At 42.5% G+C, this 53,733-nt stretch overlaps 1 protein-coding gene across 1 annotated transcript; it reads right to left on the bottom strand.

Annotated features, from left to right (window-relative positions):
• Nucleotides 1-14,964: 14,964 nt before the first annotated feature.
• On the bottom strand, nucleotides 14,965-36,871 carry KCNB2 (potassium channel, voltage gated Shab related subfamily B, member 2). The gene is made up of 3 exons (XM_015416187.1): nucleotides 36,753-36,871; nucleotides 36,046-36,250; nucleotides 14,965-17,305 (listed from the first exon to the last, which is right to left on the bottom strand). The coding sequence occupies exons 1-3, from the start codon at nucleotides 36,869-36,871 to the stop codon at nucleotides 15,146-15,148; spliced, it is 2,484 nt and encodes an 827-aa protein (XP_015271673.1). The 3' UTR covers nucleotides 14,965-15,145.
• Nucleotides 36,872-53,733: the final 16,862 nt, after the last annotated feature.

Here is a 53,733-nt window from a genome sequence, read left to right as displayed (position 1 = left end):
CATCTAGCCGCTATCTTTAATTCATTCATCATTTTCTAATCCTCCTCTATCTTTTGATCTGGTGGCCAATAACAAACTCCCAGTGTTAAGCTTCCTTTCGGGCCCACTATTTCAACCCATAGCATTTCCAGAAGCGAATCCAATTCTCTTACCCTCTCAGTCTTACTGGACTGTATACCCTCTCTGACATACAGAGCCACCCCACCTCCAACCCTTCCCCCCCTCCTTCTGATATAATTTATAACCAGGAATTATAACCAGTAGGAATATAACCCACTGATTTTCCTCATCCCACTAAGTTTCTAAAATACCCACAATGTCTATTCCCCCCCCCAACACCAAGCATTCCAACTCCCCCATTTTACCTCAGAGACTTCTAGCATTTGTATATAAACACCTATAACTTCCCATGTATGTTAAGCCTGCAACCTTCCTCCTGCTTCCTCGAGACCGTGTCAGGCAGTCCATATTTTTTGCCACAGTCTCAGTGGGCAATTCTAATCCCTTTCCTTGTAGAAAAGTAACAGCCTCCCCTTCATCTCTTTGAGATGATCCATCCCGAACCAGAGACTTTTCATCTCCTGTCGGCTTTCTCCCAGTATTCAGTTTAAAAACTGCTCTGCCACCTTTCTGATTTTAAGCGCCAGCAGCTTGGTTCCTTCTTAGGACAAGTGGAGACTGTCTCTTTTATATAGCTCCCTCTTGTTCCAAAAAGCATCCCAGTGCCTAACAAACTCGAACCCTTCCCCCCTACACCATCGTCTCATCCATGCACTGAGACTCCTGATATGTGCCTGTCTCTTCGGCCCTGCACGTGGAACAGGTAGCACTTCTGAGAAGGCTACCTTGGAGGTTCTGGCCTTGAGTTTCCTGCCTAGCAGCCTACATTTTTCCTCTAGGACCTCACGACTGCATTTCCCCACATCATTGTGGCCAACATGTACCATGACCACTGGCTCCTCCCCAGCACTATCTACCAGCCTATCTAGAACATGCGTAATGTCCGCTACCTTCGAACCAGGCAGGCAAGTCACTATACGGTCAGTACGCGGGTTCGCCACCCAACTGTCTACGTGCCTAAGGATCAAATCACCAACTACCAAGAGCTCCCCTCCCTCCCTCCCTGCCAAGGAATGGTTCCTTGGTGTGAAAGGATACCCATTCACCAGCTGAAGAAGAGGTCCCTTCTGAGGGCACATTCCCCTTATCCTCAGCACGGTGCACTGTTTCCTCTTGACCTTCATGCTCCCTGACAGTGGTGGGGTTGCCACATCCAGAGTGGGACGTATCTAACAAGTCCCTAAGAGTCTTCTACATACCCCTGACTGTCTCTGCTTCTCCAGGTCAGCCCCCTTGACCTCAAGGGAGCAAACTCGTTCCCTGAGAACCAGGAGCTCCTTACACCGGGCACACACCCAAGACTTCTATCCAGTGGGCAGATAGTCATACATTTGACACTCCGTGCAAAACACTGGATAGCACCCAACCCCCTGCTGGCATTCTGGCTTCATAATTGCTTTAAAAATTATAATTATATGTAATCCCCCTTTTAAAACCCTTTGTATTTATGTGGTTCTCCTTGTAGAAGTCTACTTACCTTACTGGTAACACGAGACTAGGGCCCTGGCTTTCTGGCTCTTCCTGGGCTTCTTACAGAGCCTCTAGTCTAAGAGTCCCTCAGCTAAGAACCACATGCCAAGAACCCTTTGGATTTTACCTTTCAGCTTGTGCCTCTGGCAAGGTGCTGCCTTAAACAGAAGCCTCACCCAGCAGAGGGCGGGGACAGCAGTTATTCAAATTCACCCAGGCAATCCAATTACAGTCGAATAATGACCCTTTCTCACCTTATCTCAAGCAGCCAGGATTCTGCAACAACTCAAAACTCACACACTCCCAAACACAGTCCCCCCACACAGTACCCTCAGCTAAATCACCTCAGCTGAAAGCAAATAAAAAAACACTGACCCCTCTAGCAGCTCTGTCTCCTGCTCATTCTCAGAGCTCAGCTGGGTCAGTTCACTGAATTACTCATCACTATTTTTAAAAAACCTACATTTGTATGCCATGAAACCAGTGTGTTTGAAACCTGTTTGATTTTTTTGGTTTCTTTCCCATCCCATTGATTTCCATTTAAATTCATGTATTATCTGCCAATTGTTTGTATTCTTAAACCCGTAACATTTACAGAAATCACATTCTTTTCTCATCATATTCTTAGGATAAAGTACAATAAATATCAGTTAACAGAAGGCTAATTATAAGGTTGCATCCCTCACTGAAGACATTTAAAATCCCCAGAGATAGGAATACACAGAGATAGGAAAGGGCATAAAGGAGGCCAAGAGAGCCAAAGAGTGGATATGATAGTTCTTCTCACCTAGAAAGCATTGCATATTCTGGAGGATGCCTTTGGATATAATGTAATAACCAGGGGTCATTTGTGGCTGGAGCAGGTGGAGCGCTGCTCTGGCAGCAAAGGAGCAGACACAAATGGTGGTGGCAGCAAGCCCCGCCCCCAGCTCCCTGCCCCCAAGCCCCTTCTCGCTAAAGTTGCACCGCAGCAGTGGTGCAACTCCAGAGTAGGGGTGTGCAAAAAAAATCGTCCTGATGCGGCTGTGGGGAATGCAAGCAAGCCAATGGAAGGGAAGGCAGTTTAAACTGCCTCCCCTCCCCTCCAGCAGCCGGCTTGCTCGGGCTCTCCACAGCCGCGGGGAACCTGAGCAAGCCAAGGGTAGGGAAGGCGGTTTAAACCGCCTCCCCTCGGGTAGCTGAGCCAAATATCACATTGTAGACTCTGTCACATGAGAGCATGATAGGAGCTCCCTATCACCAGATTAAGCGTGAAAACGTACAAAAAACTGTATATGAAATTTACATTGTGAAATAATGCTTGCAGCACTTTATTTGTTTGAAGATAAGAAAACAGACGACAAACCTGAAGAAGGATTCGTAAACGGACTTATACTAGATATCCGTTGTTTGTCTAAAATTATACTGTAGTGTCTCATATGTACTGTCAAGCCTAAGATTGCATTTAATTTGTTATAGTTGTAATTTTGCTGACAATTTAATTTCAAAAAGCATTATATATAAATATTTGCTTATATTGTATACTCATACACGGTGATTTATTGTTTTGCTGGTTACATTACACCGTGGTCTTGTTTGTTATAATATACCCAGCAGCCCTCAGGCTGGAGCACCTGGAGCAGTCTTGGGAGGCAGATTGGCAAAAAGCAAAACCAAAAGCACGGGAACTCGGGAGAACTCCAGAAATGGAGCCGGCTCTTCCACAGCCCAAAACGTGACCCACGAACCCTGAGCTTGCCTTTACTCATTGCCAAGGCTGGTCTCTGCGCTCCTTTAACGAGGCAGCCCTGAAGCATGTGGCCGTGGGAGTTTATTTGCACGCAGCTTGTGCGGCTAGCCAAGTGCCTCTTCTACTTGCCCACCTCACGCCTCTGCAACTCATCTTCTGCCAGGCAAGGAGGAACCCAGCTCGCCCATGCTTTCTGCCTCCTGCGGCCTTGGCCCTCTGGTGTATGGGTGAGTCCCCAAAGTTTGACTCTTCCTCTACAAGTCTCTGGTGCTGGAGGTATTCGCCTCTTTCCCCTCCTGCCTGCTATGGCTGCATAATTGTGAGAGATTTCTTAACATTGTGTTCCTCTCAGGGAAGCTGGGGACCTGCCCATGAGTCTCCATTTCATCCTCACAAAAACCCTGATGGTAGGTTAGGTAGAGAAGGGGAGACTTTGCCCGGGGTCACTAAGCCAGCAGAGTGGGAATACAAACCTGGGTCTCCCCATGTCAATCTGCAGCTCTGACCACTGCCTCTACTGATCTGTAATGTTCCAGAGGTGTTGTAATGTAATACTCAGTTTCTCAAACAAGTGTATGCCTGTCTGTTGGTCCGCTTAGGAGTCTTGATCCTGGTTGTGTGGTGGGCTAGTTGTGGCAAATGGTAGGAAAGCTCAGTATTTCTGTATACAGTTGTAGGGGCTTTATTTATTGCAATGTGGTACAGCCTGATATTATGTTCTTATTCCAGTGGTGTGTGTGTGGGGCAATGGAAGCTGAGTGATAGGGTCTCTCCAAGTGATTGCCAGAAGTGTGATGCATCGTCGTCTTGTGTCTTACAAATAGTCTTACAAATAGTCCTTTGCATTTATATCATGCTTTCAACTTTAAAAGGATCATAATGTTGATTGCGTGAACTTAGGCAAATCACACGAGGTAGAGCAGGAAGGGTTGCACCAGTGCTTAGTTCTTGTGGCCCTTTCTTACACGCCCAGGGAAATGCTGATTGCCACTTTGGGGCCAGGAAGCAATTTTTCTCCAGGCCAGCTTGGCCCCCAGTGATCCTGGAGGTTTTTTGTCATCTTCTGGGCATGGAACAGGGGTCACTGGGGTGTGTGTGTGTGGGGGGGGGTTGGGGAATTTCCTGCATTGTGCAGGGGGTTGGACTAGATGACCCTGGAGGTCCCTTCCCACTCTATGGGTGCAGTCAGACTGCATGCTGGGAGCAGTTTAAATTGCTCCGGTCCCGATGTGTTTTTTTTTAACCTGGAGAATTGCAACCACACTCACCTCCTTGTTCCGGATTGCTGCGCAGCCACATTGCTACCCGCCATCCACACGCGGGAGCGTGCATCAGTGTCCCCCCCCCTTCTCAATTTGGGCATGCGCACAGGTGGCCATCTGTAGAATTAAAATATTTTCGCGTGTGCAGAACAGTGATTTCCACTTCAACCCAACTGCTGTAACACTTCTCTTTAAACTTTAAAGGAACACTTCCCTTTAAACTTTTACCCTGAAACTGGCCTCCGTGAGATCCCGAACTCGTCTAACCAACAAAACTAGGCACTGTTTAAACATTGTTTTTAATTATGTGGGAGCGGAGCACCGCCTGTGCGCATACCGCCGTTGCTAAAATAAAATGGCGGGCGAAGAGCGGAAGCCTCGGACTTCCAAGCGGAAGTGGCTCGACACCGCAGGAGCATCAGAAAAGTGTGGCTAGAACCAGAGAATCAGGAAAACACCACTTGGGGACCTGGTAACAAAATACTCAATTTTAAAGGGAGTTTGAGCCAGAAAGCAACGGCTGGGGATGGTGTGCAGATGTTGGGTGTGTGAACGTGGATATAAAATCCATTACTGAAGTGTGCTGAAAGTGGACTAAACGACCCGTCTGAACGCACCCTACGAGTCTATGATTCTATAATTCACCCAGGCAGCCCCCCTGTCAGGCAGAAGCGCCTGAGATCCTCCCCCCCTTCCTTCGCCCCACTTGTAGGCGAAGAGACGGGAGAGGGGGGAAAGAATGGATCTCAGGTGCTTCTGCCTGTCAGAGGGGCTGGTGCACACTTCCGGTGATGTCAGGGGGTGTGGCATATGCTAATGAGTTATGCTAATGAGTTACGCTAATGAGCTCCTGCACCTCTTTTTCTACAAAATGACCCCTGGTAAAGAAAACTACAGCTCATAATTCAGAGAATGCCATTGCACCAGTGATAAAAAGGCACAATATAGCCCAATCTAAGCACTTTTATGCCTACTTGATTATGCTGCGACATTTTGTTTTAAATCCGTCAATTTTATTTGTAAGCAATTTCTGACTTCTTTATATAGTTCTGTCATTAGGATGTAATTAAGGGGATTTCTTTACTAGTTGCTTATGGATAACTTGGATACTTGAATAGAATGTGATTAGACTTGCATAGTTTGCACCTTGGTCTGCATTTTAATTTATGCAGTACCTACTTTGAGATTTCACAGTGAGAAGGCTAATAATTCATTAAACAGTTACTAGCCTCCATATGAAAATGCCTTATACCAAATTAGATCATTGGCCCACTTAACGCAACATTGTCTACTCTGACCAGCGGTAGCTCTCCAGGCTCTTAGGCAATGAAAGGTCTTCCCAAGCATCTGCTTCCTTAGATAACTTAGGTGTCAGGCTGCACTGAACTTGCTTACTCCATAGGAGATTTGATCGCCAGTTTCCCACTTTATGTCTAGTTGGTCCTTACATGTAGTAAAGTATTCCCGTGGAAATGGCCAGTAATTGCTTCTTACAAACAGAAAGACATGTCAGTTACATGGAATTTAACTGAGTAAATTTAATCTCAAGTACAAGCAGACTAACATTCCCCTTTAAGACATATATGATTTTCATGTTGAAAATATATTGCATGTCAATCTTTTTGCAGTGGAATATGGCACCACCTGCATGAAATCCTGATATTTTTTTTACCCTTGTGCAGGCCCCGTAGCCAGAAAAAAAATGGGGGGGGGGCCCTGGAGGGGCATGTGCCTACGACACTTCTGACATCATGTGCTTACGTCACTTCTTCTGATGTCATAAAAATAAAATGAAATGGCGATGAGAAGAGCTGCCCCCCTCCCCAGTCTTGACCCCCTCCCCTCACCAGAAAATTCTGGTCTCCTCTGCGTGGGCCAGGCACACAAGCAGGACACTGAGAATGTGAGTGCCAGGATGAGTTTCCTTAAAATCAGGGATGCCCTCGCCCCCTCGCCCCCTCGCCTGCCCCATCTGCCTGCCTCTGCCTTTCACTGCCACAGCTGCTTGAGGAGAGATGGAGCTCCAGCTCCTTATCGGATCCTGCGCCCAACCAAAGTGGGCATCCCACTGGAGCTCAGCCACCCGGCCAGGCTGTTTCTGTCTCTTGCTCTCTCTTGCCTTGGCCTGAAAGCTGAAAGCAGGCTGGTTAGGATGCTGCTGCTGCTGCAGAAAGGGGCACCGAGGGGCCCACGATGCCCAGGAGGAAAGGGCAGCCTGCCTTGGCCACGGGGAGGCAAACAGAGCCTGTCCATCTGCCTGCTAGCCTTTTTGGCATTCCTCCCCCCACAGAGACACCTTCCTTGATGCCACTGAGCTGAGCAGGGAAAAGGAAGACAATGGCTTGCCCTGGTACTTCACTATGCAGCCAGCCTCCTGCCCCCTCCCTGCTTTGCTTTGGAGAGCCAGACACTGGCAAAGCCCAGCTGGGCTGCAAACAGAGAGGTGGCAGCTATGTGGGCTCAGGAGGGATGGGATAGGGGGGACCAGGAGAGATGGGCGGTGAGGAGTCAGGGCACATTTGTGAGGAAGCATGGCCGCAAATGCCCTCTGTGGCTACAGACCTGCCCTTGTGCTTGGAAAATTATTTTTTATCTCTTCCTACAGGAACTGAGACTCTCATTCTGAGAGTACTGTTGGTAATCTGGAACCTCCTAGAATCCATATCCATAAACTCTGAGATCTTAGAATGAGCCAGATAAACCTTGCACATAGTTTCAAGAGGAGGAAGTACATATCTTGTCTTGGTGGCAAGCACGTATCTATGGTGGGGCATTTTGGGGCCATGCCCCCTCGCTTGTGCTGTCAGCATCTAGGTCCCTCTCATATGAGGAAAGGCTGTCAGTGCTCTAGCAAACAAGGAATCTACCTAGAAGGAAGCGAGGACAGCAGACAAGCCAAAATGAAAGGAATGTGGGCTATCAAATAGAATTGCCTAAAACATTTTGCTTCCCTGTTTTCCATTCCTGTTGCCTGAAAAGACTTATACGAAAATAACGCACAATAAATAGAACTTTATAAAAATGTTGCCTGGCTGTACCTATGATGCGTTGCCAGACAGTAACTTTGCAACTGTTAATTTTAACTTAAACATATCACCTTGCTCATCTGTTCAAGGCACTGACCTTTCTCATCATCCATTATTTGTAACTGCTGATTCTGTTGCAGACATGCAGAGAGTTCACGCTTCGAAGTTTTATGATGAGATTCATACCTAATTTTTCTATCACACAAAATCTATACTTGAAAGATTCACAGCGTAATACACTCTCTGTCTTAAGTCTTCCTTCCCCCTTCTTGCAGTCTTCCCCTTAAGTTGGATTTCCAGTATAATTTCCCTCCACATACCTGAGGAATGGAGCTGTGACTTATGAAACGTCATCTTGAAATAAATGTTGTTAGTCTTCAAGGTGCCACTGGACTTTGTTTTATTTTGCTACAGTAAACTAACGTGGCTACCCCTTTGAACACAATAAATACAAAACATGCACTCTTATTCCAATTATTCCTTCTAGAAAAGTATTTTTAAAAAATGATGCTTAAAGTAACTATGGATTGACATTTTGGTATGTATGTAATGTTTAATGCAGAGTGGTTTCATGCAGAGAACTGAAATGAGACACTGATGATTCATTTACACATTTATTGACTACCCTGCTTGTTCTAGCAGACTGAAATGGAGAACAATGTCATTCCTTTTACAGACATTTGACAGAAAGTAAACAAAATATTTTGATGTTGAACAACTGTACAATACAGACTATCACATGCATATTTATATGCTGATTGGTGCAGAAATATTTAGTTGATCAGCCAAATCTAGTAACAAAAATTTTCCTTTTCATGACATTAAAATGCAGCTGATATGGAAATGTTGATACAAATATCATTTATATGTGAAATTCTAGTAATGGTGTAAGATGGACAGTGGAGGGGGGAAAAGTTAAAGTGGTATACTATACATAAAAGAAGTGAAACCAAAATATTTCTAGTAAATACAGTAATGCAACGAAGCACATCTGATGCTGTTACCATTGCAAAATGCCCTATAAGAACACTGTATTTTCCAGCCCTGCCCCCACCCCAGACAAACAATATATATATGTATATATATACACAACAAAAGCAGCATACTTTCCCATATTAGATGGGGCATTTTGTAAAGGCAGGTGTTTGAGGTTAGACAAGACTTATCATCTATGCATTGATCTCCTATTGAAAGTATGTATTTGTTTTTTTAAAATGAGGATATGCTGTTAGTATAACAGTTTACAATGAAATGCTATCATTCCTTGAAAACTGAGTAAAAGTGAACACAATGCTATCCCGCTAAGATAAATTAAAAAAAAAAATACTGTTGTGCTTTTCCGTCCTGCAGCACTCATAGAAGAAAACAAAGTTACTTAATGAAACTGAGTTCATGCTACTGTATTTAAGAAACAAATACAGGAGGTAACATAACTTATAAACAGGAAATGGTACATATTTAGTGGTTATTTACAATGATCTCAATGCAACAGGATAAGTGCTGAACTCTCTTTACTGAATTCTGATCCCTAAATGTTTCATTTTATCTGTATGACTGTCATTGACTGTCACTGACTTGCATATAATGGGATGGCTAAAGCTCTGTATAATTTTGCTGAGAATCTCGAGCTATAAATCTTTGTACAATGCCTGAGGATCTGGGATTCCAACCCCCCATTGTCTGAGCTGAGAAAGACAGACAGAAAACCCACATTTTGCCTGAAACCATAATAAATGGATTCTTTATTAGGATCATAATATTATAAATGTTCCCTGGCTTTTTCTTAAGGGATTTTGACTGTTTAAGAATTGCAGGTATAGGCAAAAATGTTCATTTTCAGATGCTTGAACCCAAATATCTTTGTGCATGCTCCAGCCAGATGCTCCAGCTTATTCAACACATAGGTTAAAAGATGAGAGAGAGGAATTGTGGGGGAGAGAAAGGAGTTGCTATTCAAAAGAGCCAGTGTTCAGATCAAACATATTAAAGGAGTTATTTTACTGTTCCTATGAATTGTTACTTTTCTTATTTAAGAAGTATCTTAATTTTCCTCTGCTGTCACTTGATTGAAAGCTCTTGAAAAGTGACTGAATTTTAAAATGTCAGTGCCTGAGTGGCATTTAGAATGCCACAAAATTTTATGGGATAATAAAGCCTCCTTGATTTGGTGTAGTGGTTAAGTGCGCGGACTCTAATCTGGGAGAACCGGGTTTGATTCCCCGCTCCTCCACTTGCACCTGCTGATATGACCTTGGGTCAGTCACAAGCTCTGGCAAAGCTGTCCTTGAAAAAGGGCAGTTTGTGTCAGAATTCTCTCAGCCCCACCCACCTCACAGGGTGTCTGTTGTGGGGAGGGGAAGGGAAAGGAGTTTGTAAGCTGCTCTGAGACTCCAAGTGAAGGGCGGGGTATAAATCCAATCTCTTCTTCTCTTCTCTTTTTGATTCTACATGATTTGTGACTTCAGGGTAAGCTGGAACAATGTATGTATAAAAAGCCTCGAAACAGACCATCCAGTGTTTTGACTCACTGTTCTGTCCACACCACTGATTTGATTTGATTTATTAAATTTATATCCAGCCCTCCCTTTCTGGTCTATATTTCCTTTCATATCAAATTTATGTTCACGACTTCACAATTCTAATCATAACTTATCCTTCTGGTACAGTTGTGTCTCATCTAAAAAAAACTGAGAAAAAAGCCCTAGACTAGAACTGCTGAGGAAAAACATTGGCATCTTAACATTTCATATAGCTAGAAAACAACCTTGCCCAGTTTTTTTTTTTTTAAACTTACAGGTGTATTCAAAGTACTGCAAGGGGAGTTCAGGGAAGAAAACTTTCCTGTCTCCCCCTCCCACTGGAAGCTACCATACCTCCTAACATGTTGGCGCCTGGGCTCAGGGAAGTCCAGTGCTCTGTGTGATGTGTGGCTCTGCAGTGGAAGAGGAGAACTCAGCAAAAAATGGCTGTGGTGGGGAAAGGAACATTGATGCAAGCCTTTGGCTGCCATTCTCAGCCATCTGTGCTTGATTATGCCCCTTCAGTGTATGAACCTGGCTGGAGGGTTGTAGATTCAAGGGGCACTCCACAATCACTCAAATGAAAGTGGGTTTTGAGAGAGAACCACACAGAGAACAACATAGAAGGATTGAAACAAAAGCCTTGGGGCTGGCCTTTGTAGCAATAATAAATTTGCTGTACGAGCACCACAGAATACATACAGGTATACTTTGTCTTTAAGCATACCTTGTTACCTTACAGGTACTCTGCCTTTCTTTGTCAGCAGCTGCATTTGTTGCTGGACTGTCAGACTGGTTCTGCTCCATTCTCTTTCTTTAAAATAGGGTTAAATGTTTTCCAAATTATGCCTTAATGAGGAAAAAAATCCAGTAGGGTCAATTATATTGTAAGCACTACCTGTAAGAAGACTCTTGATTAGTTTTTTTGTTTTTTTTTTTAGAAAAAAGAAATATGTCAGGCTAATCCTAATTTTAATTTACTTTTGGAGTAAAAAAAGCAAAAACAAGATGTAGCTGTGATCAGCAGAAGCATCTGTTTTACATATCAAAAGCCTGCTTAAAGACACAATGCTGACTGTTTTCCATTTTGAAGAATAGGGAGAGGTAATATATAGTTAGATGTTATTGTTCCCTAAGAAGCCAGTGATTACATTGATAGAATGAAGTAAGCTATATGTACAGCATACTGTTGCTTGCATACCATACTGTGCTATCAGTTCTGACGACATATTTGAAGGTGGCATGCCTCTTTAATAAGGCTTTCGTTCTAACTGTAGGTACAGTGAAAAGTGCATTATGTAATATCTTAATACATATCCATGTTAATACAGCATGAAGGGAGGCTCATGGCTTGGGCTGGGCTTGGTGAGGCAGCCAGTGAGGGACCCCTAAGTCGTCACAGCCCTGTGCTGAGTGCTTGGACTCTTAAAGAAAGTTCTCCTCAGGAGAGGCTGGCATGGCTGAAGCCCTCCAAATGTTGGAAACCCCCTGAGAAAAGTAGGTGGAGCCCTAAGAATGTGGGAGAATCCAGGAGAAGCTGGCTTAAGGTGGACAAATCTGGCTCCGTTAGGGCAAGGTAGTGGGTTGATTTGGATGGATTTACCCTCCCCTCCGGGTCCGCTCCCTCCCCTTTCCTGGTACTTATTCCTTCTTGCAGTGTGCACAGCTGCCCCTTGTGTCTCCCTTGGCAATAGTCAGGGGGGCAGGTGAGCCCAGCCCTCATATGGACTTTCTCCACTCTCCCAACTCTGCACACACAGGAAGGCAGCACAAAGGTGGTCTGCTCTCCCTCCTCACCAGCTGTGGCAAACCATGCCTCTCCCCCTCACCTCTGCAAGAGAGGGGTGCTGGAATCGCCTTCTCACCTGTCAGAAAATGTGACACCAACATATTTAATCCTAGCGACATATGTGAGGACTATGACCTGGATGGGCCCGGCTAGCCCAATCTTGTCAGCTCTCAGTAGCTCAGCAGGGTCAGCTTCTGGTTTGTACTTGGATGGGAGACCACCAAAGAAGTCCAGGGTTGCTATGCAGAGGAACCACCTCAGAACATCTCTTGCCTTGAGAACCCTACAGGGGTTCTGTGACTTGGCAGCACTTTCAACCACCACATATGTGAGGACAGGTTCACTTTATTGAGGATTACAATTTGCTTTTTCTGTATTCAATAGCTAAGGGCACCTAGAATATAGCATGATGAACCTACAATTTTGGAGGTGGGAAATGGAAGTTTTAGCACCATTATGAACTGAAGAAAGTAATCATGTCACATCTTTAGTTTTTCATATGTAAAATGGGGACATGAACATTCTGCTTGATATAATACACCAGCAGGGCTCTGAACACATGAAGGATTCCATGATTCCTTATGAGAAGAACATAATAAGCAACAGAGATTTATATCTGTAGCCCAAGAACAGTCATGCCAGTCAGTTAGAGATTTCCCTGGGTAAAGATTGTGAGTGAATTCATGACTTCACTGAAATCAATGACCAAGCTACCAATGGCTTGAATATGAATTTTCAACCTAAGGCCAAGGTCTGATTTAGCTTTTTTTTTTTTTTTGTCTTCCTATGGTTATTGTATTAAAGGCAAAGCAAATAGGAGCATATAATGTCAAAAAACTGTACAGAAAATGTTGAGCAAAGTCTCATAAAAGCTGGCTAGCATTTAGTCAACAAGAATAGCTATCACGTCTAAACAATAAATACAGAAGGTTCATGAAATGGAACACAAGTCATTCTAAAGTGTTAAGCAGAGTGCCACATAATTAAATTAAATCACATGCAGAATTCCCTGGACAGCCAAAAACAAACTTGTACTTTGAGACTTAATGACCAGATATTGTATTTTAAAAGTTACATTTTACTCAATGGTTCAGTTAATAGTATCGAAAAACAAAGCCAAATATTAAAAGGGAATTTAACAACAAAAATAAAACACTAGGTTGTATTCAGCAAAAGGAGCTTACAAGGGTATTTGTGGGTGTGGATTGTTCCTGCTTCTCCCTTACCCTAGCAATGTACTGAGCCCTCTGAAACCTTGGAGCTGGAGATTGTGGGACTCGAATAGAAAAAAGCCGCATAGCCCAGTGGGGTACAGTGAGAAGGGGGAACAGGGTGAAATAGCTCCAGTGGTGCTTCCATCGCTGCAAATGCAGTTTTTCACCATTAACACCTCCTCATTGCAGACAGGTGGCTTTTTGTTCATCCATGTCCCATGACTTCCAACATCAACTTTTTGGAAATCTTAGGGCTTCCAATTATTTTTGTCTATGCTTGTTATTTGGTCCAAAATGTTTTTTTCCACATTCTGATTGTGCTCCTTCCAGAATGAAAATGTAAGGGCTACAGAATCAGGACCCCAGTTTCTTGCAGAAAGCTGTTCTTTAACAGAAACTGTCCTTGGAAGAAAAACAACTTTATGAGAATCTTTGAATTGCACTTAGCCACACTAGAAATCATTTTGTTGAAGTAAATTGAATCATAGAGGGATTGCTTTCTGCACTGTGCAAAATCACAATAATTGGAATAGATTTTTGGGTTGATGAATAAAGAACACAAACATTAGCACATTTCTTTTTACAGGAAAATGGAATAATAATGGAGATCTGGCAAAAATACGTGTTTCAGTTGTTCAGTTCTCATGCTAGTTAATCTCATTGCAGGTGAGGTTTCCATCTGTTAATGAGAACTGCATGTACATGAAGTAAGAGGTCTCATGAAGGGTGAAGCCATAATGGAAGTTCCAAATAGTCTGATTTGCTATATGTTAATTACAAAATTATATGAACAATGGGATAGATGGAATCGATCCAAAGTGGATGCTGAATTCAGCGTGTCTCTTTTGAAGATGTGGGAGAGCTTGGGTACATGGAAAAGATCAGCCACATTGGGCTAAGTATTTTTCTGGCTTCATTATTAGTAGTTATGCTTGTCTGTTAATTCATGGGGAAGTGTTCATGTTGATGTTCTGAATTAAGCAACATCTACAACTGGGATGCCTATTGTTGGAAAAGCGGGGGGCAAGTGGCAGCATTTGTAAAGTGATATCAGAAGCAAGTATACAATAACCAGATCTTCTAAATAGAATGATATTTTAACAATAATTAATAGAATGATCATGACTGTAATAAACAGGTTGAGCTTTTACTATAAAACTTTCCATGACCATTTGGCACATTTTATTGCCATCAAAATAATTATGTTGTATAACATATGATGCCTTATTTTTGTTTTGACTTTGGCAAACTTTCAATTTCTGGTCATTAAATCCTGCACAGTCATAATAGGGATTTATCTAGACCAACATCAATGAAGACTATGTAAATAAAAATAACTGAAGCGATGATTTAGTTCACAATAAGGTGTAAAACTCTGTAGCTTATACTTTGAGCTTTTAAACAGAAAGCAAGAAAGGTTGAGATGCTTTAAGAAGTTGCAAGTTTGCAACACAAGTCTGTACAAATCCTCCAGGCAGTGGGCTGTGAAGGAAGTGCCTGTGTTCCAAGAAACATGTTGCCCACAGACCCTTGATAACTGAAGTTCTCCCCCTGAAACCCAAATTATTTACAAATATATGCATTTTGGAGGTTCAAAGCACCTTATTTCACACCCTTATAAATACATGCATCGACATTTCTTCCTTTTGTGTGCAAATTCCAAAGTTCATTATAACTAGGAGGAAAAAAAGTTAAGAGGTTTAAAAAAAAACACAACCATTCTACAGTCTTAAGTGAAAGGATCAAAAATGTCAGACATTGCAGAAGAGAGGCTCCTAACAGAGCTCTTTATTTTACTCGAAGTTCTTTTGTTATACTTTTCCTGATCCCCCCCCTTGTTTGTTACAAAAAGTAGATTCCCACTTTTAAATGAAACAGTACTTAAACTAAACAACTTCATGCCATGCAAAAATAAAATTTTATGTCCTTTTGAGACTCTGCCATGTTTTAGTTCATAGGCATTACTAATTGCGATGATAAGAAATGAGTTTTTGTGATTATTGCTCTTGTACCTAGTCACATGCTGGTTTCCCGTGTGGGACAGTAACCAGTTTCTCCAGGATTTGTATGGATTTCTGGGGAAAACAAATGGTTTTCCATTTTATGTCCTTCTTGGCTATTGTCTGCTTTTACTTCCCCCCCACCACGGTAAATGTCTTGAGTACAGTTGTGAGCCAAGATTTTGGGAGATGAAGAGCTGACCAGAGGCTCTTCTGTTAAATGATTGTCATCTTTGTGTTTATCTCCAAAGCAGTTTGTCTTGCTGTCCTCCTGCTTTTCATGTCTTATGCTAGGAATCTCCATGAAGTCATTGTCTTCTCCAGTGTCTATTTCAGTGAAACTTCTCCTCTCCTTGGAAGGGAAAGTAAAACGCTTTTGTTTGGGAAACAGAGGAGATGATGTCTTGGAAGCTCCCTGGCAAAGAACTGGCACATCAGCAGCACCAAGCAAGGGTCTCTCTCCTTGAGGTGAATTTTCTTCTAGAAGAATGGTGCTGATATGTTGAGGAGTAGATTGTGCAAGGCTTGCTGCTGCTGCCACTGGCAATGGTCTTGCAGTGCTGGGTGGTGTTTGTGGTGCACTGCCTCTGTTTTCTTTAAAATTAACCTTAAGGGACCTTGATTTTAATGGGTTACTTCCTTTTAAAGAACTTTTTGGACTGTCCATAGCACTGTCAAAGTGAAAATTACCTTGAAGCAGAGGTTGGGAACCAGTGTTCATACCAGTATCAGTGGGGTATTCAAAAGTCATGTCTCCGGGGGAAAGTATTTTGTCTCTGGAGAGTAATAAAAGCTGAGAACTCTTTGCTCTTTGGTCTTCTAAATGGATAGACTCACTTGGGAGTGAGAACCGGAGCTGTAGATTAGAACCAGAGTGAGGAGGGAATGGAGACCGGTCTGTCTCAGTGAAATCAGTGGCACAGCTGGCAAAGCTGTCAATGCTAGAGATGCTTCTCATGTCAGTTATTACATGTCTGGGTCCTGATGCCAGTGGTTCTTCTGGTCCAGTAACCTCTTCCATTTCTATTTCTTCCTGACAGAGTGAAGGTTTTGCTGCTGGATTTTGGTAACTGGCATTAAGATTAGGTTGAGATTGAGTTTTAGTAATTTCATTGTATAACATTTCAAGTTTTTGAGCACTCAAGTGTTGGGGACTGGAGGATACTGCAGTGTTGTTTAGCTTTTCATGGGAATCTTTCTGGCTCACTTCTTGGTATTTGTTCTCCAGGGACCTATTAGAGCTTGTTTCAGATATTGTCTTCCTGGCCCATTTCCACCGGCTGGGAGACAGGTGATTATCATCAGGGGTTTGCTTTGGGTTGGCTGCTTCCTCAGTCTTGCTGGAATCTACAGCTACATCTATCAGCTCCATGCTGCGAGCAAAGGCATCTTTTAGATTCATTGAGATAATGCTTCCATTTCTTTTTGCCCGTTCAAGTGCCTCTCTTCTTTTAATGGCTTTCTCCTGCCGTTTTTGTTCTTTGTAGAACTCTGAGAAATTATTTACTATGATAGGAATGGGCAGGGCTATTACTAGCACTCCTGCAATACAGCATAACCCTCCAACTATTTTACCAAGTAAAGTCTTAGGATAAATGTCACCATAACCTACTGTTGTCATAGTGATGGTGGCCCACCAAAATGATGCTGGAATACTTGTAAACTTTGTAGCATCTTCATCCTTCTCAGCAAAAAATACAAGACTGGAAAATATCATAATTCCCATTGCTAAAAATAATATCAACAAACCCAATTCATTGTAACTCCTCCTGAGAGTAAATCCTAAAGATTGAAGGCCTGTAGAATGTCTGGCAAGTTTAAGGATCCTTAGTATTCTCATAATGCGGAATATCTGAACCACACGGCGAACATTTTGGAACTGCAGCACACTTTTGTTGGATTCGGTGAGGAAAATAGTAACGTAATATGGCAAAATGGCCAGCAAATCAATTACATTTAGTGGACCTTTGAAGAACTTCCACTTGTTTGGAGATGATAGGAAACGCAAAAGGTACTCCATGGTAAACCAAGCTATACACACGGCTTCTACATGTGCTAGCTGGGGATTGTCATTTGGCTGTCCAAATTCATCAGTTACTTGAAGGTCAGGTAGAGTGTTGAGTGATAATGCAATTGTAGACAGTACAATGAACAAAATGGACACAATGGCCAAAATCTGTAAAACAAAAACAAGCAAAACTGTGGTTAGCGATTTGTAATGGATGCTTGAGATTCAACCACAGAAACAGCACACTAATAGAGTTTCATACTATTACATTCAGTCTCATTACATTAAGGCTGTATAGCCAGCACCACAACTAGTTCATACCAGACCTTTTGAAGTGCTGGTGCATGACCATTTACATGGGTGCTGTAAATGATCATGCCCTTCCCACTGTCATTCCTGAGTTTACTATGATTGATGAAAACACCTTCTATATACCAGTTTTGAACATCAAGGACAGATATTTAGCATATTTAGGTGCTATTCTACTTTCATAAAAACTCATACTGGAATAAATGTTAGTCTTTAAGGTGCCATTGGTCTCCTGTTTAATTATCCTGTGTTTAACAACTATCTGTCTTTGGAGATCCACTAAGAACTCTAGCTTGCACACCTTACTATTAGTGTATAACCATCCCATTTTGAGAGCAGTTGATGGCCATGGCATGAGTGTGTGTGCTACCTCTTGAATGATTTGTCACCCGAAATAACTGAAAATGTAGCCTCTTTTTTAAGTTTGGTAATCAAGGACCATCTGCACAATGTATAGATGCATATGATTGATTCATTTCTCCTTCTTACCTATTTATCCACTTTTGTTTCTTCCTGTAACCTAACATATGCCAATAAAGGTCTGTGTATATGTATATGGGAGTGTGTGTGCATGTGCATGCATGCATGTGTACAGTAAGGTACTTTCTCCTAGTGTTCCAGCAATAGTGTTAGCTGGAATAGTTCTCTGGAACCTTCCATGTGCCCAGAAAATCTTTTACTGAGGGTTAAGGGGCCCCTGTGAGCAAAGCGCCACATAGAATTCATCTGCTGAGCTTTCTGAAATGGCTATTGGTTTGGCTCATAAGCAGAATTCAGGGCCGAGACTAGCTTTTTTGCTGGCTTAAACTAGCAATGTTGCAGGGATTTTCCTTGAACCTGACTAGCAGCAGCACCTATCTAGGAGGCAGCTACAGGCCCAAGCCATGCCTGTTACCCCCTCCTGTGCTACTGGTGTTTGGGAGAAAACTGATCCTGAGCGGTGAATCAGTACTTTTTCCTCATTATGGCACCCTAAGCACTTAGTATTATGACACAGCCTTTGTAGATATGTAAATGGTACGTGATGCAATAACTTGTGGTATATTACCCATTGAATGAGGGAGAGACAGCTCATTAATGGGTGCTACTATAGCCATAATGTTCTGTTCCATAAAGTTTCAGTATCTAACCACTATGAACTATGACCACTGAGAGAGTTCTTCTGAGTTATCTGTCATATGACATTTTAATAGTGTTGGACCTAAAGGTGCCCGTCCTCCTAAGGGAGAATTCTTCCATGGGTGGGAGATACCTTCCATGAGGGCAAAATGATTTCTTCTTATGGAAGAGCGCAGTTGGACCCAAACCATCGTTTTAAAGTAATCTCTAGAAGAAGCCTAGGAATAAAAATTCAACATATTGTAGCACTTTATGGTTTAGCACTTAGTTAATTTGTGTTAAAAGAAAATGGACAGCCTTAAGATAATTTGAGAAAACGCTACAGCTATGCTAAACAAATTTGCCTAAGTACAGCATTTGGAAATGCATTTTTTTCATAAAAAGGATTTCATAATTTCTGTATTCCATTAAAAGGAATTGTTTTCTGCTTTGAAGTTCAATTTAGGCTCAGTGAAGCAAAAAGTGGGAAAATCATTTGTGCCTATTTCTGAGAAATTGTTCATTTAAAAGCATTTTTGGTGGCTATGTTCTTCTAAAGATGTAGAAGTGCTAGAAAGTACAGTCACACACACACACACACTGCACAGGAATAATCAAGAATTCTGTCCTTTTTTTTAAAAAAAGATCACAATCCCAGTACAATGTAAGGGTCCCAGACAGTGTTCCCTGTAAGCTGAGTTAGTGTGAGCTAGCTCACGCTAACTCAGCTTAGAGGGAACATTGGTCCCAGACAAGATGCCGCGCTTCTGATCTAGAGCAATACAAAGCTGAAGGTTCTTTTTAAAAATAATCACAGGCAACTCATGATTATGCTTACAAATTTGCTTCTGATTCACTCATTAAAAAAGGTAAAGGTTCCCTTGCTCGAAAGCCAGTCGAATCCGACTCTAGGGTTGCGGTGCTCATCTCCGTTTCAAAGCCGAAGAGCCAGCGCTGTCCGAAGACGTTTCCGTGGTCATGTGGCTGGCATGACTAAACACCAAGGTGCACAGAACGCTGTTACCTTCCCACTAAAGGGGTACCTATTTATCTACTTGCAATGTCTTGCTTTCGAACTGCTAGGTTGGCAGGAGCTGGAACTAGAGACGGGAGCTCACTCTGTCATACGGCACAGACAGACTACCACAGCTACCCTTCTATCTACATGGTGGATGTACTCCTTATGGTAAGAACTCATATATACAACACACAAGGGATGCAGAACACACCACAGAGATGCTGCTTTAGCTGATATCTCCATGTGGAAAGAACAATGTATACTGTATCCAGGCCTCATTTTGGGCCGGAGCGGGCCGGAGAAATGCTCCAGTAGTAAACAGGCCCGCTCCTCCCCCCAGGTAACCCATGGCCAAGAGCTATTTTTGTGCTGGTGCCAGCTGCCTTCCGGGTCCCCCTCCCACCCACCCACAGACGACAAGGCGCAGAAAGAGCAGGAGCGACAGCCCCCACTGCTGCCGGGTCAGTCCAAATCATTCTCTCTGCCTGCTTGCAGCGCTCTGTCCCAGCAGCCGGAGAGAGAGAGAGACACGGCCCACCGACCCGGGCTGGGTGAAGCAGGCAGGCAGGCAGCCACCCCAGAGAAACATAAATGGCCGCTTCGGGGGAGAGGTTTTGGGGAGTGCGGTGGCGGGCAAGGATCACGTGGTGCTGCGCTGGGCTCTTAACAGTCATGCCCGGGCTTTCTTTTCCTGGGGAGTTGGGCACATTTCCACAGACAAAAGGAGCTCTGGCTGCTGGTCTTACTGCCCGCGGAGATCCTGGAAAGGCCAGAGCCCACCGCTCCGCCCTCTCAGCTGCCTCAGTGACCCAGTTCACCCAAGGTGCTCGGAGGGATGCAATATCTGTATTCACTCAGCCGAAGGGGGGATTTTGGTGGGAACTGGGGCTGCAAACCGCTCTTTTGCCCAGCTAGGGAGGGACTTCCTTTCTCCTATCAAAAGCACATTGTTAATAAGGAAGGAAAGGGAAAGAAAGGGGGGTGAGACATCGTGCCGTTGTTCCCTAAACAACCTACACCACCCGATCATGTTCTGTATGGGAAAACAGTGAATTTAGTGGCGTTGACTTCCTGGTGATGGTGAATAATTGCGCTCCGGGTTGCTGCTCTCAAGTTTCACAAGCATTTCCCAAGTTTGGTCTTGTGAATAGATCCTGCCCTGTTATCTGAAACACATTTTTTTTTGGGGGGGGGATCATTAACAACTTTGCATTTATACAAAGTGGTACAACTGATGGGAGTTAGGAACTTGAAAAATTGACCAAAAATGGTATTTAAATTTGTGAATGCTTTTAGTCAAACAAGTGCCGTGGCACCTTAAAGACTCACAAATATTTATTTCAGCCTAACTTTTTTGTGAGCCGGAACTCACTTCATCAAATACATCAAGTGTACATCCGTAGCCAATAGATATGAGCAACAAAAAGGTGGAAGCAGACAAATGTTACAGAGGCCAATTTGAAACAGCTATCCAAGAGAATTCCATCTGTTCAGAATGGGTGAGGACTACCCCTGAGTGTAATACAGGGGCCACCATTCCATTGTTTGTTATTTCAAGTGTGTAAGTATCTCTCATGTATGTGCCATGCATCAGATGAAGTGAGCTGTAACTCGTGAAAGCTTATGCTGGAATAATTTCAAAGCCAGACTGGTTCCCGGTAATACCCTGCTACACGAGGGGTCCAAAGGAGAATACCTGCAGCCCAAACGAGTCTAATACATCAACAATGACCTGCAGCGCATCCCTGATAGGGATATTTCTCCTTTTTAGGTCTTGAGTGGCACACCTTTCCTTCCATACAGATAATCTTTCAAGTTATAGGAGCAAAATGGGGGAGGGGACTCTCTCCTTGGGCATTACAATCATTACAGCTCTCTTTCCTGCACCTAGGAGGTAGAGGGAAGAGAGCTGTAATGACTGTAATGCCCAAGGAGAGTCATTTTATTTATTATTTATGTACAAGACTTATATCATGCCTTCCTGCCCTGATCAGGGCCACCACGGCAGCTAATGACTTGCTACTGTTCAACAGCTGCTGCCCCATGAAGTGTTGTGTAGTGGTTAGTGTTCCAGACAAGGATTTGGGAGACCCAGGTTTGAATTTGAGTTGGGAAATACCTGGAGATTTTGAGGATGGAGCCGGAGTGGTGGGTGTTGCCTTCTGACACACTTCTGGTGATGTCAGGGGGTGTGACATATGCAAATAAGTTATGCTAATGAGCTCCTGCACCTCTTTTTCTACTAAATGACCCCTGACTGTATCAGTGTAAAAGGGAGGAAAAAGTTCTATAACTAGAAGGACTCAGAAGTCTCAGAGTAGACTACAGTCAGTGACAGCACCATTATTTCACCATAACATGGAGGACAGCAATGCACCGAGGGCAGCTCTTTTATCTCTCTCATACTAATAGAATGTACCTAAAAACAACAGCAAATAGCAAACACCAGTACTCCTTTTTTTTTTTTGCTAGTGCCTTTTTGCCAATAAAATAAAGCAACAAAATTATTTCATGTCAGGTGAAATTTTTACTTAATTTAATTCTTTGTCTTTATAAAGAAATTCTGCATACAAATGAAGTCTCTCTTGAACATTATGTTTCATTCCAGTTACAAGATAAAATTATGTACAGTGTTAAAATCCTTCTAGATAAAGTGGTTTCTCTACATCTTTGTAGTTTCTGTTGGAATGTGTCCAGTTTTTAAGTAGCATTAAAAAGTGGCTTTGTTCCTGTGCACCTAATTTGATTCCTCATATCATCACTATAGCAGAACAATTTGCACATCATTACATGCAAAGGGAACAGGAAGAATGAAAGCATAAAGGTTGTAGTGCAACAGAAATTCATAGAATCTTAAGAGTTCGAAGTTCATCTAGTCCAACTCTCTGTTCAAATGCAAGAAGCTCCTTCATCAAAGTTATTGATAAAAATATTAAAGAACACCACACCTTTGGCACCCCTCTTGAAACCTTCTCCAAGATTGATGCTCTACAAAAGCCCAGTTGGATCAGACCAGTGGTCCAGCTAATCCATCACCCTCTTTCAGAGAGTGACCAAGCAGTTGCCCTGAAAGGCTAAAGAACAGGGCAAAGCCTTTCCTCTGACATTGCCTTCTAGCACTTGCATTAAGAGGTTTATTCTGATTTTTACATTGATGAGCACTCTCCAAGTCAAGTTCTCCAACCAACTCTGCGTACAACTGTAATCTTGTCCACATTCAACTACTTTACTAACCAATGAGGAACTGTCACCTGCTTTACTGAAATCAATATTATGCCTAGAGCATAAAGCATTGCCATGATCCACTAAGCTAGTCATCCAATCCAAAAAAGAGGCAATGTTAGTTTGCAGGATTTAGGCTTGATTGGTTTCAGCTCATCACTGCATTGTTTCATGATGCTTAATGACTACTTTATAATCTAGTTTTCTTCCATCCTTTTCACCTATGTAAAAAATTGTTACATTCAATAAAATGTTAGTCACTATTGTTACACCTAGTAATTTCAATAAGCCATGTAGGGCACATAATGAGATTCAAATGAAATGCAGCAAATGTAATAGACAAGTTGTCTACATGGACAACTTGCTCAAAGGAGATGTTTTGGAACTGGTGGTTCCTGTGATGGACAGGAGGCTGTCCTGCTCAGGTGAGGTAAAACAGCCACTCAGCCAGGTCCGTAGTTACGGTGGGGCTATTCGGGGCTCTGCCTCCTTTCTTAAAGGACAAGACTCACAAGATTTCTTCCTGAAAATGTTTTTATTATTTTTTTCATTTTAAAACTTTTTTTAAATGCACAGTCTCCTGCCCCTTGCTGCAGCAAAACAGACCTGAGAATCCCTGACCTTGTTGGGTCCAGCCTGTAATTGACAAGAGCATTTTCCTTCACTGGATGCAGCTGTTTTTGAACGGATGCTCCCTGAAACAAAAATCTGATGCCTCCATGATGAGGCCACTGTGACGGTGCTTCCTTCATCCTCCCACCCTCCATCCTCCCCCGTTTTTCACACCCTCAGCCTGACCTAATAGTCTTTTTAAAAAGACACACAGCAACCTTGGGGCTTGGCTCAGCTGCCTGTAATTGACAAGACAGGAAGCCCACAACAGCATGCTCCTTCTTACAACCAGGAAGCTCGTAAGGGATTTCATTGCTTTTGGGAGGAAGGGGGTCTTTTTGCATTTCATTTATGTCTGGGGTGGCTGTTGGGAAGGTGTTATTGGAAGGATGGCAGGACAGGCACTCTTTATCATTACTTAAAGTACAATTGTTTAGATTAGGAGATTAGATGCCGGAGCAGCACTCCCACAGGCTCATATGTCAAAAAAGCAAAGTGCAGGCCCATTACTAGGATTGTGTAGGGCAAAACGTTTTCTGGTGGGGCTGCCAATATTTTTCTGTCTAAAATAATGGCAGCCCCACCAGAAAACGTTTTGCCCTACACAATCCTAGTAATGGGCCTGCACTTTGCTTTTTTGACACATGAGCCTGTGGGAGTGCTGCTCCGGCATCTAATCTCCTTCCAGAGTGGGGCTGAGGGCTGCCAGAGGGAGAGTGGAGACAGAAGAGGGGGATTGTCTCAGCTACGGAGCAGTCAATTTTGTGTGCCTCTCTACCTGCTAGTGTGACAGACTGGTTTAACTTTACCTTTGGGAGAGGATAGAGTTGTGATGCCTATCTCTGGTGATGAGCAGGCCTGGTAAGTACAAGCTTTAAAGAAAATTCACCACATAACCTGTATATAAATAAATTTTCTTTGTTGTTTTATTAAACCTCCTGCTTCAGAGATCTTTCTACTGTTCAGGATTAATACAAAACTTACCATACAGCAACAACCCAAAGCCTTTACACTTGATGCTCTAAGAACATCTTGTAACTGAGGGGAAGGTTTATATCTCAAAAACCAGCCAGGTTCTGTTGAATACTGTAACCCTGCACGCAAGAGGATCTGGAAGGAAAAGGGTTAAGAGAATCCTCTCACTTGGGTACACTTGGCAGTTGGCCCCCCACCCTCTCATCAGTTAGATGTGGAGCCTCTTTGGCTGTTGTTTGCCTTCTGTTTCATCCTGTATAGGTCCTCTCTTCTTCTCTCTCTCATCTGGGCTTGGGACTGTAGCAAGTTACCCTTTTTGAAGTTAATCTGTTCACAATAAATTAAATGTACCTACATGGACATGTCATGTAAGATATGCTTCTATTTTTGTAAGTAAAATTTCTTTTTCTTGTTACCACTGGAGTCAGATCATCTTTGTAATTTGTTTGAACAGCACATTCCCTTAAGTGGGAAATATGGAAGACTGGGGATACTGTGTAAAGCTTCTGTGCTTCGGTTCCCCCAATTCATTAGGGAGGGAGTGTGGGTCTCCTTGGTTTCAAGAAAGGGCTTGTCACAGTTCCCTTTCTTCTAAATGAGGACTCCTTCATTGGATGAAGCAAGTCTTGCATTGCAGAGTTCATCTTGGGAAAGGCCTCTTTCATCCAATGGAATAATCTTCATTTAGAAAAATGGGTAATATAAAAAGTCACGTCTCTGTCCTATGGAGCTTAAAATCTAACGGTGTAAGAACTTCTGCTCTGTATGGCATCCACACTTTAGCATCACCCTCATGACACATGTATATTCATCCCTTCTTGAATGGCGCACATTACAAGATAACTTGCAAATAGGAATGACTAAAATTAATTTCTCATGTTATAGTTCTGCCTCAGTTTCACCCATTTCTTTTTCAAATGGATATCTTTCTATCTCCTCTACAAATGTCATTTATTTATCAGAATATTTATACCATACCTTTCTATTAAAAATAAATACTCAAGAAAGCTTAAAATATTAAAACCCATACCACCAGTTAAATACAGCAGCCCAAAACTTAAAAACATTAGGTAAAGGTTCCCTTGCTCGAAAGCCAGTCGAATCCGACTCTAGGGTTGCGGTGCTCATCTCCGTTTCAAAGCCAAAGAGCCAGCGTTGTCCGAAGACGTTTCCGTGGTCATGTGGCCGGCATGACTAAACACCAATGCGCACGGAACGCTGTTACCTTCCCACCGAAGTGGTACCTATTTATCTACTTGCAATTTCTTGCTTTCGAACTGCTAGGTTGGCAGAAGCTGGAACTAGAGACGGGAGCTCACCCCGTCTTGCGGCACCTGGGTCTCGAACTGCTGAACTACTGACCTTCCACAGCCTGCAGTTCAGCGTCTTAACCACTTGAGCCACCGCAGCTCAAAAACATTAGAGGTGGGTTTAAATTGTAAAGGTCCTCTAGAATGAAAAACATGCTGGCCTGTATGGCCCAGGCTAGCCTGATCTCAACAGACCTCAGAAGCCAAGCAGGGTCAGCCCTGGTTGGCATTTGGATAGACCACCAAGGAAGTCCAGGGTTGCTATGCAGAGGCAGGCAATGGCAAACCACCTCTGATCATCGCTTGCCTTGAAAACCCTACAGGGTCTCCATAGGTTGGCTGTGACTTAAGGCCTCCAAAGAGGCAATTGTCTACAGTATACGGAGAACCAAATTCTATATGGCAGCTGTCAAGAAAGTCCTTAGGCAGGTTGCCACCAGTCAGATTTCTCCAACAGAGTGTGTGTGTTCCTGCAATAAGGCATCCATAGTTGACCCCAGAGTATTACTGTTGTGCTCCAACTCCTTGAATATTATGGAACACAAGATTAAAGTTGGCTGAACCTGATTTGGTATTCGAACACCTCTACTGATACTTAAATTTTTTACACTTATTTTTGCAAGCAAACATCAAATGTATATTTTTACCTAGCTATTTTGCCTGAATACGACAGGTTATAAATATTATTACCTATGCATCATTAATACTACAGCAAAATATTAAATCAACCAATGTTTTTAATAATTTTGTTGATGAATAAGAGGCAGAAGATCAATAACCATGATCAATGGAAAACGAAGACCAAGAAAAGTAAGAAACTAAGAGTCAGAAAAATCTGCTAATTGAGCAACTGGGGAATTGAACTAAAGCCTGCTAACTACCATGGGGGGATATTCATTGGCTTCAATTGGCTTTGAGATAGGATATGATGTTGAGCATCACATTAGTAACAGAAAACTAGAAAGGTAAAAGGGGCACATGAATAGCTAAAAGGCATGAATCAGTAGAGGACAGATAAGAAATATCAACTTTCTTTTTAATTGTTTGGAAAAAAAATCTATAAATCTAATCAGACTATCACAATTTTCACTGAATCACAATCTATGCAATTTAGAAGAAAATTATGCCTAATGCATGAGATGGGATGTCATCTTACTTGGAAGATTCACTCTGAAACCTGCCTAACTTCAAAATGTGAGAAAAGATTAATAACGTTACAGAGATTTTCATATGATATCAGTGTGGAATTGTTTGCCAAGTTAAACAAAGTCCACTGTTGTTTTGTTGCTTTATTGCTACTTTAGAAACTTCTGCCTAAGAAGGATGCACACACCCAGACACCCAGATCATGTTATTTTAAGTGGTTTGGAAAGTTGCTTAAATTTCATCTATATTTTAATAATAAGAAACACAAACTGGAAGTTTGTTGAGCTGTCCACAAATGTGGTGCTGATCATACCATCCAAAAATACAGATAATGCAATTTCCTGGTCACTGCATGCATTTATATAATTTTAACTTCAAGCCAACTTATTTTTTTAAAAATAGAAAAGACTGGAAAACGTTGAGTATCTTTCTACTAACTGTTAGATTTTTTTAAAACGGCAGAATAAGTAAAGCAGTCCTAACCAAGAGGAAGTCAGTTCATTTTCTCTGTAGGTTGCAATATAGTTTGCTACCAAGATAATATAAATGTGGAATTTTACATGTTCAACTTTTGCAATTAGAAGTAAATTAGCTATAGCTGTTTCTTTGGTGAAATGGCAATAAGATAGAATAATTTATATTTTGTGTATGTATGCCTGGAAGTCATAGTTGACATCTGGTGACCCCTAGTGAGGTTTGGACATTTCAGAGAGGTGGCTTAGTATTGCCTGCCTCTGTGTCCCAGCCCTGGTATTCCTTGGAGGTTCCTTCCAAGTACTTGCCAGGGTCGGCCCTGTTTAGCTTTCAAGATCTGATGAGATTGGGCTCGCCTGGGCTATCCAGTTCATGGAAATAATTTATATTTTCTGATGGTGATCCTATCTCACCCATTACTTAATTTGTATCCTGACCTTGTTTCAAGGAGTTCATAAATGGCTTTGCTAAGAAACAGCAACTGGACCAAAAATTATCTCTCCACCTTCACAGCTCAATAGGGATTTAAACTTGGGACCTCCACATCCAGAAACAATTATTGGATTATTACCAAAATTGGGTTATTTAACTGAATGAACTGGGTGGAATTCTAGAAATTGGCACTTGAAATAACTTCTAGCATACAGTGCAATATGGCCTAAATGCCACTGCAGCCTAAATGCAGCCTATCCAGACCAGCAATATCCAGTGCACCAAATGACTCTGTTTTGCATAAATATTGTTAAGAGGTGTCTCTCTTGCAGTTTTCCTCATTTAATATCCATGTTCCCATTCAGTTTAAATTATCATAAAACAGCATTCATTTCTGTCATTTCTACATATTGTTAGAACTGAAGTAACAGATTAGAATAACAGTCAAGTAGATGTCTTCGTTCAAGTATGTTTTAAAGTATGGTACCTAGAAATTTATTTTCTTGGCAGACATTTTGTTGATTTTTTGCCTTCTCTGTTTGACAATACTCAGGCTGGCTTCAAATTCTCCCCCAGTCCATAGGGTCTGTTCCAGCTCTCAAGTTTCTGCAGCCTGAGGTCTGATGAACAATAACATTGCTGAGCTATGGTGGTACTTTTGATGCTGATCTGGTTGTGGAGCATGCAAAACTAACAAGAAGCCCTGGGATAATTATTTATAATTATTTATTATACAGCGCCATCAATGTCCTTGGTGCTCTGCAGAGCAACATTTTAAAAAAGGCATGTCAGGTTTCTGGTTTTGATGATTTGCTGGGTGGGTATGCTCCATCGTGCTCCAATGTGAGCGACCCGTAATTGCGGCAGATGGGAGGGGTCTCAGATGTTTCTGAGCCCCCCAAGAGCCCCTGCAGGGGGCTTGCAGCATGGGGTGCCAAGGGGTGCCTCTTCCAAGGTGACAGTCAAGGAATTGAGGCCCCCCCTTTACCCCAATAGGTCCCGCTGCCACAAGACCATTATGGAGTTTAGACGTGCATGCTGGACGAGGCGAGCAAGTGATCTTGCAATTCAGAGCCCTTCCTACATCAGAAGAAAATTGTTGGAATAAACTGTGAGTATAAGCGAAACACCAATGAGCTAACCAAGCACCAAAGCAGAGAACCGATCACAAGCCCCAAATTGTCACGGAGGGAGGGGTGGAGCAGGGGAGTCCCTCCCTTGAAAAGAAAAGTGGTTTTTTAAGCAAAAACTTGGAGGCAAGAGACGATTCTAACTGTAAAAGCTGCAGCATAGCTGAATAGGGTGCAAAGTAGTTCAAAGCAGAATAAAATAGACAGACTTACAGATTGCTCAAATGGACTTTTTCTTATGTAAACAATGTCGACTAGAGGGGACAAAATGGTGAAAAAGATAAGACCTTCTCCAGGAAATGCCGGTTCAGTGACCTCAGCTCTTTACCCGGAAGCAGTCACTGACTTCCCAAACATGATGGCCAAGGCATTGCGCCCTCTGCTGGACCAGATGACTAATATCAATAATAAACTAAACTGTCTCCAGAAACAAATGATGGATACAGCGAAGAAGACAGATGAAACTAATAAAGCATTGAAAAAAGTTGATAAGGCAAGGACTATTAAAGCAGGGACTGGAGATAGTGGAGAAAGAGCGGATCTCCGATAAAGAACAATTATTACAGCTACAAATGGACAAATCACTACACGTCCTACGATTCCAGGACATCCCAGAACAACAAGGGGAGAATTTAAAAGAATTACTGAGCAAAGCACTGGCACCAATGACAGTTAAAATCGGATTCACTACAAAGCAATATGGATGTGGTTTATCGAAACTATCCAGATCTTATCAAGAAAAATAAACTGCCTGGTGAAATATTTGTTAAATTCTCCAAAAGATCAACCAGAGATGCAATTTTAAAAGTGACAAATGGGAAATCACTGAAAACCAAAGGCGAAGAGGTGAAGATCTTAAAAGACATTCCATTTGAAAAACGCAAGAAGAGACGACAATATAAAAATTTAACTTCTTTTCTACACAAGAACTCCACTCCCTTCAGATGGATATTCCCAGAAGGACTTATCTTCACCTATAATGGAAAGAAAGAAAAGATTGACTCTGCCGAGAAAGCAAAACTGTTTCTGGACCAACAACAATCACTGTATAAAGTCAAAGAGAAAGCAGAGGACAATGCACAAGCAGAAGAAAAGAACGATCATGACTCAGAAGCCAGTGAAAGTATTTTTGGCAGTTCTACAGAAGAGTCTGATTCGGAAAAAGGAGAAGCAGCTCCTAAATCTCTTAAAGTTCAATTGAGATTTGATAAAGCTATGCACAGGAAATAATGATTGTAAAGAATGTGAAAGTCTATTTGTGTTTTAAGATCCCAGCTCCCTGCGCTGAAGTGCTGCGGCCCGTGGGAGGCCTGGAGAGCTCCGCAGCTGGCTTCCCCGGGCCTGTGCCAAAGCGCTGCAGTCAGGGGGAGGCCTGGAGAGCCACGCAGCTGGCTTCCCCAGGCCCGCACAGAAGCCCTGCGGCCAGGGGGAGGCCTGGAGAACCCCACATCTGGCTTCCCCGGGCCTGTGCAGAAGTGCTGCAGGCCCGGGGGAGGCCTGGAGAGCCCCATTGCCGGCTTCCCCAGCCCGCGCCGAAGTGGTAAATAAGTGATCCACGGGGGTGGGGGCAGCAGGGGCTTGATGGGGGTGGGTGGGAGAGCCTCCCTCCCCATCTCTTTGCCATTTTCCCCTCCTTTCCTTATCTCCTTCTTTCCTTTTCTTTTCCTTTTTTTCTTTCTCTCTTTTCCTTCTCATTCTTCCTTCCTTCTTTCCTCTCTTTTCCTCCTTCTTTCCTTCTCTCTTTCTTTCATTCCCTCCTTTCCTTCTCTCCTTTTCCTCTTTTCCTCCGTCTTCCCTTCTCTCTTTCTTTCCCTCCTTCTTTTCTTCTCCCTTTTCTTCCTTTCCCTCCTTCTTCCCTTCTCTCTCTTTCTTTCCCTCTTTCCTTCTCTCTTTTTATCCCCTCTTTCCTTCCTTCTTTCCTTCTCTTTCTTTCCCTCTTTCCTTCTCTCTTTTTATCCCCTCTTTCCTTCCTTCTTTCCTTCTCTTTCTTTCCCTCTTTCCTTCTCTCTTTTTATCCCCTCTTTCCTTCCTTCTTTCCTTCTCTTTCTTTCCCTCTTTCCTTCTCTCTACTCTCTCTCTTTTCTTCCCTCTTTCCTCCTTCTGTAGTTCAATTCTAGTGAGAAGGGGTTTAAACTTTAACCCCCTTCTCTCTTCGCTTCCCCCCCCCCCACAGGCCAGCTGAGGAAGGGAAGGGGAGGCTTTTGAAGATGCCTTCCCCCCTTTTTGCTTCCCCTTCTGACATCACTTCAGGTGATGTCAGGGGGCAAGGCATATGCTAATAGTCTAGTAGTTCATTAGCATACCTTATGCTAATGAGCTCCTGCAGCTCTTTTTCTACGAAATGACCCCTGGATACTATGATGTACCCAATAAGGCTAAATGGGCTTGACTTAGCTTTAATGACATAAGATACTCAGTATTATTCTATTATATGCTTTATTCTAATAATAGTAGGAAGGACTAATAGGTAACTTACATGTAACATGATCCTTGCTATATCTCTTGTTTTATTAGCATTAGTATCCCTTATGTCCCTTCCCTATGTAGTCTGTAGTAAAAAAGCAATAAAAATTTACAAAACAAAAAACGGGCAAGTCAACACTTATATAATAGGAAGGGTCACAATAATAAAGGATGTTGCCAATACTGAAATTCCCTGGTTGTGTTTTACAAATACACATGGGATTTCTGGCAAAGAAATGGCCAAAGACTAGAATAGAAGAGACTAGAATAGAAGACTAGACTAGAATAGAAGACTAGACTAGAATAGAGACTAGACTAGAATAGAGATTCTCATTCAAGCAATCCAAAGTCTTACAAGAGTTCTTAGTTACAGTAGGAAAGTGGCCAAATGGCTAAAAAGTTCCTAATTTTAATGTTGGGTGTGAATAGAAGAGACAGAAAATTGAATGCTCTTGGTTTCTTCTCCATATTTCAAGAATTACATTCTCTTTTTTCACTTCTGTGTCATTGCAAAGACACAGAAGTGAAAAAAGAGAATGTAATTCTTGAAATATGGAGAAGAAACCAAGAGCATTCAATTTTCTGTCTCTTCTATTCACACCCAACATTAAAATTAGGAACTTTTTAGCCATTTGGCCACTTTCCTACTGTAACTAAGAACTCTTGTAAGACTTTGGATTGCTTGAATGAGAACATCCAAGAAAATTAGCATGTTGGGGAGAAGGTGAGGCTAGGACCCTTATCCCTGACATGCTAGAATACATCACAGGCTGCATCTACAATGGAGATGTGAAAACATGCTGCGCCACTCTATGGCTGCAGCAGCAAGTGATGCAAAGAACCACTGGGGCACCCCTATTCTTAATTCTCTTGCAGCTGTTTCCCATCCCAACAGCTTTCCCCCATTTCTCAACCATGCTTGTGCAAAAGTAGAGACATGATAGCATTTTTGGCAACTTCCCCCACCTCCTAGAAATTCCCTTTTCTCCTTCCTTTCCATTTTCCTACTGAGCTGTTCCGTAATGCTACAACATGACTCCACAAGGAAAGAGGGGGAACACCTTTTAAAAGCATGTGGCAGCAAGCCCACTTCCCACAGCCAGTGTGGGAGAAGCATCCACATAGTTTCTCTTTCTGCAGCTACTCCACAGTTTCTTCTTGGAACTGGAAAACTTGAGGTTTTGATTTTTTTCCATCTTAAAGGAGGAAAAAAGAAACCAGATGAGCTATGGTCTGACTGGGCATCATGTCATATGGATGCTTCCATATACTGCAGGGGTTTCCTGCTGCTCTACAACTGAAAGTGGTACAACATTTTAAGGGTTTGCACAACACACTGAATCTGTTGATTGTGTAGCTCAGTTCTACCTTGCGCTCACCTGTGAAGTTTTCACATGTATTATTACTCTGACAATATACAACAGTTTTAAACATGCGTGTGTGTATGCAAAGTATGCACAAAATATGCCAAGACAAGACTACCTGGTACAGGTTGTTTCATTTATCCAATATATATTGTTTAATGATTTATTGGATAATTGAAACAACCTATACCAGGTAGTCCTGTCTTGGCATACTTTGGGCATACTTTACGCATATCATCTACACACTTTCATTTTAAAGTCAAGATCTCATGCTGCTCCCTTTGAAAACAATGCAGGTTTTTTGTTGTTTCATCTGAACAAGTCTGAGTATTGTTAGACATGATTGTTAGACATGAGTATTGTTAGACATGAGTATTGTTAGACATGATTTTTACTAGACTAAAAATGAGCTCATAGGCAGAATTTTCTTAGACTCAAAGAAGTTTCTACATTTTAACCAGTAGATGTCTCTGTTCCACCATCCAAGTAGTTGCAAGCCCAGCTGGTCTTCTTGCAATGACAAAACTGCAATAAGTGAATACATACTTAATGCATATTCAGCAAAAGCAGCATTTCATGTTCAAACAATCAAGAGGAGTTTATTCTTATCTGTAACAGGTCTCACCGCTGTTGTTGAGCAGAAAATGTGAAAGCTGGTGAATTTCCACTGTTTTGCCTCCTTTGAAATTCAGTAGAGGAAGACTATGCCAGGCCACTTATTTCTTTTCAGCAATACCAGAATCTATCTTTTTTTTGTGCTGCAAAAAACCTTGTCTTTCTGCTTACCTCTCAATTACTCTTTATTGCCTTCCTTCCTTGCCATATCTCTCCCCCCAAGGCAAGTAAAAATACCTCATTTAAGGACCATTAAATTTAACGTATACACATGAAACATGTTTTGTGTACCTGTAATGTGTGTGCAAACATGTGTTTATCAATGTGTACACCATGCCATACTTGACCGTGGTCCTTGTTGTCCACTGATCCAATGGAAGATATGCATTTGTAGTATTACAATGTCTGAAGTGTACCTATGGTCATTTTATTCTTCTGTTGCTATGACAACAACCCCCTTTCAATTTCACTGACTCCTTGCCAGCTTCAAACTCCCACGCCTTATTTTCAAATTTCAAGTTATCTGGACTATGTCTTCTCTGTTGCCTCCTTTCTCTTCTTACCAGTTATCTGTACCCTATACCCCAAACATCATCATTCTGCAGCAATGTATTCCCTTCAAATCCCTCCCTAAGACCCACAATATCAATAGCTTATCTTTACCTCATCTGTACCCTTATTCAGCATAAATCTTTTCCTTCCCTTTCTTGCCCATGGGCCAGGGGGCATGCCCTTTTACTTATGTGCTTTGTATAGCATCAGAGATATTACTGCTACAATTCATCTCTCCAAGTGAAACATTTTTAACTTTCTCTTCCTTCAAGGAGCTCAGAGGGGTATATATGGGTTACTCTTCCACCATTTTATTCTCACAAGAATCCTATGAGGTAGGTTAAGCTGAGAGAGTGTGATTTGGCCAACAGGTCACCCAGTGAACTGACATGGTCAAGTGGAGATTCAAACTCAGGTATCAACCTGGACCTAATTTGACTGCATTATCATACTTTTTTTTTTTAATCAATGGGTTTATTGGGTTTTCATACACAATAAACAAACATACACACAAACAAACAGACAAACATTTTTCAATACATCATATTACTTATTCGATTTGGTTGTTCCTACATTACTTATTTACTCTACCCTTTTGCTTTTTTTAGTTTTAAAGTTTTTATTGTTTTAGGAAAAAAGGTATTACATAGTTACTTTTCATCAGTTTGTGTTACACTACAAATCAGAGTCATTTTCCTTTAAATGTTCACATTACCAGTTGTTGGGATTGCGTTTCTGTTACAAAACCATGATACAACTTTTCTATTACAATTCCATCTGGTCTTCTATCCATTTGTATATTCTATCCCATCTCTTTTTATGTACCATCTCATTTTTATTTTGTATCCTTAAACTTAAATCATCCATTCTGGCTACGTCTAATATTTTATTTAACAGGTCTTCCCTTGTAGGTAAAGTATCAACTTTCCATTGTCGGGCTATTAATAATCTAGCTGCAGTTATAACATAGCTAATAATGTCTGCATCTTGTTTATCATAACCTCTCGGGATCATATTAAGCAGATACATTTCCGGCTTTAGGGCCACATTTTTACCCAGACTTTCTTGGAGCACCTCCCTTACTATTTTCCAGAATTCCCTTTTGCTAACCGACTATAATCATTACCTGACACATTTTCAGCTATTTTTACTCATCTTCTCTGTTTAGTCACTAAGCATCCTTCATTTTAACAAAATTACACATTCCTGAGCTTTATCTATCCAATCTAATCTTTTACTTATTTCTGTTCCAAAATATCATAAGAACATCCCTTAGCCTTCTCCAATTTAACAACATACTATTTCCTGCACTTCTTTACTTTCCCCCTCATATTATCAACTAATCAAAATAAGACAACACTGCCATGTTAACAACACACTAATTTACAAAGATCTGCATAAAACTGTTTACCTAATTGCAACTTATCTTCCATCAATTTATAGAATACAATCCTAAAGCAACACATAAACAAACACACTTACAGTCTATGTTTCTTGTATTTTTATCTTTCTGTAATTATTTCCCAAGTCCATATAACTTCACCAACAATAATTTATATGCCAAAATAGCCAGCAATTTAATCATAGGTATAACTCATTTTATTTTTACCAGCGAACATTCCCATTTCAGTTGCTTTACAAATAAAATAGCCAGCAATTTAATCATAGATATAACTCATTCTATTTTTGCCTGCAAAAATTTCCATTTCAGTTGCGTTACAAATACCAAAATACCAAAATAACATACCCTTTCACCCTAATTTATAATTCATTTTTGCCAATCAACGGTTTCATTTCCATTCAATTTATAACATCACACCTAACATAACCTAAATTATATTCTTATCAATCCCATATATATATATTTAAGAAAAAATACTGAAAAGCCATAGCTCTGAGTTACAAAACCCTACAAATACCACCTCATCTGTTCTTCTTAATTTTGACATTTCTGTTATTTTCATTAATCTTAAACATATGTATTGTCACCAACTATATAAAATATCAAAACAATTTATGTACTCATTCTCTTTCTAGCAGGTTCCATTTCTACTAATTTAATGCAGATCAATTGAAACAAAACTAATTTATTTTCTTGTATATCACACTTCTCTCCTCCCATCACCACTACTTTATAGCCATCTATTCCGGATTAAGAGAGGACCGATAATTTTTTAATACTGCTAACCAACACAATAATCCTATTCTCCAGCTCTTTATTATCTCGGTTTTCCCCATCTTCTTCTCGGTGCCGTAAGTCCTTGTATTCTTGCACTTTCTTTTCCAAAAGGTCTCTTACACCATCGTTCGTCTGTTTCCTTAATTGTTTGAGTGTTTTCCAAATCCTTAGAGCTTTCTTTAGTCCTTTATCTTTTGTTGTTTTCTTTTTCCCTCTACAAGGAAGTTTTAGGGGACATTTTTTACTTGCTCCTTTTCTTTGTTTCTCTAGCATACGTGTGTGGGGGTCTTCTTTTTGTATCTCAAGGTTTGACGGCAATATCTGGGTATTGGAAGTCTCTCTCTCCTGCTCCTGCTCCCGTTTCTTTTCTTCCTCCCTTCCTTGCATTTCTTGCGTTATTTCTTTCATGTCTTTTCCTTCTGAGGTTATGCTCTGTAAGGTTCTCAACATATTCTCACAAGCGTTTCTCAGCACCTTCTCACAGGTTGCCTTAATTGCTTGTTTCGCTTCTATCATCAAAAAGTTTTGCAACTGTTCCCACGTAAGCTCGGCGTTTTTAATGTCTCTGTTCATTTCCTCATTGGTCTCCTCCTCCTCCATTTTCTTAACTTCTCTCCCGTCCATTTAAATTTCCAATTATATAAATTATACAGCTCCTGAAGAATGACGTATGTTCGGCAAAAGATGAGCAAAAAAGAAAGGCAAAACGCCCTTACCCCACTTCAGTCTCTTCAATCTTCTTTCCCCCGACATTTTTTCCGGCCGTAATTCTCATGTAGGGGGCTACTTCTCCAATGGGGTACTCCAATTCAGTCAGCAACTGTTTTTGCTCCATGCAATGTTTAAAGGAACACCTTTATAGTCCAAGTTGAAAATACAAATAAAAACGGATGGTCGCTTCTGGTGAACATGGCAGCCATGTTCTCCTGCTATTTGCTTCAGCTTTGGGGCTGTTCTGGACACCTCCCCCACCCTGCCGATTGCAGGGGAGGGCCAAAAGGACGCCCCCTGCGCCAACCCCCATCTCCGGGGAGTTGGTCGAGCTCCCCCGACTTTCGGGGGGGGGGCTCAAATAAAGCAAAAACAGTTCGGGCAGGGACGGAGCCTCTAGCTCCCGCCCATCCGTCGATGCACTGTACCGCTTCTCTGACTGCATTATCATACTGATTGTCTTTATTGACTGTCTTTTTGTCCCCATGATGTTCTGATGGGTAAACTAGAAGACTGTGGACTGGACTCTGGGATAGTTAGGTGGATAGGGAACTGGTTGGAGAACCACACTCAGAGAGTAGTTGTCAATGGCATTTAATCTGAATGGAGGGAGGTACCCAGTGGGGGTCCACAGGGCTTGGTTCTGGGCCTGGTAATTTTCGATATTTTTATAAATGATCTAGATGACAGTGTGGAGGAGCTACTCATTAAATGTGCAAATGACACTAAACTGGGAGGAGCAGCAAAAACACAAGGAGATAGAGACAGAATTCAACAAGATCTGAACGTACCCCCAAGAGCACTTCGGTCGGGGACCCAGAACCGTTTGGTGATTCCGGGTCCCCGAGAGGTAAAGCTTGCAATGACAAGGGCTAGATCTTTCTCAGTGGCGGCCCCTACCTGGTGGAATGAGCTCCCGGAAGAGATCAGGGCCCTGCGGGACCTTGTGCAGTTCCGCAGGGCCTGTAAAACGGAGCTCTTCCGTCAGGCCTATATGTAGGAGCCGCCGCTGCCACCACCACCGATGGTGGCAATACCATCGGGAACTGCCCTTGGTAGCCTCTGTGGCAATGAGATCTACGCAGTAATGAGAATAATGGATTGGCATGAACCATCTACGGGGCAGTGGTATCCAAATGGGGCTGCTGGAAGAAACCATCACAACCATCTAAGGCCATCTCGATACTGAAAGCACTTTATTGTTGTTAGTACTGTTACTGTTTATGGTTTTATTGTTTTACTGGATTTTATGTATGGGCCTGCACCCTCTGTAAGCCACCCTGAGCCCGCTTGTGGGGAGGGCGGGGTAGAAATGTCTAAATAAATAAATAAATAAACATGCTGGAAAAGTGGGCAGATGTGAACAAGATGCAATTTAACAAGGACACCCAGCTCTATCTGATGTTGGGCGGCTGGTCAGACTCTAGACCAGAAGACCTGGACCGGGCATTACAAGCCTTGGCTGGTTGGCTTAGGCTGAGTTGGCTGAAACTGAATCCGATGAAGACGGAGGTCCTGTGCTTGGGTTGGGGCAGTCTGGGTGTGGGGATCCCACTCCCGACCTTCGATGGGGCGCCATTGGTGCCAGCGTTGGAGGTTAGGAGTTTGGGAGTGCTCCTGGATGCCTCCTTAACAATGGAGACCCAGGTAGCGGCCACTGCCAGGTCGGGCTTTTACCATCTTCGTCTGATTAGGCAGTTGGTTCCCGTCCTTGACTGCGCCGACCTAGCAACAGTGATCCATGCAATGGTCACCTTGAGATTAGACTACTGTAATGCTCTCTACATGGGGCTGCCCTTGTCACAGATTTGGAAGTTACAGCTAGTGCAGAATGCTACTACTAGGACCAGGGCTTTTTCAGTGGTGGTCCCATCCTGGTGGAATGAGCTCCTGGAGGAGATCTGGGCCCTGCAGGATCTCGTACAGTTCTGCAGGACCTGCAAGACAGAGCTCTTCCACCAGGCTTTCACCTAGGGAGGCCCCACCACTATAGAGCCCTGGCCTTTGGTTATTGACACCTAGCTTAAGCCGTAGGAAGATCTTGAGCAGAACGACATCTAAGCTTTGAAAGTAAACTCTGAAAGTACGCCATCTTGAATGACTAACCAACATTTTCAGCACTTTATGATATTGTATTAACTATAATGGAAATGTTTTAGATGATTTTATGTTGTTTTAATTGTATTTATGTACTGATTGTGAGCCACCCTGAGCCTGCATTGTGGGGAGGGCGGGATACAAATGTGACAAATAAATAAATAAATGATGAGTTCTACATCTGGGTAACAAAAATGAGGAACATGTATACTGAATGGGGGATACACTTCTGAGTAGCAGTTTATGTGAACAAGATCTTGGGGTACAGGTGGACTAAAAGTTAAATATGAGCAGCCAGTGTGATGCAGTGACAAAAAAGGATAATGCAGTCATGGGGTGTATCAACAGAGGCATAACATCCAAATTGCAAGATGTCAGCCCCACTGCACACTGCCACACCTGGAGTCTTGTGTGCAGTTCTGGAGGCCTCGCTTCAAAAAGGATGTGGACAGAATGGAGTGGGTACAGAGGAGAGTGACGAAGATGATCGGGTGATGAGGATGATCGGGGGCCTGGAGACCAAGCCCTATGAGGAAAGGCTGAGGGACTTGGGAATGTTTAGACTGGAGAAGAGGAGGTTGGGGGGGACATGATTGCTCTCTTTAAGGATTTGAAGGGCTGTCACTGTTGGCAGAAGAGGACAGGACTAGCAATAATGGGTTTAAATTAAGGGCAGGAAGGTACCAACTGGGTATTAGGATTGGGCTAGATGGCCTGTATGGCCCCTTCCAACTTTGTGATTCTAAATAGTTATACCAGTGGTTAAATGAATGCAAGGCAATATTGCTTATTTTTGTTGTCATCTGTGTTTGCAGGCTTTTTATGACTTCCACTGTGGCTCAAATGATGTCTGATGGAGCAACACCCATTTGTTGAAATCTGGATCTGTCTCCCCACCACGTAAAAAGCCAAGGGCACCTGACAGCTAGGGCAAAAGCAGTGCATGAGTAGAGCCTGTAGCTTGTGTCTTGAGACCCCACTCAGCTCTTATACTGGGATTGAATCTGATTTGGAGAAGGAAAGGGGGGGGGGAGAAAGAGAGAGAGAGAGAGAGAGAGAGAGAGAGAAAGAGAGAGAGAGATGCAGTAATATAAGCAAGTTCAGTCTCTTCACCTGTGTGTTCCCTTTGTCTGAAAAACAAATCCTCCACTCCTGGCTTCATATCTTACTGGTGTTATACATTGGCTTAAAAATGTGGGTCTATTGTTGTCACATTAGATGGAATTTCCTATATCACATAAGGAACAATAAGCAGTGATAAGGAGAACATCAAGATTTGCAGTCCCATCCTAAATAAATTTATGGCCTAAATCTATTTCTACATCAATGTTTACCACTGCGATCTTTGAGTTGGATCCTAATGGAAGTAATTCAGAGAGTGGACTTTCCACCCAGAGCTAACTCCCCCAAGCTACTTCTGAAGGTTCAGGAACCATTAAAACACAGTGGGATGTGGCATATGGAGGGAAGGAATTGGCAGAAATTGCACTCCTGTTGTGCAAATGCTTGCTTCAGTTGCAGAACAGAGGGGAGGAGTTGATTTCTGCTGTTTTCAGCCTCCCCTCTCCATGCTGCATCCTACTTTGTTTCCAGTCTTCAGGAACAACTTTTCGAGGTGCACAGGAGGCTGAAAGGGATGGGAGAATGAACTTTCTCCATTAATGATTTGTACGAATCAACCCTTTGCAGCCACCACATAATCTAAAAAACTTGTACACTTAAGGAAGTAGAATTTTGTGATCTAGAATTTTTTAGATCACCATTCAGTACAATTCAGTAAAACCTTAATAAAAAAGGTAAAATAAAGGTTTCCCTTGCTCAAAAGCCAATCGAATCTGACTCTAGGGGGCGGTGCTCATCTCTGTTCCCAAGCCAAAGGGCAGTGCTGTCCGAAGACTTCTCCGTGGTCATGTGGCTGGCATGACTAAATGCCAAGGCGCATGGAACACTGTTACCTTCCCACTGAAGCAGTACCTATTTATCTACTTGCAATTTCTTGCTTTTGAACTGCTAGGTTGGGAGTAGCTGGGGCCAGAGAAGGGAGCTCACTCCATCTTGCGGCACTAAGGTCTTGAACTGCCAGGCTACAGACCTTCTGTTCTGCAACTCAGCATCTTAACCTCTGAACCACCATGGCCCTAAAAAACCTAAATACAAGACATCAATTAAACTGGAGCTTTGAAAATAAAATTACCAGATAAAAACAAATCAACCTCCTAATGACTGTGTGTAAGAAAACTGAGTCGTAAAAACCCTTTTTGTTATTCCCACATTGTGCCTTCAGGCAGCCTTCTCTAAAGATATGACTTCACCATAACTTTTAGTTTTATCTGCCAGAATCTGTCAGCTTAGGAGAACAGTTTGCAATCATTCAGACAGGGACCTTGAGCTAGTATTTGTTGAGTTACCGTACCCAGAGGTTACACAAAGCTGGCTGCTATATACTAAATGTCCTGTTCATTAAACTTTGCACCTCACTATGTATATAGTCAGATGATGACAAAAGGATAAAATAGGAAAGCTTCTAAAAGCTATTTTTTTAAAAAAACTCTTAGTCATTCTGAAGCACTATAATTAAAAGATGAAGGAAAAATTAAATGTACTGAAGTAGAAAATATGATTAATACACAGCATGTTTAGCAAAGTCTTCACTTTCTAAAGGCCAAACTAGGCTGACCCATCTGATTAAACATGAATCTTCCCCACCTGTATATAAAGCCAGCAGGGGAAGGGTCTGATTGCAATAGCCAAAGGGGATCCTTGGCAGCAGTGCTAAATGTTCCACCCTCTGCATAGCCTATCTTTGCTCATTCCTTTTTACACTGACACCAACGTTATTGCTCAACAGAGGCTAAGGCAGGCAACCATGGGGCACAGGGAATGTTTAATTTCTCATATACTTCTTATACCTAGCAGGCAGTGAAATACCATCCCCTCACTTTATGTGTGAGAAGCTGGGAGCCCAAAAGGGTTTGTAGCAGAAGGACAATTCAAAAATACTCCCATCGCTGCAAATCTCTCATCCTCTGAGTTCTCAGGGCCTTGAGCAGGCTTATTTGTGAATACCACCTCTTCCTGCAGACCTGGAGAGTCTGATAAGCATGTAGAGACCCCAGCCTTGTTTGTGGGTTGCTTGTGTGGTTTTTGGCATATGCACTGGTTCCAAACAGTTTACTATTAGATATAGCAATGGGCAGTGCCAATAAAAGCACAACATTCTGCTACAGCCAAAGTCCTTATTAAGAGACCCAGGACTGGTTTGTACATAAAAGATGATGCAGAGCAGCAGTTCCAAACTGTGACACGTTGAACTGTGTCAGAGGCTGATCCTGCAGATAGTCTCTCAATACTTTCCACTTCATGAAAAGTGTTACCTAATTGTCATCTTGCAATATGTCTCGGGCTTAAGTCTTAAGAGCTGATGGGATGCACATGATAGGCATTCACACTCTAACTATAGCAATCTGTTCATTGAAGCTACATTACAGATCTGGACTAAGACCCATTCTAGGCTGACTCCACCACACTCCTTATTAACAACCTTTATAGGCTAGTCCTGGTTTCCCACAGGGGAAGCCTTGGTTTGAGTATATACAACTTATCTCTTCATTTGACTCTAAAAGGTCCCTCCCCCCTTCGTAAATCCTTAACAGAAGTTGAAAGGTTGCTGGTCAGTAAAATAAGCTTGGTTCAGGGGCTGGTCTCTACAATTTACAACAGTTTCCACTAGAATGATAAAAGTATCAATTGTCCTGGCATGCAGACTTGAATAAAGAGCTCATTGTAGATCAGTGGAACCAAATCTGGGACCCCTGCACTCACCACCCCGAAAGCTCTGAACATTAGAATTTCAAGGTTATTTCATGCTGGTACCTAACCCCTGCACAACGAGCCCACTCAAACCCCACAATGCCTTCGACCTGCTGGAGACAATGTGAAAAACAAGGGACTTTTTACCATGGTTGGTGGTCTTGTGAACTGATAGGTACATTTTGGACTCAAATTCAAAACCAAATCCATATAATCACTGGTCATTTGATTCCCCTATCCCCAGAAATAATTCTTCTCAATCTGTGGGAAAATTACAAAATCTCCAAAGCAGAACAAGAACTAATTATGATAATGTTAATCATGGCTAAATGTCTTATTGCATCTCATTGGAAGTCTGCATCAATTCCATCGCTGCAAGAATGCCACTTGAAGTTATGGGACTTATTCACCCTGGATAAAATTATGTACAATCTAGATAAATTTAGAGATACCTCAGGGCAATCCAGTCACCTAGAGAAATGGCAACCTCTAATGATCAAGTGTTGGTCTCAGGGCTATTTTTGGGAAGGAACACACAGGAACGGAGTTCCGCCTGGCTTCAGAGTTGGCCATGCCCACTATAGCCAAAACCTCTGTGTGCATGGCTACAGAGGGAAGGCTTGGAGAGTGACCCCCCCTGGCGACTCTGAGGTGGGGGGCCTCTGAGGTGGGAAGGCCTCCCTGTGCCTTCCCTGGCCTGTCCAAGAGCTGGCTTGCCCAGGCGCCCCAAGGGAAGGTAGTTTAAACTGCCTCCCTTCCCTCCAAGGGCCAGCTTGCCCGGGCTAGCCAAGGAAGGTGTGGGTGTGGCCTAATATGCTAATGAGCTGTATTGTCAGGGGTGTGGCCTAATATGCTAATACGTTCCTGCTGGGCTTTTTCTACAAAAAAAGCCCTGGTTGCTCTGATCTCTCAAATGATTGCTGTGTTCTAAGTAAAAGCCAATGCTCTCTTCTTTGCTCACACTGAATAGTGTATGTATTTCTTAGTCTCACTGTTCCACTACTGGTGTAAATCTGTGTTCAACAAACTTCTCAGCCCTGCATTTGTATTTCTAGTTTATTGTGTTTAGTTGTTCACACTCAGTTTTATTGATGGTTTGTAACCTTATTATACTGTTCAATATTTTAATTCTGTATACTTGGATGATTGTACTCAATTCTATTGAAAGACTGTAATATTATAAAAACAGTCTTAAGAGCCAATGTTGATATGGTTATATAGAGTTCAGTGCAATAAGAAAATAAGCACAGCAGGGAATGAGCTGAGCTTAAATACTGCTCCCTGAAATGCTAGGGTTTTTTGTGTGGCACAATATGAAAAAACAGCACCCCCAATTTGGAAGCTGAGGTGGTGTGACTGATGTTGCTTTCTCAGAATTGTATCATCTTTATTTTTCTACACATACACTCCAGGTCAGTATCAGGAGAAATAAAAAAAATCCATAAGACATCTAAAGTGTACATGGGATGCTGCAATACATATGTGTGGGGAGAGGAAGCTGCACATAATTCGGCAAGTCATAATACAACATTTGTAGATACTTATCAGCAGAAAATTTATTTCAAAACCAGTTTGATTGGGGGAAGCAATCTCTAGACACAAAACAGTATCCCAGATAAGAACATAGTTTACAAATCATTCTCGGATATAAGCAGGATTGCATGGGCTCCTTGTATACCACTGCTACTGGACTTTTCTCTTTGCACTTGGCCATCAGTTATGATGGCCATGGTGTCATGAGTGTGACATAAACATGAAAATGAAGTTAAACACATGGTAAAAAAGGTGTTCCTATTAAAGCACATAAGAGCTGTTTTCTCTTCTTCGCAAAGATGCAGCTGAAAGGCCTGCCTGATGATCTTTTCAAATGAGGCAGAACTTTAATCTCTCCCCTTATGCAAATGTATCACTGGTTTTATTCCATTCCATTTATTGTCAACACATGGGTCAGTACTTCTGTTGATTTTTTATCCCCCATTTCATTGATATATTTTGGGGCCTGATAAATTATTTGGTTATCAGCCTTCAGTTAAAAATGAGATGCATTTTCCAAACTCCTTCCCCCACCAGGACCACAGAGGTTTAAATGAATAAATCAGTTCTGGAACTAATGTACAATTCTACCTTATCCAGAATGAATTACTGAAACTGAAGCAACATATTACCTTCTTAAAACCAGAAAGGTGGGATTAGTTTATTTATACTGAAGTGTTGTGAGCTTTAGTCCTGCAGATCTTTGGGATGAAACTGTGTCATATCTGCAACTCAGCATCCGTGAAAGCATTTACTGTACATATTTACCAGCATATGCAGCAGCATAATGGCCGCATTATTAGAGTCTGGCATTCTTCAGTTCTCACTGCTTTCAGGCTCTAATATTTTACAGATTTTCTGGAGCACAGGAGTTTGGGGAGGGGATAAAATTGGAGGTGCACTGCACTTTTACCCTGAAAAAAGACACATATGTTTTTCCTCAATTGGTTTACTGGGGTTGCCAGACCCCATGGTGGAGGGGGCCCCCCTGCTGCCAGGCCCTGCCCCCAGCTGCTGATCAGCTTGCTGCGGGGGGGGGACCGACCAAGAGAAAGAGGAAGGCCCAGGTCATGTTGCTGGCAGTGTACAGGAAGTGACATCATCACACCAGCGACATCTGGGTGATGCACTGGTATTTGGGTAAAAACTCTATGGTAAAAATGACTTCTACCATAGAGTTTTTGCCCAAATACTAGAGCATTGCCCAGACATCACTGGCATGATGACATCACTTCCTGTGTGATTCCAGCAACATGGCCTAGGCCTTCCTCTTTCTACTGGTAAGTCCCCCCCATCCCCTGGCAGTTGCCAGGAGGGACCTGGCAACGCTATGGTTTACAGAACAATGGGTAAGCATTCTCCTTACTATGGCGGGAAAACCACAGGAGGAGAAAAGACTACCAAGGGGTGGCCATAACAGAGGTTTATAAAATTATGCATGGTGTCAAGGAAGTAGATAGAGAGAACTGTTCCTCTCTCTTCCATAATACTACTGTTGATGAGCAGTAGATTGAAGATAGACTAAAGAAAGTACTTCATCTAATACATAATTAAGGTTGCTTTCACATAGGGACAATTCCTCATTTTCTTGTAATTACTGTGGCAAATACAAAGACAATTCCCTCGCACCTACCATTTTACCCTCCCCTTGCCATTTTTAAAAAAATCTGTAACAGGTATATCAGTGGTGAAGGAAAGTGCTAAATCACAGCTGACTTACCATGACACTAAGATTTTCAAGGCAAGAGACAAACAGAAGTGGTTTGCCACTATCTTCCTCTGCATAGTAACCCTGGACTTCCTTGGATGTCTCCCATCCAAGTATTAACCAGGGCCAGCCCTGCTTAGCTTCCCAGATCTGATGAGTTTGAGCTAGCCTGGGCTGTCAATAGTTTTTTTATAAATGGAAAAAAGCTTGCTGGCTGTGCAGGGTGGGAACAGCACAGGTAACAGACTGGATGTTAGCAAGGAGATGCAAAAATCTTTACCTTCTCATTCACATTTCCCCCAAACTCACTTCCCCAAACTACAAGCTTTCAGGAATGATCATTCCAAAGTGGTTTGGGAGAATGCTGCAGCAGCGCTGGGGAAAATCTGGATGGTTGTTGGAATGATGATTATTTGTGCAGAAGGCATGGAACAGTCATCCCTGTTGATACTGTTAGATCTTTCAGCAGCCTTTGGCAGGGTGTCCACTTTGTGGAACTGGCTCCCTGAAGAGGTAAAGTCATTAGAAATCTTCAGGAAGCACTGCAAGGCATGTCTGTTTGCCAGGGTTTTTGATGGAATATGGGCAGCAGGCATCTTTTGGAAGGGAGGAAGTATTTTGCATGGGGGAAAGATTTTTAATATTGGTCCCGGTCACACAGAAAATTTGCTGTGGGAGAGCCATGATTGCCGGGCGGATTATATGAGCGCGAGCACACAGAAACATCTGGTAAGCGTTGCGCACCTGTAGGCAACCCATAGCGTCCAGCCGAAGATGTGTGGTTTAAAAGTACCTTGGAAAGTCCACTATCAACCGGTTGTGATGGGCTGCAGATGGACGCTCTCCATGTGATCGCTCCAACACGCTCCTCTCGTGTCCCTGCTTCCTGGTTGGACTGTGCCGGAAACACCCGCTGACGGAAACAGCGCCGTCGTTTCTGATCGCCTTTGGGCGAGTCAAATTGCGATGGTGCAAATAGCCACGCCTCCTCCCCGCATTATCCGGCATGTGTGACTAGGGCCATTATTTGGTTTTAATTTGTAGTTTTTAAATTGTTGCTTGCAAGCTGCCTTAAACTGAGAAGAAAGGGGAGGGTTTATAAATATTTAAATAAATAAAACAAGTCAAAATAAAAATGGCAGGTGGGACACAGAGAAAAGAGCTCCATGCAAAAGCAACTTGACTTGGCCACTTGGCTGGATAGATCAGACAGATTCATGAAGGATATCCATCAATGGCTATCAACTTTTTTATTTATTTATTTTATTCAATTTATACCCCACCCACCCTGCCAGTGCAGGCTCAGGGTGGCTTCCATAAAATGCATATATAAATACAATTAGAATACATCATAAAAACAGCCAAAAACCATAAACAAATCAGTTATCCTAAAGTGCTGGAACAGTATTCAGATAAAGTGTGAGAGCAGAGATTTTCAGATTTATACAATACTCCATAGGTGACAATAGTAATGATGTTCCTGCGCCAGCTCCATTGATCTCCTTATATACATGCAGCATGGGCGGGTTAAAGATGGTGAGGTCAGGGTACAAGGACACTCCTTGGTGTATATACGGCTCCTTAGTCGAATGCCAGGTGGAAGAGCTAGGGTTACTAGCTCTGGATCAGGAAATACCTGGAGATTTTGGGGGTGGAGCCCAGGAAGGGTGGGGTTTGGGGAAGGACCTCAGCAGGGTAGAATGCCATAGAGTCCACCCCCCAAAACAGCCATTTTCTCCAGGGGATCTGATCTTGATCATCTGGAGATCAGTTGTAATAGCTGGAGTTTGGGAATCCTACTATGAACCACGATGGCTAAATGGAGTCTCCACATTCAGAGGCAGCGTTCCTTTGAATGCTAGTTGCTGGGAAGCAACAAAAGGGAAATGATTTGCCTTTGTGAAGAAGAAGAAGAAGAGGAGAAGAGGAGATTGGATTTATACCCCGCCCTTCATTCGGAGTCTCAGAGCGACTTACAAACCCCTTTCCCTTTCCCTCCCCACAACAGACATCCTGTGAGGTAGGTGGGACTGAGAGAGCTCTTTTGAGAGCTGCTCTTTCAAGGACAGCTCTGACAGAACTATGGCTTGCCCAAGGTCATCCAGCAGCTGCAAGTGGAGGAGGGGGGAATCAAACCTGGTTCTCCCAGATTAGAGTCTACGCACTTAACCACTACACCACTTGCTCTCTTTGTGCCCTTGTTGTGCATGTAGCTGGCCACTGTGGGAAGCAGGATGCTGGACGTGATGGGCCATTGATCTCATAAACTTTGCAGGGCTCTTCTTATGTTCAGTTAATATTACCTCTTGCCATCCTGCATGTACAAACATTGCCACAATAAATGGCAAATTATTTGTAATGATGACATGGAGATCAATTAGCCGGAGCCAGGGGTCATTTCCTGCAGGAGCGCACAGGAGCAGAGCTCCGGCAGTAAAGAGCCCATGGGGTGGGCACATGCAACAAGCCCCACCCCCTGATCCCAGCAGCCCTCAGTCAGAGCAAGAAACAGCCAGGTAAGCTGCAGAGCTCCCCCCCCCAGCCCAAAACAGTCCAGTGGCACCTTTAAGACCAAGTTTTATTCAGGTACAAGCTCTCCCTCCTCTGCGAGGACAGATCTGCACGTCCCCCCCCCAATAGCTAGCAATCCAAAACAGTCCAGTGGAGCCTGAGCGGTGGGTGTTGCCTTCTGACACACTTCCAGTGATGTCAGGGGGTGTGGTATATGCAAATAAGTTATGCTAATGAGCTCCTGTACCTCTTTTTCTACAAAATGACCCTTTGCCGGAGCAATCACACTGCAATAATACTCAATGGACTTTTAACTGAAAAAAGAGTTGGTTGAGAAAGTTAAAAAGGGATAGTTTTTAAGCTCTGTTATATGATGCTTGGAACAATAGTATTATAGAATTCATGGACTGCCTTTATGGAGGGAATGTTAAATTATGGTAAGGTGAATTATGTTGGTTTTCACAGTCCTGTCAACTCTGTGGTTCACTATCCTTTAATGGTTATGACACTCAGTTGTTTGGAAGGATCAGCTGCTGGTGAGCATCAATAGAGCTCTATTTAAATCTGTGGTGCTGGTTGTGAAGCTGTGATACTGCCTCAAAATAGAATGTCTGCATCTGATTTTCTTGCAACACAAAACTTTTAACAGCCCTAGAAATCGGAGGTGGGAGAATCAAAGATACAGGAGATCGTTTCCTTGGTAAAGGATTTGAATGAAAAGAAATCTTTAATTAACTATGGAGAACATGTAGGGGTGCAACAAGAGATGAGCCTCTTAGGAGCAATGCTCCCTCTAAGCTGTGGAATCTAGTGAGCAAAAATTCTGCTTTGTGAGCTACTGGCATTAAACTTGTGAGTCAGCCATTTGGCTACTGCATAAATTAGTTTGCTCTGGAGCCATCCTTCTTTGAGCTAAGACAAAAATCTGTGAGGTGGAGGCTAAAAAACTGTGAGCTAGCTCACACTAACTCAGCTTAGAGGGAACACTGCTTAGAAGGGAACGTGCCTATAGGATGTGCATCTGACTTTATAGCAGGAGTCTTCAACCCATGGTTCAGGACCCTTATGTGGGTCCTATGTTACTGTGCTATGACCCAGATAGAACTGCTTTTACAGAAGGACATGGCTGCTAAAGAGAAAGGGTTCCTCCTGCATGCAAGCTATTAAAAGCAGCAGGGCAGCAAGGTGAGGTCACTCAGTGGTGGAGAGTATTCCTCCATGGCTTTGATCCTTGGCTTATTCTTCACTACGGTACACCCCTTGCTGCTTGACTTGTGTTTCGTGTCTCCAGCTCCTTTGGTCTTAGGGTCGCCAGCACTTGGCTGAAAACCACTGGGGGAGGGAGGAAGTAGGAATGGACATGCAATGTTACTTCCTGCCAATACCTGGAAGTGACATCACATTGTTGGCGCGACCTTGGCATGATGTTCTGGCTTTTGGACAAACCTCTATGGTAAAAAAAATTCCACTGCTAGCCCTCAGCAGGCTGGTGGGCAACTCAGAAGGAGACTGGTCTCCCTATTTCATCTGCTGTCAATGGTTCTGGCGTTCTGGTAAGAACTGGAATTTGTTATTGGGTGGCATCCCTAAGATAAAGAAAACAAAAATCACATAAAAGTACTGTGAACAAGTTCTTTCAATGCTACCTATTTGATTCCAAATAATGAAACATATCCAGAGGGACTTTGCCCCCACTGACATGTTACCAAGTTTTCTTCTGTCCTAGAAATAGAACATGGAATAGGAAGAATAAGTTAGGCAGCACAGAGAAAACGCTATGGAATGAAACTTTTTTTAAATAAAAAAAACCTAGAACAGATTTTTTGCAATCTTTTTTTGAATCTCTAGGGGCTGCACGAGCTACTCTGCACCATCTAATGAGCTACCTTTTGGAGTCCCCTGGCTTAGTAGCATATTTCATTTCAAACATGGAATTTATGCTCCACTGTTGTGAACCTGAACATACCCAAAAGCAACAGGGAGAAAATGTGTGTCATGTACAGGGTTTTACTGCAAGCAAGAAATATTTTAGGATATGCTCTGAGTTTTTTTTCCTTATCATTTGAAACTCCAGTGAATGGAACTGTCTGGAACAAGTTTAGACTGCTTTCGTGTCTGCTTTTCTTTAATAGCCATTCCCAGGAAGTACTTTTAAGGGGAAAACAAACCTTTGTTAACTGATTCACACATTGTATGGCTGCAAACCTGGGTTTGTCACTGAGTTTGCACTGAACAGGAATCCACAGCCAATCCTGGCTCCCTGACAAGTGTCCCTGAAAGATGCACATACATGTTGGTTGTATTTAAATGTTTACACTGTTCTCTCCTAAAGATGTAGTATGTGGTGGACTCCAAAACTTTTAAAAATTATGTATTACCCATATTTATACATGAGATTTGTCAGCTTCCATGAAATCCTCTAATAAGGTCCATATTGAGCTATTAGGGGAAGTCGTGGAAGTAGTGACAGACTTCACGTTCCTGGGATCCCAGATCACCGCAGACTGTGACTGCAGCCATGAAATTAAAAGACGCCTGCTCCTTGGGAGGAAAGCGATGGCGAACCTAAACAGCATGATAAAAAGTAGAGACATAAACAGATATTAACTATCCCAAGTGATAGCTCCAAGGGAATTTATCATTTGGAGTCTTAGTAGTAGACTTCCTAGATTAGAACACTGTCAAAGATGAGTTTCTGTAAATTTTTAACTTTGCATCTTAGCTACTTATTACTGACGTGTATAGATTTGTTTACACCTGTTCTTTAAAGAAAACTCCTCAGAAAATGAGGCAATTGCTGTAATATCTTTTCAAACCTCTCAGTTGACTTTGAAGACAGTTTGCCTTCACTGCAAAACTGCAGTCATCCCATGGTTCACAGAATAAAGGGTCTGGGTCAGATTTTAGTTTAAAGAATGAAATAGAAATTAAAAAATAGAAATAGAAATGTCAATCTGTATTAGAGGAGAGAAAAAGAAAGCAGTAGATTGAAAGTCAGACCAATCAGAAGCATTACAAAATATCTTCAGGAGAGAGAAAACAAAGGAGCGTGAATAAACAAGGGAATAAATGTGGTAGAGTCACAATGCCGAGAATAAAAGAAACCCAGCTAGGGAGAACAAGGGGGGGGGCAAAAGGTTTCCAGCATTGTACAGTACGAAAGCGGTAGAAAATGGGCAGAATAAAGAATAAGTAGCAGGCTTCAGTTGTAAAGAAAAGAAAACAAATCACCATGACAACTAAAGGCTGGTTCTGACATTGTATTATCCACTCTGTTCCTCCCCCATCCCCCCAATCACATATCAGAAGGCAGATTCAAGCATCTGGAGCTGCTGTTACATTTTAACTGCACACAAGAGCATTTATTGTCAAATACACTTAATCTACAGGCAGTTTAGATGGTAGATTTTTAAAGGAGGGCACCAGAGCTTTCTGATGTTGGCCTGTCAACCAGGGATATAGACAGATCACCTAATTTGTGTGATTGGGATGCCCAAATGAAATCTATACTGTGGTACTGTTCTGGCTTTCATCGTCCATGAATCTGAAGCCACAAAATACAGTATTTATTCCAGAAATTCATGAAAGGACTCAGAGCAGGGCTATTCAACATAGCCTCCACACGTCTGGTACAGCCCGACCCCCTTTCGTTCCTTTTTGAGTCTCCAGGCAGTCGGGAGAGCTCGGCCAGCTCTCCCAGAGAGAGGGCTGGAGCAGGGGGCTTGTTTTTTGGCCCCTCCTGCAATTGGCAATGCGGGGGGGGGTGACCAATATTGCCCCGAAGCGGGAATGATCGGCGGGATAGAACATGGCTGCCATGTTCTACATAGATGCAGCCATCCATTTTAACCATCCTGGGATTTAAGATTCATAACAATAGCAGCAACATAGAAGAAGAAGTAAAGGAAAGTGTGAGTACATATACTTTGAAGTTTTAAGCAGAGAAGAAAAATGAAACTATCCCCAAATAAATGTGTCCAGATTCGAGAAGGATAGTGGCCAGGAGACATACGGGAGTTAACTTTGTGTCTTTATTTTTCTTGGGGAAAATAAGGACTATGCGTAGGCGTTTTTGCCTTTTGCTGTTTCTGTTCATCAGCAAGGATCTATAAAGGACAATGGCTGCCAGAAAGGTTACAGGCTAATGAGAACGTTGTTTTTGGAACTTGAATTAATTAGCTTGGAAAGTTTGATTGAAATAGCATTTGTAATGAGGACGGAGGAGGAGATTGATGAGAATATGGAGGTGGATGAGATGACGATCGAATAGTTTCTCAGAGTTCTGAAAGAGGCGGTACAAAAGAGGTGTGAGGAAGCATGTGCAAACTTACTGGAAAAAACGCATAATACCCAGGTAGAAACTGAAAAAAAGGAAGAGCAAGAGCAACCCATTGTGAAGGAAGCCCTAGATGATCGGCAAAAGGAGAACGGTGACTATGGCAGAAAATCTGGGGATTCTACAAGAGAAAGACCATATAGAAACCCAATATCCTCTAACTGAAATAGTAAGAAAGAGACCAAAAAAAAAATCATCTTGTGCAAAGTTAGAATTGCCAAAAGAAAATAAACAGTGCCTGAAAACTGAAAGAGAAGGAAACAGAAGGATAAAAAGAAGGAAGCGACGGGCTTGGAAATTCAAAGGAGACAACAAAATATGGGAACTAGAGTGAGTGAAAACCAGAGAGGGGAGAAAAGGAAATCAGGGCACACATAAAGAAAGAAGACATGTAGATATGCTGTGGCAGAAAAGTAGACTACAGATGTTTAGGAGGAAAAATAAGTTATATAAAAAGATGGAAGGATTGGTTTTCTTTTGACATTTGCCTAGCTGGAAAAATGACCTTAATTTTTTTTTCTCTTTCTGCTGTAAATTAGTGGTGATTAAGAAAGCCTTATTATGTGTAATCTAAAGATAAAAGATGCTGGAAATAATAGGGATGTCGAATTGTTTAAAGGCATTTAATTATGTTTAATTATGGCCCCGGTCACATGAAAGGTTTTGGGCCCGGAGAGGGATGGATCGGGGGCACAGCAAACAGGTGCGATCCCACCGCAACATCTGGGAAACGTTGCGCGCCCGTCCCCGATCCGGCCCTTCTGGCCGAAAAACCGCATCAACAAAAAACCACCTCCGGAGGTGGTCTTACCGGAACGGCCGTGGCAAGCCGGTGCGTCCTTCTGCCAGCGCATCCCCGGCCCCTGGCCAAACTGCGCATGCTCAGACATGCGCAGTTCGGCAGCCTTCCGTCGCTGTCTCCCCAGTCTCCCCAGCATCTGATCGTGCTAGGGAGCAATTGCGTGGTGGCTCACGGGATCTCTATGATCCC

Source organism: Gekko japonicus, unplaced genomic scaffold (genome assembly GCF_001447785.1).
Source record: "Gekko japonicus isolate JY-2015 unplaced genomic scaffold, Gekko_japonicus_V1.1 scaffold520, whole genome shotgun sequence".
NCBI lineage: Eukaryota > Metazoa > Chordata > Lepidosauria > Squamata > Gekkonidae > Gekko > Gekko japonicus.
Note: the sequence above shows the minus strand (reverse complement) of the source record. Positions and strands in the feature narration are given on the sequence as shown.

Coding starts and splice junctions, on each gene's coding strand:
- KCNB2 (XM_015416187.1), bottom strand. CDS start 36,871: ATGGAGCAAAAACAGTTGCTGACTGAATTGGAGTACCCCATTGGAGAA. Junction 36,251..36,752: donor ATTGAAGAGACTGAAGTGGG/GTAAGGGCGTTT, acceptor ACTTCCTTGTAG/AGGGAAAAAGAAAACAACAA. Junction 17,306..36,045: donor AGAATAGGATTATTGTGTTG/GTTAGCAGTATT, acceptor TTTGTTTTACAG/ATTTTGGCCATTGTGTCCAT.